At 38.9% G+C, this 72,089-nt stretch overlaps 1 protein-coding gene across 1 annotated transcript; it reads right to left on the bottom strand.

The window, feature by feature from the left end:
* Positions 1–981: 981 nt before the first annotated feature.
* On the bottom strand, positions 982–38,735 carry KIF5B (kinesin family member 5B). The gene is made up of 26 exons (XM_075144034.1): positions 38,154–38,735; positions 29,340–29,427; positions 27,576–27,649; positions 26,996–27,100; positions 26,536–26,584; positions 26,169–26,224; positions 25,974–26,061; positions 24,371–24,495; positions 22,556–22,660; positions 21,981–22,126; positions 19,337–19,485; positions 17,784–17,977; positions 16,914–16,982; positions 15,584–15,790; positions 13,511–13,654; positions 12,688–12,876; positions 11,700–11,817; positions 11,285–11,346; positions 11,096–11,205; positions 10,811–10,912; positions 8,568–8,628; positions 8,374–8,445; positions 8,093–8,197; positions 7,348–7,564; positions 5,443–5,575; positions 982–3,004 (listed from the first exon to the last, which is right to left on the bottom strand). Exons 1-26 carry the CDS (start codon positions 38,277–38,279, stop codon positions 2,998–3,000), a joined length of 2,901 nt encoding a protein of 966 aa, XP_075000135.1. The 5' UTR covers positions 38,280–38,735; the 3' UTR covers positions 982–2,997.
* Positions 38,736–72,089: the final 33,354 nt, after the last annotated feature.

Consider the following 72,089-nt stretch of genomic DNA (forward strand, 5'->3'; position numbering starts at 1 on the left):
GTATAAGTTGGCATATTTATGAACTACATAGAGTGTACACCTTTAGGAGAGGTCAAAGCAATCCCAGATTGAAGGGGTTCAAATTCTGATATACTGTGGCTGTAATCAATTTCTGAACATTTCCACAGGCATCAACTGTTGGGGTTTTTTGCTGTTCTTCTGTTTGGTTTGGGCATTTTTTGTTTGTGTTTTTCTATCATGAACAGTCTTTTGAAGACTAAGACTTAAATATTCATATTTGGTGTGGGAAAGCTTACTTGTATTAACAAACACCGGAGTAAGAGGTTAGAGACATCGCATGATCACGATTCACATAGAGATAACTGGTCATGAACCCTATCAAGTGAAAAATGTTAGATGAAGACAATTTAACAAACAGATGTCGAGACTGAATAAATGCACGAAGTTCAAAGACTTTTCTTCTCTTTATTTAAACACAAATACATTTACAGCATGCAGGTAAGTTAAAACTATATGGCGTCTTCCCCAAACCAATTGTTTTAATGCATCTTAAGTGTACTGAAGTTAAATCATACTCCACAGGTAGACTTGTCCTCTCATGTCAAATTTAGAGTTACACACAGTAGTGAGTCAGCATTTAAGTTATGTAAATAATTTAGTTGTTCACCAGAAATAAATATTATTTCACCAAGTTCCTATCCTAAACCATCTTTTAAAAAAATATGATCTAGAGGAACATAAAATAAGAGCCATTCAAAGACTGCAAGTTGAAACAGCAGTGTTGAACATTTCCCGTATACACTGAATATTTTAATTTACAAAAAACAGTAATTGTCCTGTCTGGCTGACCTATGACAATCAAACCAGAAAACAAAAAAAGTTTTGTTGTTTGTTTGTGTTTTTTTTTTTCTTTTTTACATTTTAAGAGGCAGTTCTTGGTAAACTTCATAAAAGATTTAAAATAAAAAAAAAGTTTAAATATAAAAAGGTGATGTACACTGAGCTACAGGCTAGTTACCGTTCTTTTTTTTTTTTTTTTTTTTAAACACAGCAATTTTCAGCACCAAAACCCATGATAATTACCTACAGGAATGAAACCCCCATTCACAGGCATGAGAAAAAAATCCTGCTTCATTTGAATGTACTTTATAGAAAGTGGGTTTTTTTGTGTTTATGATTGCATATTAACAAATGAAGGTCTGAAAACCTGTAGTTAACATTAAGAAAGATAACGGACAGTGCTGTTTCCATTATGAGAAATTTCATTAGAAATAGTTTGCTGTTCCTTTATTTTTCTTTCCTCAGTATGCTGTCTTTAATCGTGCCCTAAAACAACTGCAAGTTTGGAGTGTTTGGCAGCCTTAATGAACAAAACGGTCTTAAAAGCTGAAAATTCAAAAATAGTGAGATTTCCGACTGATCACTCAACCTTTAAAAATCAAACTATTAAAAATTCAGACTACTGTAGATATAGAAAAAAGTGGTTCAAGGTCTAAAATCTGACTACAATCCATCCTAATATAAATAATTTTGTCTATTTATAATATAAAAGTTGAAAGTGATTTACTGTCTGAACAGTCATAGAGTCTCTACTGTTTCCACAATAACTGATGAATACCCAGCAAAAAATTCAAGCCAGCACACAAAATGGTACCAACTAGGCCTGGAAAGCTAACTGAATTCTTTCAGTAATATTAAGTTCCTTCTTTCTCAAAGACCTGGTAACTAATTTCTATCCAGAAGAAGGCTGTTCTAAAAATTATAGTGGCTAAACCCTATGAATAAGTTAGGCAAATTATACTATAAAATTTTAAAACCCAGATTCAGCTCAGTGGCAGTACTGGAGCTCAAAAACAACAACAAAAAAAAGCATTTCATTTTGTTAGCCACTTTACAGGACTTTATTGCAAAGAGAAGAAAAATATTCATCAACTACTACTTTGGACATTTCATATACCTACTTACAAACAGGTTACAAATACAGTTCAGGGTAGCACTTTATTTATTTTATTATTTTTTTTAAACACACGTCTCTGGGATTTCCAGATACATCAGTTTTAAAAAGTTGTATCCTTTATTAGTGAATCTGAATTCATTGGCCAGTTGCTGAAAATTTTTTTTTTTAATTGAAAGTTAAAATTTTAGCCAAAAATTCCAGTACTGTGTATGTAGTGGAATATCAGGTTAAATTTTAGATTGCGCTCATTTCACTATTGTAAAATAGCAAAAGTGAACCGTCACAGATACAGACAAATGGATAGACAGGCTCATCAGAATGAAGCAGAATGTTTTCACTCCACCAGACTGTACTGTGTGTAGAATCAAGAACAGGACAGATGGGATAATCCATTGCCAAAGTCTTTTTTGTAAACTTAGGTTTACTCTTATTACTGTACAATATTTAATTCTAAATTGCCCGATAAACGGGCATTTAATCAGATAACAGTTAAACAGCCTTGTTCATATTGAACTCTTTAGTTCTGTGGTGCAGCGATCGCAGTGCCTTATGGCAGTTGTCATAAGCACACTTCAGTATTCTTACACTGTACAAATAAATTTAGTTCCAATGCTCTATGTAGCATTCCAGAAGAAAACTGTAATGTAGAGTGCCGTTCTAATTCAGTGGGACACGTAGTGTTATGTGAAGTGATACAAATGAAAGTATACTTAAACACTGTTGCACATTCCCTAAGACAAGGTGTACACAAATTAAGCTAGAAAATTTGAACTAAGATATTTTCAACGTACATTCAACTTGGCACAGTGCAGACTAAATTTAAGACATGAAAGACAAACTGTGTAATGAGCAGAGCTACACTTTAAGTAACATGTCATTTTTCAAGACGCCAAAATTGCACTCTAGTTTTTTTTTGGGAATCAGTTAGCAGAATTTGTAGAAGGGTGAAGAGCTGTACAGGCCAGGTATAATTTATACATTTTCAAAAAATAATCCTACAGTCCCCAAAGGGAGAGATTATTGTCATGGAATGACTCCCTCTACACGATATCCAATCCTCCTCACGCTGCATTTACTTTTCAGCAACTGTAAATGAGAAAAATAAGAGAGTTAAGTGCTTGTACCTCATAAGCAAAAAAAGCCAAGTTATTTACATTTACAGTAGACCGTATCCACTATTTACATAGCCTTTAGGAGCCCAATTCTTAGACCACTCAGATAAGCACTAATAAAACATCTGCTTTAGAATAAGAAATTACGCAATGCAAAGCATTTAAGCAATGTTGTCTGTTACCAACAAATTTACAGCACGATAAACTGACTGAGTATCCAACCTTGATTGCCTTAACAAAGTACACATTACAAACACAAACCAATTATAACCCAGCTCCATTTCTCATGACTGTGGCTATTTTTCCAGGCCAGTGAGAACTGTCTGGATACCACCTACCAGCTGCTGCAAAGTTTTGACTTTGCTATTTTGGGAAGATGAAATGGGAATGAAGAGATCATTTGGCATTAATCATCCTAAAAAAGAGTTTTATTTGCATAGGGAAATAACAATTTGCAATCTCTGTATTTCTTTAATGTTTCCAGAATAATTTGTTAAATGGTGATCTCCAAATGTAAAACAGTACATCATGTTCCCACTGTACCAAAAGTTCTTCTCTAACGAGAAGTTCAGATGCTTAGTATCTGTATTAATCCTCAAAAAAGTATAACAGACATTGCTACAGGGGAAAATGACACTGGCTATCTGAGTATTCAGAAGCTCAGAACAAATTTATATGTAATAGTAAAATAAAGTTCAAGAAAGTTTTGTTCCTTTACTTCCATAACGGACAGGTTCTTCCAAAAACAAGATAGGAAAGTTGGAATAAATTACGACCACTCTCCTGCCTTTAAGTGCTAAACTCTGCTTGGTTCTACAGCAATAGGTAATATGCTGACGTTAAAGGAATTATATGAAAGCTTTACAACTGCTTAAGGGATTCTGTAAGCATGTTACATGGGAGTTTTTTGGTTTGTTTGTTAAAAAGGGGTCCTAGCCAATACTTAGCAATTTTTCACTCCTTCATGATTTATCTACAAATAGTCCAAAAGTCAAAGTGCTAAGTCTCCTATTTAAATTCCCCAGGACCAACAGTGAAAGCTCTTCTCCAAAGCAAGATGCAAGCTCAAAATTTAGTGAGTTATTGCTGATTCTATCAACTGTTATAAGTATTCTTAAAGAAGTATGAGACTAAATAGGCTCTCTTCAGTTAGAACTCTAGGCAACATCAGAGCACATGCAAACTCATGCTAAAGCAGGCATCTAAAATAAATTGGGTCAATCACACCTTGAAATGTCTCTGCATTGGACAGCAGAGATAGATTGCTTTTGTTGTCCAAGTAGCTATCTGAAGATAATTTCACCCTACCAACATAATCAAGAATCCATGAATTGCCAGCTCCTTCGTCATTCAAGGTAAATGATATTCAAGGTTAAAGTACGTATCACTTCAACCTCTTACTTATTAAGAGACACTACTGAACATGACCAGGTACCCTGACTAGTACTATAGTCTGCATTTCTCTAAATTGGAGAGACAGCTTTGAAAAGTCAGTTAGCTAATAAAAAGAAACAAATGGAAACAAGATTAACATAAGCTGCTCTGAAACCCTTCAAAAGAGAAGCACCCAGGATTCAAGCACCACACAATCATTTTAGGAGTATTTTCAAAATGAACATGCAGATAACCTTAACTAAGGGAAGGCCTAGAAGACATTTATACAAACTCTCAAAAGCGAAGACGATGACAGAGAATGCAGCAAAACATTATCGTTAGGTGACCAAAAGACCAACTATAATGCAGAGGTTAATTAAAAAGAGACACGATTCTGTGAGCAACTTAAGCATATTAAGTGCCAGACTATGTATAATTACTTAGGAGATTAGAGACATTTTCAAAATGTCTCATATTAATTTCATATTAAGTGCACATATTAATTTCAATTACTGTAACTGTATTTTAACTAGGCTAACATTTTAAATTTACCGGATGAAGACATGAATTTTTCTGTTAAATACTTCCAAATTACTTACACATGAAGCAGTATGCAATTGTAGTAAGAACAGCAAATAATCAACATATAATAGGGTCATTTTTTATTTCATCGCTGAATGTTTTCTGAAGAAAACCGTATTTAAAAAGATACTAGCAAGCCAAAAGAAATTAAACTGTCCACTCCCAAACAGTAGCTATTGGCTGTGACTGGTAACTATCTCCAATTGACTGTTTTCACATTTTGTTCTACTCCAGCAGAACAACTCCAGCCATTTTACAACAAACATCAGTTTTATAACAAAAGCAGCAACAATATTAGTCAGATGTACATGTATACTCTTCCTCTAACTACAAAATTCTGTAAAAAAAGAAGTTAATCTGATTATTCCAGTGATTTTATGCCACAGAATGAATTGTAATAAAACTAGTATGAAGTGGTTTAATCACACATTTAAAAATCCTACAAGACAAACTTACACTTTGTCTTGCCGCCCTCCACCTCCACGCAGTGCAACTGGCTGGCTGTTTTGAGTGAATGCACCTCCACCACGAATTGCACTTGGATGAGTTGGAGAAGCTGCTGGATGCTGGCCAGGACGGATAGGCTTAGCTGCACGAAAAGAACGTGACTTACAAATATATACATCACAATTTTACCTTTGATTAAAGTAAAGCATTAGTAAATCTGAATACAGTATCCCAAATGTAATAATCAAAATTGAATGCACTTTGAATAAGAAAACAATTTTAGGAGATGATATTCTGAGAACCTAACACACTAGTATCAACTATAACAAGCCCTGAAAAATAGACAAGGTTTTGCTTTTATTGTCCCTATTAGACTTAAAGCTAGCAAAGCTTTTGATAATGATTATCTTCACATGTATTATCTGCCCCACCTAATGTATTTCCCTGTAAGAGTCCTATTTCTTGGCAATAAGAACTCAACTAAGATGCATCGCTAGACAAATTTTCATGAGTGTTATGTTCCTGTAAGGAATCATTATACCCTGCTGTATTTCCCACATCTACTTGATTGATAAGCCACTGGTTACTCTGCTCTGCAAGTGGGTCTGCGTACAGATTACTCCACAGATAACACTGCTTCATCAACTTCTTGCCACCATATAAGAGTAAAACTTGGTATATTACTGAATTCAAAAACAGTAGTTTTGACAGGTAATTTACAAGCTGCATACACTTTGATAAATAAACTATATTTTCAATCAGTTTTGCACTAGCTCTTAACAGGACATGCACAACAGTACAACTGTAAATATTAAACAGAAGCATTTAAAGTTTCAGCAGGTTAAGAGTGAATATAAAGTACCTACAGGTAGCAACTGCATCAGAGAAACACTTCTCAATTTCTGCCTTATAGGAAGCTGTCTAGTTCAACTAGACATTTCAATACAAGAGACTTTATAGTTGTGGTAAGCTCACTAGAGAATTCTTTTGTCTTCTTGGAGATCAGTTGAGAGAAAGATAAGACAGGAAAGCACCTGTCTTCAAGCCGCCACTTGAAGCAGCCAAGAAAAAAATTGTAACTTTATTCTGCAACAGCTCTTTGCAGACCTACAGAATATGAGCAAAGTTTAACTACAATGCTCATTCCAGTTGCATTAGCATTTAAGAGAAGCGTATTGATTACTGAAGTCCTGACCCAGGACAACAAAAAGGCCAGAACACATAGTTACTTCTACAACAATAATGTAATAGGCTCAGTTAAGTCCTCCACAGGTCACACACTCTCTTGGCCCTCAGCACTTTACAGCATAATGGCAGGTGGAGGAACAAGGGAATATGACTGCCTTCCCACCACACAGTAAGAAACACTACTAGCTACTACAGATTTCTGGTTTTTCCATTCTTTTCCCCTAGGGAGGGCTATGGAGTACTCTATGTTTTGGAATAAAGAGCCGAAAAGGCAATTAGGGATCTTGGGATGATAGTTGTGGGTTTCTGTCTGCCCCCCTCACACAAGATCAGGAGACAGCAAGACAATTTTGTTGTTGTTGTTTAAGGTGATGGCTTAATCTCTGTCCTTACTTTGGAATACCTAGTCTTAAAAATTCTTATGGCATCATATTGAAGACCTAAGACTTACATTCAGGGCTAGAATTCTAAGTTGGTAAGCCTTTCTCAGCATGTACAAAAATCCAGCTACCGTTTAAAATAAATAAATAAAACAACCCCCAACCAACCATACACCATCACCCACACACACTTACAGTCTATTAACCACAATATAACTCATGGTAGAAAATACACCTTGTTCACGCATGTACTTCCAACTACAGTTGAAAGATGCATACATGCACAAAGATCAAAAAAAATCAGGAGACAGATGAAGCTTTACAGGCCAAGGGATTCTTTACTAACCAATTTGCGCAGAATGTCCTCTTCTGGCCATATTCTTGGATCTTACAGCTTCCTTTATACGATCTACCTCTTGCTGATACCGTTTGCGATCACGAGAAGCATTCTCTTTGGCTTCCTTCAGTGCAGACTCCAAAGCTTTAACTCTTTCAGCTGTAGCTCTAAGTCGCTTCTCCAGTTTAGGAAGTTCACAGCGAAGATCTGCATTGTCACGTACCAGCTACAAAAACAGAATCGATTATTTTCTTGGTATCTCTCTTCATAGGAAGAGCCAACCAAACACCCTCCCACCCCTAAACATGCAAAGCAGTAAGGCTACTATATTATCTTTGCTTAAGCTTTTAGTAAATCTAATAGTTCATCAGTAAGATTGTAATTTGAAAATCAGTTACTGTGGAAGAACATGCTACCCAACATAGGCACTTAAAGTCTACATTCTTTTTCAGTCAGAGAGAGACAGGCGAGCATCCCCCAGACTGATATACTAACTCTAAACACTAACTTGGATGTTCTTCGCTTTAAATGCGGCTATTTTGTCACATACCCACACGCACTTAAAATAGTTATTAATTTACTTTATAGGAAAACTTTAGCCTATTATTTTATATCAAGAGATACACTCAAGATGTAGAAGTATTTAATTATAAAACCGTTACTTTATGACCAATATGCATTCAGTCACTTCTACAATAAAGCACCTTAAGTAGTTTGCTTTTTAATTAAAATTTGAAATTAAGCCTCATTGTACCTGCTTGTGAACCTTTGTAAGCTGCTCAAGGTTATTCTCAAGGAAGGAAATCTTCTGTTTTTGTGCAGCACTGCCTCCTGTATCATCTGAGTCAATCTCAGCACTCTGCAGTAACAAAGGCGTGGGGAGGGAGAGAGGAGGCTGAGTACAAATCTGAACTTGCACATTAAGATCAAGCCAGAAAAATTACACCACATAAAGATCAATTCCTAATTTAGTTTTAAATTGAAATTTATGCAGCATTCTCAGAAACACCAAGTTTCACTACAGCACCATGTTACCTTTTTCACTCTAGTAGCCAGATCTTGAACAAACAGCTTCCGAAGATTGTGAAGAGTCTGAAGTTCTTTTGCCTACAGTTAAGGACAAGGAATTAAAGACTAAAAAAAAATTAAAAAAAAAAACTCTGAAGGGGGCGGGGGGTGGAGGGGGCAAGTACTGACATTTGCTTTGGAACATATTCTGACTATCTTACCACAGTCTCTTCCAAACCCTTCAAATCTTGCCTTGCTTGTTCCCGTCTGTCCTGCATAACCCTAAAAGAGAATAAATTCATCCTGAAACACCCAAGCAAAATTGGAAATGATAATGTTTTAAGAGACTAGACTGATAAACACTATATGGTACAAATGAAAAAGGTTTTTCAGTTGAAGTCCTCAATTAAGGATGTAACCAACAGATGACATCACACTCAGAAATCCATATGGGGTGGGAGTGGGGGAGTTGCAGGAGGAAAAGAGGGAAGTACTTTTAATATTGAAGAAATACAAACAAGTACATTCAGATGCATATATGAAGTTTCTAGAATACAATCATAGAATAGTTTAGGTTGGAAAAGACCTTTAAGATCATCAAGTTCAACCGTTAACCTAGCACTGCCATGTCCACCACTAAACCATGTCTCTAAAGACAGACTCTCAGAGTCAGGTTCAGGATGAATATTTGGGGAGATCTTATCCTACAAATGTCCTTAGCTCTGACCAGCTGAGATGACAAGTATCACGTGTCAGATTAAGGATTTTTTCTTTGTTTTGTTCTACCACCTCACTCCCAACACATTTGCCAAATGTGTTGCATCATAACATGTGTAGCATCATTTGCTAGTATCATAAACAACAATCTCAGTTTACAGGAATATAACCTAATGATTATCACTTTACAGAGCTTCTGTCTTCCTATTTAACATGAAAGCATTTACTGCATTGCTAATGTTATCTCTCATAATTATAAGGCAGTGCAATTACTAAGAGGATAGGATACAGGAAGGGAATTTGAACTTTTTTCTTTTTATGACTCGAGGTTGAAATACAAAGGCCAAGGACTGCATGAAAATGAAGTGTTCCTATGAAGTAGCTAAAAAGTTTCTTCTCCTCTTGAAATTTCTTCTCACTCGGTCAGTTCTATATTAGTTCACAGCTAAATGATTAAACATTTGAGGTAATAAAATATTCTAAAGAATATCTCAGCATCCTATCCATTTTCCAGATCTCACTGGAAAAGAAGTTCCAGGCATCTTATACAACTCTAAGTAAAAAAAAAAAAAATAAAAATAAAATATGAATAATCTCCATTGTTTCTAGCCTGTCATTTGCCATGCATGTTTATGACATACAGTGAAAATAACTGGGTTCAAAGAGGCTGGAGGAGGACACAGAATACCAAACTAATTTTTAATGTTTCTTTGGAAGTCTTTTGAAGAGGAAAGTTTCTAATATAGCAAGTGCCTTTAAGGGATCAATGCTATATATAGTTTAGCCTGCAAACTGAAATAAGAAGCAGCAATGTGGTATGTACATCAAATCTTACAAGACAAGAAAATCTACTGTAGCTAATGTAACTTTTGTAATCATTGTGGCATATACATTAAGTTAGAAGAAGATGGATTCACAAGACCAGAGTACTGTTAAAATTTTAGTCAGTTAAACCAACATTGTATTTTACAGTAAGGCTAAAAAAAAGTGTTGCTTATTGGTTACCAGTATAGGCCAATCAGGTCCCTCTGATTATTTCAAATTCTATGATAAAAACCTGAAAGCCACTGTGTGTTTTTAAACATTACCAAAAAGCATGCACTTTTGAAAAAGTTTAAAGTATAATGTAGTTTTAACTTCTGGGAAGATGAAGTCATATATGCCAGAAAGGGGTCGCTACTGATACTCCAGAAACATTTCCAGGAGATTATGGTCCGATTTCTAGAAGTTGAGAACTGTTTCTCAGCTTGACCCTTGGATACTTACCTGCAAGCAGAATTCAATTCTAATTTTTGCATTAACTTTTCAGTCTCTAATTCACTAAAACACTGTATTTAGTTACTCAATGAAGTATGCAGCTGTTTAACCTCAAGAATAAGCCAGTTAGAGCCACTTAACTAGTTAAATCACACAAGAACCAAAAAAAAAGAGTAAGGGAACTGTTACAACCCTCTTCCAGTCTTAGAGCATACAATACTTAGCTGCAAATTGAAAAGTTAATTACTCCAACCTATAGGATATTAACAAAGAAAAAGTTGTGGCCGCCATATCTTTCATTATTTTACTTCCAATTTTAAATATTAAGGCAGTGCAAAGGTTTTTAAAAAGTTAAGTTCAAGAAAGCGCTGGAGCCTCTCTCTTTAATAAGCATATCATACAGTGAGAGCCATGTCATCATATTAGGTCACTAGTTTTTAAAATGTAAGTGTTCCCACACACATTTGTTTTATGCACAATTATCACTTACGTAAGTTCATGCAGTTTTCTACTTTTTTCCTGATCAGTTGCTTTTAACTTCTCATGCTCAACTCTAAGACGTTCCTGTTCAAGCATCATCTTCTGGTTTTGGCTGAACACAGAAAGTAAATATTACATCAACTGAACCTGTCAGACATGACATTCAGTAAAGTAACACAAGTTGGAAAGACACTGCTTGAGGAAACCCTTGCCGCTTCCTTTCCACCATACTGTGCTTCTGTACTCACACAGTCCAGAGACATTTGGCACCAACAAAATAATGACAATTACTTACTCTTGAAGTTCAGTGATAAGTTTCTCCTTTGCATCAACTTCATCTCTTAGGCTACTGATTTGTTTCTGATGCGTCTCACGATGACTCTGAATTTGCTGTTCCACAGCTTGCTATTAGGAAAAAACAGTATGTATTTAAGAAGTTGCCATACTTCACTGTTTTTTAAAAAAAACAATGAAATTAACTTACCTTGACTTCATTTGCAGTTTGAACCTTATTTAAGTGCTCTTTCTCCATCTCATGGACTTTTTCTAGTAGGGATAGAGGAGAGAAAAGAAAACACATTTCAGCCAGGTAACTAGGTGATCACAGGGAAGATGGTGTTAATTCCCCCTTCCCTCCCCAACACCTTAAAATTTGGATGAAGTCCCCTCTTGCCACAAAGATCAATTAAATCAGTAACATCTTTAATTTAATCCTATCCATAGCAGTTCTTTCAAACAGCAAACATACTTTCCCATTGACTAATTCTACCTGTTCAATAGCAAAAAGCCATTCTATAGCTCTGCCCTTCAATCTAAATAGAACAGAACAGTTTCCTATTTATCACTATACACTTAAAATGGTGGTGGCGGTGGGTGGGGTGTAGGGAGGCAATTCCTACCCTGTGCTCGGAGTTGAACTAATTCTTCATTAAGGGAATCCACAGACTCTTCCAGTTGCCTTTTTTTCTGTTCCACATTCTGAAGATATTCAGTCAATGACTTGATCTTGGCTTCATGCTTGTAGAATAGAAAGATTCATTTATTTTGGAACTAGGTATCACAGAATTACATCTTCATAAACAGTTTATACTTAAACAAGTAACCTGATCTCAAAAAAAAAAAAAAATGGTGCCAACTAAACTCTAAGAAGAATATGACTACTCAAGCAGATCTGTAATGCAGCCTGTAAGACAAGTAAGCCTGTAAGTCTTTATTCTGGATTGGAATGAAACACATTTTTGGCTGGGAGAAGAGATGTTTTAAATGTTAAATACTATCAGAGGCAAGAGAGTCCCACTGTATTTAGAAGACTGCACTGAAATATGCATCTCCCGATTTAAAAAAAGATGACCATCTGGATGTAAAACAAAATATAGAAAAATTAAATTGCATACGTAGATCACAATTTTCAGAGTTTTAGAAGTCACAATACTGATCTTTTCTAACAACCGCCCTAAAATGGCCTTTCTCACATTAGAAGTAAATTTAATCTGCTGTGCAAGCCTACTATAATCTTACTGTGTTATTGCTATCTCTCCCACTTCCAACTTGCTGCATTAGTAGGCAGAATGCTCACAAGCCACTGCTTTTTCAAGACTTGTATTTGTAAAGGATCCTGTGATGAAGAACATATGGACCCTAGTATTTAATACAAATGCTACAGAAGCATTATCAGGCTACAGACATATTGCAGAAATTCTGACATCCTGTCACACAATTACTCAGAAGCATCCAAACTGAAAAGAGTATTGAGAATACAGCTGAGTCTCGTGGCTATTTGATCACAATGTACTTTGTTAGGTGCCCAGAAGAAATTGCAACATTTTTTCCCCCAGCAGGTTAACGAATTCAAAACATTTAAGTAGTACAGTGTAAAGAAACATTTACCTGTGAGATACGGAGCTGGCAGGCAGCCAATTCCTTCTCATTTTCTTCCATTTTCTTATTGCTTTCTGCTTGTGTGCCTTCTAACTGTTTGCAACGTTTCACCATTGTTTTTACTTCCGATTTCATTTTACTAATGTATAGTCTCGCGACTGTGAATTCTTCATCTATCATGCCAGTTCCCTCAGGCTGCTGAAAAGTGTGAAATGACACATTTAGAAAGCTCAGATAACAAAACAGAATTAAAGATAAGCTGGAGCAACTTAGTGCCCAGCACATGTCCCCCACCTCTGACTGATAATCAGAGCATTTACACACCAAAATTTAACTTTTAAGTTTTCTCATTATTTGGAAATTTGCACAAAGGTAATGAGTCGCTTGAAGAGGGAAATACAGTTCACTACAGATTTCTAACACTGCTTACATTCTTGTCCTACAGTGATCTTCTAGATTTATCTTTTATTTCAGTTCCTCATTCCATTTTTAATAAGTAACATCTTGATGGCCACTGTAGGTCAGCATTAGTTTTCCACAACAATGCTGTTGATTATGACCATTTCATATGGCAGTTTAACAGTATGAATGAAAACACTACTTCAGAAGGGGGGGGGGGGGAAGTCACACTTGCTCTTCCTTGTCTTTGTATAATCAAATTGTTTGGGACCTGGTAAGTCACAGCATAAGCAAGGGATAAGCTTATGCCCAAATTATTAATATGGATGAGGCTCCCTATGGTGGTTATTTTTACCGTACTAAGAAAACTGACCCCACCTATCCACAATGTATGTGCATAATACCCGGCATTAAAAATTGCACTAATTCTTACCTTGACATCATTATTTCCTACTGCAATTCCTATCTCTGCAAGATCTTTTAGTAAGGAGGCCATCATCTCCGTCGCACGTTTCTTCTGATGGTTGGTCATTTCCTTAAGTTTCTGAAGCTCCGCATCTATACTGGCTAGAGTGACCTACAGTAAAAGAAGTTACACTTTAATAAACAAAACACACTCTTGTTTTTAGAAGTACTTTCATTTTATTTATTTAAATACAGCAACATATGGTTGCCTACTGAAATGTCCCATTTTTATGTCTAAAACCAGATTGGTATCAACCTATGTGAATACACCATATAGTAAAAATTTAGAAGTCCTAGAGTGGCAGTATTTCTTCTGAAAAAAAATGGAAAGTACTGAGCACAGAGGCCTTCAGCTCACAAAATATAGTCTTCCAACTCTGCAACAAAATTCACGTCAACATTGTTAAACAACATTCAGAGTTATATATGGTTAAATATTGCAGAGGATTGCATTTATAGGAAAAAGGTACATGGACCACAAGTCAAACACTTTTCACCATGTTTTGGTAAAGGAAAATAATTTCATCTTTACCTGCAGAGCTCTTAACTCTTTCCTACTTGCAAATCAAAAAATGGCACCCAGTTCCGAGAGTTCATAAGCACTACACTTACTCTAGAGCAGTTTTTCAGCTAGTTTGAGCTGCTGTGGTTGTAAAGGCTGCAGCTCAGCAGCTTGCATACTCAGAAGTTGTCTACTCTTTGTTCTCCAGTTTTAAAAAAATGCCAGAAGTTTTACAGTAAGAAAGTTTCAGCCAGTGATGCCAAAGGATGATTACTGCACGGATTAGCTGTGACAGACTGAGAACACTGAAATACCTTAATTTTACTACATCTCAGAACAGTTGTTGCTTTCTCATGGATTGAGTTATTCATGACACTCAATGGACATTAGTTATAATATCTAGAATCACTTGATTATCTATAAACTAATTAAAAACAACAACAAAACAAACAAAAAAAACCCCAAAAAACCAAACCACACACTTCAGAATCATACACACATAGAGCTAACCTATTTGACCAAATTCTAAATGCTGCTCATAATAGGAAGACCAGACATCATTTGACTTTCAGCCAACCTTAAAGAGATGTAAGTTACCAATAAAGATTACTCAGCTCAGAATACTTAGAAGTTTAAAGAGAGGTTTCATGATCTTGTGAACATCAATTTTAATGCCAGTGTTCTATCTAGTAAAATCTTACTAACTGAAAATTGAAAGCCACATTCACTAGAAGACCCAGACCCACTCAATTTTCATCTTCAAGAATGAGACTTGCACCATCACATGTTCTGTGTGCAATGCCAGCAAACAAGCTGATCCTTTCCAGTTCTCAGAATTTTAGGATAGTGGGTAGCGTATTAACTGTTTAAAACTGATTGAATTCTGCCAAATAATTAGCTACCAAAACTGTCAGTCAATTCAGAAACTATGCAGGTATATGAGGAGGCATATGGTATTCATCCTGTGGGACTGATGTTGCATCTGTATTTTAACCAGGGCGATCTTTTGGAATATGTCCTCAGTGTTCAGGACTACTCCTTTCAGAAAGTAAAATCAACTGCCTATTTTTGAAGGCATCAAGGTAAGTTATGTTTTATGTGCCATAAATACGGCATGCAAATACACATTCCTTTCAAGAAAAGCTGTAGCATGCCCACTGCAATTTCAAGACTGGAAGGAGCAGATTCTTAAGTGATTACCCCAACTGCACCAGAAAGACAAACAAAACTGAGTCAGATCACCAGCTTGTAATGAAAGTGTTAACTTCTGATATGTAGGATTTCTCTGAATACTCTTTAGGTAGTAAAATGCCTTAGGTACTAAAAAGATGAGAGCTATCAAGGTCAATATTCACTGTGCATTCTTCTGAAGCTTATTGCTTTTAGAAAATCATCTTTTGCTAAAACTAAAAAAGTTTTAGACTTAAGCTTTCATTTTCCCTTGTGAAAAACCTTTAAATGACTTCAAGCAAGAAATACAGGTAAGGTAAGAAAAGTTACATTGAAGACCGTCAGTAATTTCTTATCTCAATTTCATACCGATTTTTGATTGAGTTCATCACTAAGCAGTTCGTATTCCTTTGCCTTATCTTCTACTTCCTGAGACTTCTGATCATAATTGACAGCTAATTCTTCAAGGGCTTGTAGCACCTCTTTTACTTCTTCTTTAGAGGCATCGTTTTCAGCCTGAAGGCGATTCAACTCTGCTTGCAGGTTGTCCTGGTCCCGTCTGGTTGATGCTAGGAGCTGCAACGTTGATAGAGATTTATTTAAAATTACAACAACAAATAATCATCAAGAAAATTCCATGTGTAAGTTGAATCTTATTAAAGCCTTTAGCTACTACAATAGCTTATATCTACATTTTTAGTGTCTAGCATCATGCAATAAAGATGCTGAGGACAGGTACAGTGAGAGTATAATGAACAATTAAATTCATCATCTATATCCACAGTTCTTTAGCTTTTGAAGTATTTTCAAAATGGAAGCGATTACAAATCAAGACACATAAGGACAGCAACTGGAAATGCACACGCAATATTGCAAGTTCTCAAAAAAGCCACTGAACACTACTCATGAGTCTGAAATTGTCAACAGGCTAGGGACTAAACTTCCAGCATTTTAACACTGTTAGCTGCTGAAGAATAACTAGACAAAGTGAACAGTTGCTAAAGAGGCAGATTTATTTATTTAAATAAGATTAAACAGTAGCTCCAACTTCCTGAGTCCTTGACCCATTTCCTTCCTGCCACGTACACAAAGATTATTATTTTTTAATTTTTGTGCTATATAGAATTATTTTCTCTACTATTCCAGCTCAATTAAATTAACAACTTCATTATTGATAGGTATTGTCCCCATTTAATTAAGTTACATCACTGGCAACATGTGCATATAAATCGTTTGAATATTCTAGCAAGTATGGTCTGAAGTAACACATACTTCCTTTTTTATTACGGGCCATTACATTTCCCTCCTCCCCCTTCTCACTTTGTACAGTAACTGACTAAAAGTAAACCTTAAAACAGATTTCTTACAGTAGATCAAGGTATCTTCAGTTTTGACAAACTGCTAACTTTGCATGGGGAATACGAGTGCCAATGTCTTTGCATAAAATATTTCAATTCCTTCAATCTTCATGGATACTTAAGGTTCAAGTAAACCGGTTTAAGTTTAGCCATTACCGCAGTGTAAGTCGGGGAGAATGAATAGGTAGAGCATTTAGATAAGGAATAAAAGAGAACTATTATACAGTAGTAAGCTGCCATTCTACTCCCTGGTCATAAACTATGACCTATTCAGAACATCTCAAATTTCTTTAAAAGACAGACAAACAAAACTAGAATAAAGATGCAAGAGCAAAACTCACCTCTTCCTGATCCAACATCTGCGTTTTCAGTTTTTCTACTAGTTGGCTCTGCTGATTAATTTCTTCATCCTGCAGTTGAAGTAAGACTGTGTTCAATAAACTGACAAATACCACTCAGGAAAAACAATCAAAGAGACAGTAGATGTTAGGCATCTAACTTTTCCATATTCTGAGTCAATTATACAACTGAAAGTACTAAAGTAAAACAAATAATCCTTTTGATTTCACTGGTTGATCCATTAGGCTCTTAACCTGGCACATATGTGTAAAACACCATGCTTCAAAGACAAAACTCTTATACCTGTGCTTTTGCCAGTCTTCTCCAAGTTGTTCTAACTTCCACGAAACAATTAAGATTTTTTTTTTTCTCTCCAAACGTAGTACTACTGCTTAAATTTAAAATTATGTTCAAATAAAATATGCATAACATGGAAGAAAAAACTGCTGTCTTCAAACTACTCATTCGCCTGCTTTCTCATTATTTTCCTTCTTCTGGTACAATATTATTCCAATCAATCAGCTAGGAATGTCCTACACTCAAAAAGTAGAAATACTGTTCAAGATTCTCATTAACTTTTCCTTCCTTACTTTCACTTTTATCTTGTTTTCTATGTAATGATAACTTTAGTTTTCAGGACAATTTTTAGGAGTTTCAGCAAAGGAGGGAGAGCAACTAAGAAAGGATGCTCACATAGTACCAGATCAGGCAATTCTGATTTCTCTTTATCAGACCTTCAGAATTAGAGTAGGCACTCCCAGCAAATATTTAAGCAAGCCGTACTAACAAATGAAGACTGGCAAATTAAATATTACATAATATAGTTCAAGATATATTTCCAAGAGATCTTACATTAAATAAGAATGGCATACCTTGTCATCCAGTTGTTTGTATAGTTTGGCAATTTCTTCCTCACATTTTCTTCTCTCAGCATCAGTGAAATTGCCAGTTACTCCAATTGTAGTAGCTGGTTTATCATTAACAACAGTAATATCCTTGTCCACTGCAAAAGCTTCTAAGTTGGCCTTCTCCTTGTCAAATTGTTCATCAACTGGTACAGTTTCCCCTTAAAGAAAAGAATATACTTAGTTTTAGTACAGTCAGCAATGAAGTACCTTCCACAAACTTAGCCTTGAGAAGTATTACATACTGCCTACTAACAGTACTGCTCCACGGTTAATAAGCAATCAAGTTCACATGATTACATGGTAAAAAAAGATAATCCAAACTATCTCCTGCTTACCACAGAATATTGTATTTCACCCAGTTAACTCTGCTATGAGCTCCAAATCTCACATCAAACTGTATCTTCTAAAAAGGCACCTAACTTGCCCTGAAGACAGAAAATACTTTCTTTTCCCTTGGCAGTCTGTTTTGCTAGGTGGCCATATTTACTTTTAAATTGTTTTGCTTCTAATTTAAAATATTTGTTCAGTTACACTTTTATCCTTTTATGTTCATTAAGCCTTTTCTGATGAGAACACTTTACTAACTTCACATAGAAAAAATACCACACATGCTAATCAGGCACTTCTCTGGTAAACTAAATTCCTTATTACAATACATTTTATGCAGTCCTTGGACGGTACGGGCTCTTTCCAACACTCTCGTATCTTGTGTCAATATTCTGGAAGAACTATACTTAACGTTTCAGGTGCAGCCTCATACTGCCTCTATAAAAGATTTAAAAAAAAAAAAACAACAAACAAAAACCAACCAAAACCCAAAAAACCCACTAAACTTATTTAAGTGAGCCCATTTTTCTCAGATTTACACCAAGATGTGTGCAGTTGTCTACAAGATTGCAAAATCGTCTTCCATAGCTGCCAAACTCTAGAATACATCTGTAAGTATGACCTATGTTCCTCCTCTCCTGAATTTAAGGCTTCATATTTAACTTGCATTTTGTCAGACACTTCAATAGATAAGTCGTCAATTATTCAGGAAAAAGAGATGGGCACACGTTCTGTACTGTCAGCAATTTTGGGTTCTGGGTGGGGTTTTTTGTCTATTAATATGTTTGAGTTTTACATGAAGATAAGATCTTGTGATACTGATTTGAATTAGAAAACCAAACCAGAGGAAATTTTACTCAGTTTCTGCATTTACAATTAATATCTTTTTTCCTTCCCCAAAATAAAATTTTTAGAATGTATGTAACTCTAGTTCTGCAATAAACTAAGTGTTGAAGACCCTAATACCAATATACTTCCAGACATTTTTGCCATTATGTGATTATTGGAAGTTGTTCCGATTGCAATACAGTGAAAAATATGAAGTTCCAATGTCAACTTATTATCCTAGCTTTAATATTCCTACTACCGTCTTGCATAGTGTTCTTAGTTATTTTTGGAATCCTGAATACTAATTCAGTGTCCACCGTCTTGCCTAAAGTTTTCAGAACAAAAATATAATCGCCTCTTACCATTCCGCCATCTGTTGAGTTCATTTTCTAGCCACTGTATGGTGTTACGCAGAGTCTTGTTTTTCTCTTTTTCCTTCTCATACTTTTTCTTCCATTGTTCTGCAGTGAGCTCCACATTGACACAGACTGTGTTCTTAATGGTCTTTGCTCTACATAGAAAGAGCAAAAAGCTCTGAAACTCTTCTTTTTTAAAGAAAAGAATTAAAGGCTCTTAAATAAAATTTCTACATATCACGGGTGAAAATGTACACATTCCCACCCCTTCCAAAAGCTGATTTCTGCTCCCTGCCAACTTACTGTTCTTTCAATTGGATTGATACAACTGTTAATGGACAGAGCAATACAACAAACTTTGGGAAGGCTGAAAAATCTCAAGCTGATTGAGTTGGAAAAATTCAGCTGCATACTTTCCCCTGAAAGAATTCGAGTCAGGACAGCGCACAGCTTTGAACAAAGGGTAGCGTTCATCACACCTAGCAAACAGCATAATACTTTGAGGGTGTAAACCATCAAGCTTATTTAAGAAACAGCCCATTTCAACCTAAAAATCCAGTTGTTGGTTCTCCATTAACCAAAAAGGTGTACAAGCTATAAAGTTCAGATTGATTATCTACATTCAGTCAGGCGAATCTCATTTGAACACATTAGCTTTGGAGATGAAACTAAAGGCACTAATAATATATCTTCATGTCATGAAGTTAATGTATAGTTTTTACTTTAGTGCCATACCTCACTGACCTCAGTAATTCTTCTGTATAGTCTGCTACCACCAAATACCTTCCCCCTCCAAAAGATAAAAACAGGAAAAAAGTTTAATGGTAATTAGAAATTTTTGCCCCCGTATTATGACACCTATAAGCACCTTCTGTAAAGTCGTACTGGAACTGATTACTACCAAAAGGCTCATGATTTCCTACTAAGTTATATGATATTTATCTAGCCTTAAGTCACTACAGTTCCTGGCCTGTATCAGAAATAGTGTGGCCAGCAGGAGCACAGAGGTGATCGTGCCCCTGTACTCGGCACTGGTGAGGCTGCACCTCGAATCCTGTGTTCAGTTCTGGGCCCCTCACTACAAGAAGGACATGGAGGTGCTGGAGCGTGTCCAGAGAAGGGCAACAAAGCTGGTGAAGGGCCTGGAGCACAAGTCTTGTGAGGAGCGGCTGAGGGAACTGGGGGTGTTTAGCCTGGAGAAGAGGAGGCTGAGGGGAGACCTCACCGCGCTCTACAACTACCTGAAAGGAGGTTGTAGCGAGGTGGGTGTTGGTCTCTTCTCCCAAGTAACAAGCGATAGGACGAGAGGAAATGGCCTCAAGTTGCGCCAAGGGAGGTTTAGACTGGACATTAGGAAAAATTTCTTTACTGAAAGAGTGGCCAAGCCTTGGAACAGGCTGCCCAGGGAAGTGGTTGAGTCACCATCCCTGGAAGTATTTAAAAGACGTGTAGATGAGGCGCTTAGGGACATGGTGTAGTGGGCATGGTGTGTTGGGTTGACGGTTGGACACGATGATCTTAGAGGTCTTTTCCAACCTTAATGATTCTATGATTCTACTACAGCTGAGGGTTTCAGCATAAATTTAACACCTCTGAAAGGCTGAATTAATATACCAGACTAACTACGGTAGCTAAGAGAGAAGCGTACTCTATTAACTCCCAAAGAAGTCAACAGCATGAGGCAGTGAAACTACAGAGCTATAGCGGGAAGACACTTCCCAATAGCTCATTCAAGAAATACTAAGAGGAAAGGAAAGGACCTCCTAGATTCTAAAACGAGACCAAAAAAAAACTCCACTATTGCAGAATGCAGTCATTACTCCATACCCACTAATTACCCATATTCTGCCAGGTTTTTAAGAAGTTCTTAAGTCATCTAGTCTACTTTCCATAATAAAAATCTTCTCTGAAAAGACCAGTAGAAAACTATCTTGCTGAACTAAAGTGGAAGAGGTACGCTAACATAGAAGACCAGATGAACTAAGTGAAATGCTGACAGCTTTTGTAATGTGCTCCAGTAAATGAAGTGATTAAATCCAGTGGTCAGGAACTGGAGTATTACGATGACGCATTAATAATAGAGTGGCAAAGAAGAGATATATAACAAAATACCAAATTTGAAATGGGTACTTATAAATTCAATTACAAATGACACAGGAATTTAGAAGTATTAACTCAAATGTTACTGGAATGCTAGATACAGGAAACAGACCAGAAGATGTAATTCAGCACGCTGTCAAAGAAAGGCTGGCAGAGGACAGGCTCTCCCAGCACAAAAAGGATTCAGCTTAATAGGAGAAAACTTATTCCTCCCTCCTTCCACTTAAGGAAAAAAAAAAAAGAAAGGAAAAAAAAGAAAAAAAAAAGAAATAGTATTAATTACCCTCCAAGACTATACATTAAACTGCATTTTGAACCAAACTATACGCTGTCTTCCTGGAAATACAGTCTTCAGGATCCTGCCAAGTTTAAGGATTTTTATGTAGATAAGATAGATCACAGCACTTAGACACGTGTGCACTGAAGAATTACAGAAAGTAAACATTCTAATTAGTTTGGTTCAGGAATCTTAACGGAGTAACTTACTTATTTCTCATTCTGGACTTATTTCCGAGCATAGCAAGAGCAAAACATTAAGTAATGTACTCACCTTTGGCCAAACAGAAGAGTAGATTTAGTTTCAGATTCATTGTATGAAGACGGAGAACAGCAAATAACAATAGTGGTTCTGCAATTACCCCCTAGTGAATCTTGAAGGATTCTGGTCATTTTGCTATCACGATATGGAACATAAGTCTACCAAGAAAATCGTTAAACGAATCAGTCACAGTTTTTCAGACACATTATTGAATTTGTTGAAATAAGAGCTATGCTTTTGCTAGGTATAACCTCATTAGAAAGACAAATTTTACTTTAGTTCGTAAAACATGAGACTGAACACATATGGGATGACATAAAATTGTACTTCTATGTTTGGTAACTTCTAGAGTACAAGAAAACTGTCTGTATGATGCTTAGGTCCCTCAACATTAACTGTAACTTTATTAATCATCAGTATCAATACAGTACAAGAATAATGGCCGTTTGCAATGCATTGATGCATTGGATTAGTTTAAAAGACTCCATGCATATCACCGAGATCAGTAAAGAATTTCTGCATAATATCATGTTCAGAGATGCAAGCCTTTAAACTTGAAGTATGAAAATACAAAAGAGAACACTTACACTGCTTTCAGCCAAAGCCGAGATGACGTTTCCAAGAGCAGATAAAGACTTGTTGATGTTCTTAGCCTCATCCAGCACAGCACCTTCTGCTCCAGTTTTACTAACCTATACAGTATTTCATTAAATTACTAAATGCATCTTCAAAAAACACCTTCCACATTTAGCATAAAACTTGAGTGATTTTCCCGCTTTTAAGTCAGTCTCCCTGACTTTATGAGGTACTCATAAGCAATTTGGATTAGAATAAGCAAACTCCTCCTCAGACTCTTTCCCTGATTCACCATCAATTTTTCATTCAAAACTCAGTGTTTGAAGATGTTTCTGATTTTATAAATTGAAGTGAATATTTTCCCTGCAAAGTACGCCTTTTCATAGAAGACAAATGTATAATTAAAAACTTCTATCAGATAAACAACTTAAAGTTTTTTGAAGTTTGTCAAAAAGTTTGAATTCCTTAAAGTAAAAGGAAATAAGCATTATGAATAATTTACAATATGAAAGCAACCAAGAGTTAGAACTCTGTCTTAATAAGAAGGTCTATATAGTTTGTCCAGAGGTCATCCTTAAAACAAAAAAAAAAAACAAAACAAATGAACAAACAAACATAAAAGCAACCAAAAATCAAAGAAAACCCCACAACAACATAAACCCAATCAAAACCCAAATAAGCCACACACTACTACTCTCCCCGCACCACATCCCCCCAGAAAATACAGCAAAGAGTCTATATTAGCAAGAATTTGTGAGAACAGATTGTAGAGGCTGAATCCAACCTACATGAGTGCTCTAGGAACTTAAGTAATATCAGCAGAAAAGTGAAAAAAATTCTACCCTGACACCATTCTATTTACCTTAGCTCTTCTGCCTCAAGGGCTGAATTTGACTTATAATTCTATAACCCTCCCTTTACTATTCTTCTCACCAAGCTGTGATCATGACTACAACTAAGCAATTCTATTTGCCTATATGGAAACCAACCCAAGACAAGGCATCAAAAACCCTTGTGTACTTCAGAGACCGGGAGAAGCGCGGAAGCAAAGTTTGAAATAAAGAGTGAAAGGAACAAAACTACAGATAAAGGAGACCTGCAACCCAGCCTTTTTCTTTAACTTTGTTCTCACTTTAATGCTTCGTTTCATTCTCATAAAAAAAAGAAAAAAGACCACTACTAAGAAACACATTGTAGAATAAACACAGGATCAGAGACAACAATAAGGCCATAGAACAAGGACATGACGAAAGACAACAGCAAGCAGAAAGGACTGAAAAAGATGGGGAATACCCCAGAAGCAAAAATTAAAAGAACACAAATCCAGCTCTTAAAAGGCTAAATTACGGTCTATAACTGATACAGAATAAGCAAAATGGTACATATTTCCTTTCCTGCTTTAAGCCACTGACACAGGAAAGCAAGCTGTCATTTTAAACAATGTTAATCAGAATTTCAAATTAAGAAACTTGGTACTACTAAATAAGAAAATTCAGATATTTCACATCCATAAAACTCTTTAATCCAGCACCTGGCTACCCAACACACCTGTACACTTTTTTGCTCTCACAGATACCAAGACAGAACTCTAGCCTATTTCCCCACCCTTTCCATATTTACAAACCCTTACTGCAGAAATGCAGATCAGCTTAAAGAGGTAGTACCTAATAGCCAACCCAGACTAGGATTCAGAAACCACATGTCAAAGTCAAAATTAAAACACTTCAGAGATGACAACTGAACAATCAGTATTACATTAATGTAAAATATTTGATTGCAAAGAATAACTGGAGTTCTTCAGAGCAGAAAAAGAAATTTAGAATTACCTTTTCACTACCTGCCAAGTCCACAAGGTAAAGTTTTCCACTTAGTTTCTGTTCTGTTTGAGTATTCTCTTGTTTTACATTAATAAGGAAAATACTATGACTTCGGGAGCTGTGTTCATTCATATCTATAATCCAAATATATAAATTGTCAAAAATATTTGTACAACCAAACTAACTTAACAAAATGGTATCTTCCCACAGTGAAGCGACAGATCTAAAACTAATGAAACTGTAGAGTAATCTCTCAATGACAATACAACTAGAGGCAGCAAAATCAATAGTATCATCTAATTGAGTAACAAAGATCCAGTCTCCCTTGGGCTTCTATTAATACCACATAAGCTCACTGATAAGATTTGCTAGTCTGTCAACTATAGATTTCACACATTTAATTTACTTTATTAGAACAGAAAGCACATTTACATTCTGATACCAGAACATATTCTTTTTTTTTTTTTTTTTGGTAGATTTACGATGTATCACATTTTATCCTTTTGTGAAAATTTGAACTACATGGCCATAACCTTTCACCCTTTTCTGGTTTAAATACGTACTGCTCCCTCTGCTGTGAAACATGCAGAGTAAACAAGACTTACTGAATTTAAAGAACTATTTTAGTTCATAACGAAACTTAAGCTGACTGCAATCTGAATGAGAATGTCTGCCTATTTCTTCTTCCTTTTAACCAAAAATCCCTCACAGGCCTAAAAGGACCAGCTTATTGATGCCACAGAAGCAGCTTAACATAGAATAATATCTTTCTATCCAAATTTTTGCTATTTCTCCGTTACTTAGTCTGGTCTTCACTTCAGAACCTTACTACCTAGGAGCAACGAAGTGGAAATGCAGGGCTGAGTCATTCCTTAAAAGGAACATCATATTTTTATTTTTGATTCTTAACCAAAGAAATGAGAAGAAAAATCTTTCTTTTTCTTAATGAGTGTATATTCTTTCTTTTCCTGAATAAAGAACTAGACACAGGAGGATTGTGAAACTCACCCTCAAACTGGCTCTCAAAGATTTCTGACAGTCACTTCAGTCGCTAAGAACTGAAGTATTATTTTGCATGCACCTCTTTTTTTTTTTTTTTCCTTTAACTAGTCCTGTCACTTCCTAGTCCTGCTTCTTGTGGGAATTCGGAGACCTATGACATGGCTCGTTGCAACTCTGTTGCATGCCACAGGCCAAAAAGCTTGGGACATTGGGATGCTGCTTAGATCTGCAGCATGTCTGAATATATAAGCTTTTCTTAGAATATGCAACAGAATGGCCGAACTGTAGACAAGCCACAGCACCTTACTTAAAGATTCATAGGTTAACTGAAACAAATGCCACAAACTGGGATTTTGCACAATTCCTAACGCAGAACTATACCTTTTTCTCCAATGATTCAGAGCTTCTCACCGATCACTTACTCTCTCCTTTCAATCCAACATCTAACATGAAATGAATTGAAATACTTGTTTCTGAAAGACATGCTGAAACTGCTTATGCTAGACTCTTTCAAAAACCTGAATTATTTAGCTCATTATTTTTGTCTTCCCTACTTTTTAAGGCATACCAGTCAATAAAGCACTAAAAGGAGACAAAATATAATACTTACTTGTAACTGCTACATGTCGGTTTGATTTTCCTTCATCTATAGTATCCATAACTTCTTCTGGACTACATACAAAACGCTCTGTGCAACCCTTTGGGGGAAAAAAAAAAAAGCAAAAACCCACCACACCAACAAGTCAGAGGTAAATTGCGTACACTAGAGGAGTAAAAGATGAAAACATATCAGACTGACGCTCACCTTTACATAGGGAACTCTATTTTTGTCCTCATGTACAGAAAGATTGGTCTTTGAAACTGGAAGAGAAAAAGTTCCAAAGCTAAGTTATATATGATTTCTTTGCAAAATGAATCAGCTGTGTACAATGCATGTCCAAGTCATTGATGTTATTTCTCAGCAACACTTTATAAAAAACTTAATATACATGAAACATCACTACTGCAGCTTTAGTATTATTATATAGATTAGCTCCATGCTTTCTTATTTTGATGTACCTTATCATTTATAGGTTATTAGCATACTCCATACCTATCTTAGTACCATGAGAAGGTTTTTGGGTTTCTCTCTCCAGAACAATTTATTTTTTATGTTCAAATAAAAGACTTACCATCCAAAAGGTCCCTTATTTTATCCAAGTATATTTCAAAATATGACACCTAGAAGTGGGAAGGGGAATAAAGATACAGCATCAGAAAGCAAAAATGCTTTGCTTTTTGATCAGAAGGATCCAGCATGATTATTATGACCTCCACATAATACCACATCTAGCTCAAGTCCTTAAGGGTGAACTAAAATACACCTTAAAGCAGAAACTATTTTGATCAAAAGCTTCAAGCACTATCAGCACTGCCATAGGTTATCAGGATAGCTACCATCAATGTTTAATGGAAACAAGATTAAAGTGTTAACGTAATTCTTCTTTAAGAAGAGTCAGTTACTTCAGAAATAACTCACGTTTAGATTTTCCAAATTACAGGCATTTGAAACAGATATAGAACATCCATTTCACCATAGACTACTTCCAGTTTTAATATAGATTAAATAAGTAACAATGAAGAAAAGTTTACCTTAATATGAAACTCAAGATTCTCATCCATAGAGTAAATATAATTAAAAATATCTTGCACTATTCTTGGAATAATACCCATTCCATCCGGGTCGTGAAGCTTCCCCTTATTAGAAAAAGATACAATAAAATGAAACATTCATACTGAATCCAACATCACAAACAGTATCCAAAGGCAAAACAAACAGTTAACAGGCAAATTCGTTTTAAAATACTGACAGGTACAATGCCCTTATTTTATCTATAAAGGAAAGTCTTGACCATCCATTTAGGCCCAGCATTTGCCAGGAGTGAAAAGAACAAATCTCAGACATCTCCCGAACTACTAAAAGTGAAAATGTATATTAACATTATTCTTATGTTTCTCATCCTGCTACTGAAGGCAGAATGAGAAAAAATAAAAAAATTGCCATTCTCAGTCCTAAAAAAAACCATTTTGGGTATCAAAATGTTGCAATGGAAAGAAAATTAAAATTGCAAGATGAAAACAAGCAGACATCTTATTTCTAGAAAGATAAGACTATTGTGATGAAAAGAGATGACAGTGACATTAGAAGCAAAATTACTTTAAGATTTCTTACTTCCATAGTGTGTGTCTTTCCAGACGATGTTTGCCCATAAGCAAATATTGTACCATTGTATCCCTCAAGTACATCTAAAGGAAAAGAGTATTTTCATTAGGGTTCATTTCCTTCTTCTAAAAGAAAGTCAAATGAAATAGAATGCAAGCAGGCAGTTCCTAAAATGTTCAGCAAGTTAAATCATTCAATGTTTGGGAACTCTGTGCTAGAGTTGGGGGGAGGAAGGACGTTCCTCCCTACCCCTTTTAATGCATTAAGTCATCATTGACTGCAAGTCATGCAGTCATCATCAACAGCATTTTAGAAGTTTACTGTATTAAAAGCACCTGATCCTTCAACTAGAAAAATCAGGACCTCAGAGTCAGGAACAAAAAGGAAATCAATACAACTGCCAGGTTGAACAAAAAGTCTTTGATAACTCAGAAGAAACCACCATACACGAGAACACTTTAATATTTTCTGCCTCCAGGAAAGTTTAACTGTCCAACTGTGAAGAGAATGGGCTATGCCGTAAGTTTCAAGCATCTTGCTCTTTGGCCATAAGCTTATATTTCAAATTATGAATTAACCAACCCAAAGTTTTAGATTGAGGGGTGAAGGGCTGATGGGTTGGTTTGTTTACAAGTCAGTTATTGTAGAATCAAATCCTGCAAGCAAAATTTTACTTTCCAAAACCAAGCATAAGACATTCCAAATGGGGAAGTCTTTGCCACCCCATCATACCCGTAATCCATTTGTACCACCACCAGAGCTCATTTGCCACATGATGTAGCACAGCCTAGAAATGCCGCAGAGAAACAGAGATCAGATTTTTAGATTGAGGAAAGGGGCAGCATTACAATTCTTAATTTAAGGAGCAAACTTATGATCTAATCCTGATTACTATTTAACTCAGTAAAGGGTTAACTACTTGCAGCAACATGGATTTTCCACAGCAATTCACTTTTCTAATGATCAAAAAAACCCTACATTTATCCAATCTTCTCTTGTCACTAATAGTTGATATTTCAGGGGAAGGCTTTCTTAAAGTTGTTTTGAAAGTTACATCAATTAGAACTTATTACTGATCTCCTCCAGAAATTAATCAATTTTATTTTCAGGAAACTAGCTAATTGCTTACTACAACAACTTACTGTGGTATAACCTTCTTTGTGATAAGACTTGATTTTCTGAAGTTACTAGGCTAATTCTGACAATTGAAGTTTGGAGAAACTGTACATGCTGACATGCACAGTAATAACTCACGTTTAAACTTTTAATTTTGAAGCTAAAAATCACATTCAAAAAAATCCTCCTTAAACTGTGTATTAAATAAACAAGCTTAGAAAAGATCTATAGCATACACACGATTTCACAAGTTTCCCCTCCTCTTATATTCCTCCAAACAAACTAAAGCAATTGTAGGATGTTTTCACCAATAAATTTGAAACATCCACCCCCCAAAAAAAAAAAAATTATTCATAAGAGTTATTTTTATTAATTACTGACAAATTGTTTTAAACAATCTTTTGCAGAGAACTGCAAAAAAACCAAAACATGACAGACACATGTTATCAAACATTACAATCAACTGAAAGAGCAGGTTAAGCACTGATGTAGTTTATCAGCTCAACTACAGGATGATTTTATATTGCTATGATCCATATTGGCTTTTATTAAATATTCAGAAGGTAAGAGGGAGCAATAGAAGTATCAGTTTTCAACATTGAAATCCATATGAATATGTGACTTTTCCTTATGGTTAAAGTTGCTGTTCCACCTTACCTTTGACAATCTTTTTAGCACAATCATTGTATACTTGTTCCTGTGATGTGTTTGACTGGAATACACGGTCAAATATATATGGCTTGGACTGGGGGGAAAAAAAAAAAGACACAGAAGAGCTATTAAAAACCAGATGCTGGAAGTAGAACTGGAAGGCGTTTGTTCATATAGTTTAGAAGTAGCCTATACTGTCTCAGCTCAATCTTTTGTTTTATTTTAAGCACTTGAAGACTGTAGCAAAGAAATCAGCTTATATAGTGTTGCCTAAATCTTCACACGCTTGCCTACAAGTAAGGCCTTGAATTAAATATATTTGGTGTTGAAGTGCAATCTAAATAGTTCTCCAAAACTACTCTGCCACATGACGTCAATTTACTTGATTTACAAGGTAAACCAATGCCTAGTCTGTACATCTGAGAACCCCTTATTCTCTTCTACTCTGGTAGCAGGTTTACTCTGGTAAACCCAAATTATTAAAACCAGCTTAAACCACATCACACGGAATATCTGCCTCAGTAATATTTGTTAAAAAACCTCAAACCAAAAAGAAACATTGAGATCACCTACAGTCAGCACAAGAACTATTTCCCCATACATGATATCCTTAAAATAAAGCTCCATAAGCAGAAGGAAAAGGCCACTTTGGAAGAAGGGAACCTTTCACAGAAGACTCATTTTGGACAACACTGTAAAAGGAAGCTCTGACACAGCTTTTTGAAAGGAACATTGGATTTTGCTTTGTTTTAAAGAAGAGATTTTCATAATGCAGTTCTAAGCAGCTGAAAATCCATAAGGATACGAGCTATTATGCTCACCTTAGGAAGTTCAAATTTTTGTAGCATTTTCAGAGTCTGATTTAGTAGCTAGCCAAGCAGATAGCAAGGGTTACAAGGGACCTAGGTCAGCTAAGACTGCTAAACTCATTGCAACTGTTAAGTGCTCCATTTTGCCTAAATTTAATTAATTAACATCCTCCCCCAAGGATATTCTGGAACTGCCTCCCTGGCAAAAAAACAAGTATAGCTTCCATCTTTCACCCACCCACCACATTCCCTTCCCCAGCCTGACCTTCCATTTGTCTTTTAATAACATCTAGCATAACACCAAACAAAGCTTTTTAGATTAAACACATATCTATCTGCTGAGAGGGCTTGAATTCAGGTGGATGAGCTCCCTCTTGTAAAAAATAATTACAGCATTCACTGTGTAAATACGCTCAAGAAACCACAAGACTCAGGAGGCAGAAACTATCCCTAAGGTGCTGAAGTTTGTCATAACGCTTGTTCTACAGCAGGGAAATCACAAGCCTTCTCGATTACTCATTTTAGCTTCAAATACACCTCAAATTCAAATGTTCTACAGGTAGAATTGAGGCCATTACATACACCAGAAGACAAACAACTAACAAGTTCAAATAACCCTGAGGTAAGTAAATGAAGACTGAGAACATGTTACATAAAAAGGTAAGTCACTGTAGAAAAGAAAACACTAGCTATACATTTTCTTTCTCACTAGCAGCTGTAGTTTCAAAAAGCCTCCAACTTCACAAATATCAATCAGCTACACTACACACTGCAAGTCATCTACATCATAAAACATTAATCAGACCTGATTCATGCTCAAGTTCTTCTGCATATTTGTATGCACTGAAATAATACCATTTTGGAGGATCATATTTACCATTACACATTGGAAAAATATAGTGAGAAGAGTGATAGCGTCCAACGTCACTGCAAACAATCTGTGCAGCATTAGTAATTTGTGTGTTTGTACTTGTAAGATTTAAACTCTTTTCCAAATTATTGCTCCAGAAGATATATCGATGACAATTACTCCAATTAAATTGATTTTAAAAGAATTAGGGAAAGTTCCTGGATATGGTCTTCTGACAGTCTATGCAGCAACTGTTAACAATACTCACTATTTCTCATAGATCCCAACATATCTGATCTTTGCTGTTTCCAATAGGGCATGACAACTCTGAGAACAGAAAGGTATATTAGAATGCAAACATTATTTTGCATAGTGTATGTGTTCGAATGCATACACATACATTATTGTGTATTTATATATGACTACATAATATTTCTGATGCCAAATAGCAGATTTTATTACTTCAAAGAAATGTAAGGGTTTTTTTAAAAAAAAAGTAAAAAAAAAAATAAAAAACCAAGCCTAGTTTCCAGTACAGGAAGATACCTTGTTTAGAAAGAACTGCAGGCACAACCTGCACTAGTCTGCAACCATCCTGCAATCTACAGGTATTTGCAGCAGGTTCTGAAAAAGCTTTCCCTCTCTAAATTTTTAAACAGCGTTTAGAGGGGTTTTGTTTTGGTTTTGCGGGTTTATTTGGTGTTTTTTGGTTTTTGGGGTTTTTTTAATTCTTCTGCCAAGCAAAGGTTGACTGAATTGAACTACTCTTCTTCATCTGTGTTAAAGGAAAATTATGTTTACTAATTTGAGAGTAATCTGTAGACACAGAATACTTTCAGATTATCTACTCTCCAACTGCCATTCAAATGCCTTCATAAGAGCCAAATTACTGTCTCTCATATAATCACAGTTTCTTTTGTTTTACAAAATATTAATATAAAGAATAGCATGTATGATGAATGCCATGGACTAGCAAGAACAGAAAAGCAAGCTGCAAGGACTTCACTTGGACAGTAATGCCTTTCATTGATCTTGTTTATTTATACAGTGAAAGCTGCTAGGCACATGACAAATTCCAATTTCCCTCAAGTTAACAGCTGCTACCAACACACCCACAAAATTTAATAATTCTGACCAAAAAATCCTCACAAGGGGTCCTGTTTATACCTCTTGTCACTTCCCCATCCCTTGCAGGTGGAAAGTGGAATATTTGTTTACATGTCCTCAGTATTATAGGTTCCTAGATGAAGCCACAATACAACTTTAAAGCACTCAAAAATCCATACTTCCCTCCCCTCCCAGGTCACAGTACATTTATCACACCTATGAAAACCCACATTAGAGGCATGTCCCTGCTCCATCATTACTGAATCAATATCTAAGCAAATCGGTTTAGCCAAGCAGGTTCCGCGATAATTATAGAATAAAAGTTACTCCCACTCATACGGTTTCACATCTTTGACATCTATGTCTTATCACTTCTCTTCACAGCCTACTTTCTGGTGTAAACAAAGCTAAAACAGCATTACACAGATTACCCTGCCTTAGAAAGCCTCCTCATTACCTTTAAGAGATTAATCAAGAAAGATTAAAGTGTCAGATATTTTTTCTATACCAGATGCCTTTTCTTCCTCAAGTAGTAAACAATCAGGTATTATGACGGAACTGAAAACACAAAAGGTCCAAGCAACATTAGCATGTGGTGTCCTTAACAGTGGTAGTAGCAGTGTCACTACCATGATATGAAGGTGCTTTGACAATACTCCAGGAATTTTCAGCAAATGTTACTCAAATCCTAACAAAAATTTAAAACATACAACCTATAAGCAACACAAAATATCAAGCAAACAAGCAGAACTTCTGACTTCCTCTCTCCAAACAGAGAGAATTCAACACTTACATTCACTCCTTGTCTAGCATTTGTTCTGTCAGTAATCAACCACAAGACAACTTCAGCTCCTGTAGTTGCTTGTACTGATGTGGTCCCGCAGCAAAAGCTTTGCAAGCGCTCTCAGAGCCCTCAAAAAAGTGCATCTGCCAACATGATTTAGCAGTAGTTAAACTGAATCTTAATAAAGGGTTTATGTTTAAGCACACAGTTCTGCAGTTAACTTAAAGACTAGTTACCAATTATCCTTATATAAAAGGATGTTCAGCCTATCTAAATTATACAAGATTTGGAGCACACACGAGAGTTCATTCTTCAGAAAAGTTAGTTTTTCTCAGTACCTTCGATGAGGACTACACAAAAATCTGATCACAACTAGACTGAAATCTACCTTAAAAGACCTAGAAATACTTAAGGTTATCCCCATAGAAATAATTTAAAATATCTTTTGTTTTCGCACTGTAACTTTCTGTAAGCTACAGAATTGGGTACTCATAACACTACCTTAGTTCACCTTACTTTTTGTACATTAGTATCTGAAGCAAAGTCAATAGTAAAAATGTACTTGAAAATCAGTAGCATATTTTTCTACCACAACATATCCAGATACTCTTTATTGTTTTTTGCTAGAATGGACTGCTAGAGCAATATTATACACACCCACGGTTAGCTTATTCTTGGTAAGAGGTTGAAGTAGTAAATAGTGGGCTTACCTCCCCTTCAAGTTTCACATCTTTAATAAAGAACATTCTTCCCATCAGCATAAAATATGGCAAAAGAAAAATCCCACACCAAACAATTTCTGGAAAGTATGATGTCAAATACCTGACTCAGTTCCTCCTATTACTAAGCTAAGGTATTGCTGCTTTGACACACCTAACAGAGTCCAACATTGCGAATGAGTGAAAAGGCACTGTTCTAAATTAGTATTTTATTTTTAGGATAAGGAAAAAGGATTTTCCTCTTGTCCTAGCTCTATCATACAAAACTGCAGCCGACACAGAACAAGTTAGTGGATCTCAGCTCTTTCTGCCCTATTTTTCTTATTTCTGTGCAAATACTGCAACTCAGGTATCAACTTTTACTGCAGTTATTTATTGTTGTTACAGAAGGACTAAACCATGTAATTTTATTTAAGAAAAAAAAAATTGTGACTGGAAACTTAATTTGGAGCATCAAAACAGAGAGAAATTTTGGAACAAGAGTCCCAGCTAAGCTTTGCTTTAGTAAAGATTTTCTTCTAAAAAGAAAAGTAAGCACTGCTGGCATAAAAACAGTCATTGCATTTCAGAACAACCACCAAATATGAGATGAGTGAGGTGTTTCTAAGCAAGTGGTACAGCAGCCAGGGAGTATAGCTATTCCTTTACACATTACTGTAAGCTAGAACATTTGCTTTCTGTTAAATCATCATACCAGCATCATCTGAAAAACTTCGCTATTATCTACCATTTCATGGAATGAAATGAAAAAAAAAATTAGAGTAACACTGAAAGAATATTATTGTTTCAGCTACAGATTACAATTTCTGATTTATGTTTAAGTTGCATTGTAGACATTAAGCATTTTTATTTGTGTGTTTCTAATTAAACAGTGCTTTTCTTCATGCTAGCAAAATAATAATAAAAAAAAAAGTTGTTTTAAGAATCCACCTTGTTTCTTGCTTGTATACGGTCCTTTCTTTCAGCAACACACATGAATTGCATTTTCCTTTTTAATAATCTACTGCCAAAAGCTGCAGTAATAGCAAGTGATCTTCATTAATCTCATTCTAACATAACTTAAACCTAGCTTTGCTCTCATTTACTATCCAATACTAGTTTAAAAGGTGATGAAAAAGAAAGCTAAATGTCTCAAGCTCGTCCCAGGATCACAGGGGTTACATCGTATGTACAGAAAAAATAGTACTCTAAATAAATATGAAAATACAGGCAGGTAGCCACGATTCTTTCTTAAAAGCCATAGAAATAAGGAATATACTATGATCATTACTAGAAACGTTTGGACAACAGAGGGATACTGCCCATTTCTGTGAATGCCCATAACACCTTGCCACTTCAGTCATTTGACAGTACTGTTTTCAGCTTGGGCTTCAGTCCGAAATCCTCATGTGTCACTGTATTCAGTAATCTATCTTATCTTTTGGACAGCTGTAAGATGAGCAAGCCTAGGTATAGAAATGTTTTTTAAAAAGAAGTATAGATATGTTATGCAGAACTATGAAGCTAATCAGTTGCAAGCAGTTTCACACTTGAAAAAATAAAGTATACAATCATATATATTATAAGCTTGCTATTCCTCCTTGTTTCATCTTACTCAAAAGCCTGAAATTCATGAGCAAATTGCTATCAATTTTTGTATATAGGCACATTTATGATGTTTAACATAAAAACCATATACTCATAACAAGTCACGCTATCACCTGTTTTAACAAAACCCTTATATTTACTTAACAGGAAGAGCCACTAGAAAAAAAATATTAAAATGGAAAGAAGCCTCTTTTAATTAATAATTTAAAAGCTCTTTACTAGTTAAAAAAAGTTTCATCCTGTGGAAGGACAATACTTTTTCAAAGTCTGCTCTTTAAAATTGACCAACACCCTATGTCCCCTGAAATTGCTGTTACACACTAGCTACAATTAAAAAGTATTTTATCTAACACAAATCAAAACAACTCACTTGCCCAGAAAGACAACCATGCCAGTAATTACATAGGAGCTAGGAAGAGAAGGGAGGATAGATACCTCAGAGATGACAGGAGAGTCAAGGAAGAAGGAGGGTTTGGTTATAGTCACTGATTTCCCTCCCCACCCTCCTCCACAGAGGAGTCAAATCTGCAGTCTGGTATAAGCTCTGCTTCCTCTGTCTCCTAGTTTTCACCTCCTATCTACCATTACAGGCAACTCCCAAGTATTATTAAAGAAGCCTCCGCTGTTTCAGCACAGACCCAGGTGCACGCAGAAGGTGCGAGTCCTTCAGGCAGCTGAGGAAAGCAGCTACTAAAAAAAAAGTGGCTCAATTACTGTTCAATAGGCAGCCAATAGGACATGTAGCAAGAAAGACAGAACTCAAACAGCTGAATGTAACCAAACATACAGCTTACTGAGGAATGTTTTTAGAAACTGTTTCATGAGAAGGACTGTTTCTGTTACTATGCTCCCTTGGGCAATTCTGCAACACACACACACGAGGTGGCTGGCTGCAGCCTCAAGTTGGAAGGTTCATCGCTTTGTAAAAACTCAGTCAGCTTGTTAAAAAGAAACACCATCACCAAAAAAACCAAACACAAGTTATTGTCTCAACAGTTTTACAGAATCAAGTCAGAACTTTGAGAACATCAACCTTGTCATATATCCACCATTATAAAAACAAAATCACATAATATCAATCCTTTATTAAGATTCTGTGAAACAGAACTCAAATACTGTCACTGCTATCCAATCTAATAATCTTTGGGGACATTTTTCCCAAAGTCAGACACAGCAAGTCCTGGACCTAGGACCACTGAAGGATTTTTTGTTGTCATCTTTACCAACGCAGAAAACGCCAAAGCACAGTTGTAACACTAAATATTAGTCCCAAGCAGAAAGCCCCACATGATCCCTCAGGAGCATGCCATCAGACTGTTCTACTCAGACACAGTACCACCTCAACCCAATTTACATTTTAGATATTTTTAAAGCATACATAAAGAGTATTTAAACAATGTTAAGTTTTCTATTCTCTCTAGACTAGAACTACCGAAAGAATACATGGAAAATTTAGTTGTAAAAAAGTCAGAAAATATCAAGGTTTCTAAACTTAATCATGAATTTTAAACAGAATATGTAGCATCACAATGAATGGGTATTCACTGATAGAAGTGAGATCATTTGTTCTAGTTAAACCTCCCATTTTCCAGGCTTGGTTCCTTACTCTGAGGAGCTTACCTGTACAACTTCAGGGAGAAGAGATACACTCCAAGATACTAACTTGCCAGCTGAAATAAGCCCAAATTACCTCATTTCACAAGCATGCTATCGTTCTTGTAGCTCCAGACTCATGGAATTCCATATTTTATTGACAAATTCAGTTGAATATTAACAGACTAGAGCAATAGTATTTAGTAAGTCATACTAAAAAAAATATTTTATTAAATCACCTCCTTCAACTTCAGATACTGCACAAAAAAGCTATTATTGGTAGCCTCAAGAAACAGAACATAAAAAACGAAATTTGAAGACAGATGATAACTGACATGGAAGTTACTTTCAGCAATGCATAATCAGCACTGTCTCTAGAGAGAAAATTATTTATATGAAAACACAACTTAAAAGTTAGCAAAACTAAAACAGACATTGGGAATAGAGCGTGCTTGTACAATACCAACCAAACCAGGCAATAAACTATTGTACTTTAATTTTATATTCCAGTTCCACTTTGTAGCTAAATGAGACACACTGAACAAAAAGGAAAGGATTATCTTTTCCCCTGTAACATCCAGATTGTCTTATAACAGGCCTCATACTTTGCAAGGTGACTTCAGTAAAAATACATTTACAAATACGTAATTGCCAAATGGTCTGTTTGTTATGATTTAAAAAAAAAAAATTATCAGTCGAAGACTGATTTACAGATTACAAGCATCAATGAACTGGAGCCTGCACTGTTGTTCTGCATATTCTTCCCAAAAAACTCTCCACAGACAATTACTTCGATGGTAGCTCCAATACATGCATTTGAGCACGTATTTAGCAGTCAAACTCATGACGGTCGCCAAAAGCAGGGACAGCCTAGCCGGGGGACACACTGCAGGACTCGCCTGTTACTCTCCACCTCGTAATTCACGCGTTTTCCGTGGACACACTGAAGCGTGCCCCGTGGCTCGGGCTCGGCAATGAAACCTCACGCTGCGCCCCAAGTTGCAAGCCTTTCACTAGAGCCTTTGTCAGAGGTTTCCTGACCTGCTACCACCGACGTGTCCCTACAACCCAACGCCCACTGTTCGGGGACCTCTGCCCCCACCAGCTCCCTGCTCTTTGCCCGACCATGCCCACATCCAGACTAGCCAGCCCCGTCCACAGCTCTGCCTGCCCTCCTTCCTTTCCCCCCCCACCCCAAAAAGGCCACCCCCCTTCCCGAGGCGTCCCCGCCCGCGGGCGCTCCCGAGCGCCTCAGCCCTGCCCTCTCGCCTCACACCGCGCCCATCCCCGCGGTATCTGACCCCGCCGACCCTTGACACCCCCTCCTCCCCGGCGCTTCTCCCGCCTTTCCCGTCCGGGGCGGCCCCTCACCGCGATGACGACGGTGTCTTCGCCCTGAAACTTGGCGATGTACTTGTCGCCACGGGTCACTTCGGACTCGTTGAGGGGCCTGAAGCGACACATCACTTTGATGTTACACTCCGCCGGGTCCGCCATCTTAGGCCAACGCCGCCTCCGGGGCGCTCAGCTCCGCCGCCACCCGCTGCTGCCTCTACGCCGCCCGCTCCGGGGGTCTCGCAAGCCGCCGTTGCCGCCGCTGCCGGGAAGCCTGCGTCCGCCCAAGCAGAAGGAAAAAGGGAAGGGCTCCTTCCTGGCCGCCGCCGCCGCCTCCCGCTCTCACTTCCTCCCCAATATGGCAGCCATGGCGGCGCCTGCAGCCGGCAAGTCCCGGCACTCCCTCGCCGGGCAGAGGCGGCGCCGACAGCAGGGCAGGGAGGGTGACGTCACCCTCTGCAGAGCCCAGCCCCGCCCCCTCGGCTGGGACCTGCTGCGCAGGCGCGCCTGTGCACGGGCGGCCGGGCCCGGCTCCACAGGAGCTGTACGGCGCAGGCGCGAAGGGGTTGCTGGAGTGGAGGGTCAGCTGCCACCCGCGGGTTCGACGCCCGTGGGACTGCCAGTGGGCTGAGGGGGCGGGGCTGCGCGGGGGCGGGGTTCGCGAGGGGCGGGGCTCCGCTTCAGGGGTGGGAGGCAGCTGTGATGGGGAGCTGCCTGCCCGGGGCCGCCTCCCGCCTTCTCCCCGCCGTACCTGGCGCAGCCCCCCGCTCCTCCCCCGCGTGGAGCGGAGCGGGTTTGTGGCCACACGGCTGGGCTTGACCTCGGCCACGGTGCTGCAAGGAGGGATGAGACCTCGCCCAGCCGCCTTGGCGGGCAGTGGTCGAGCACCGCTTTGCCCCTGACGGGGCGGGGGCCTCCCGCCTCAGGGCGGCGGCAGCGGTCGGGCGCGGCGGGCTGTGCTAACGGCCGGTGCCGGGCGCTCGCCGGCCCTGGTGGCGGAGAGGGGGTCGAGACACGGCCTTCTCACCGGCTGCACCCCCGAGCAGGGCGGTTCTGGTTAGAGCCGAGTTTTGTAAGTGCGCCTGAAAACTGAGAGGCCGGGAGTGAAATAAAGGCTTAAAGCAGGCGGCTGAGATAGAAACCTCTGATATTTCTTCTTGGGGTTGTTTTTTTTTTCTTGCTCGGAGAGCTAAAAGAGGAAAAAAAACACTTCCATGTGGTTCCCAATGTCAGGCAACTGTCAGTATTCTCTAAAGTGTCCGTGAACTTTGTTGCCTGCATGTTTTCTGGAGCTGGGAAGCAGATAATACTCTTTGGGCGAGTGGGGATCAGAGTGCACTGCAGTGCACAGCTTTTGGTGTCACTGCCAGTGGCGGAGTCTCTCCCCACCTTTTCATCCCAATTTAAAAAAAGAGTCTGCACGGTATTTTTTTTTAAGCTTAGTTTACTGCAAGATTGATTTATTTATTACAGGGAGCTCTAATTCTAGTCTAGATACGGACTGTATCTAGAGTAAAAACATTGTCAGGTAAACCATTCTGATCAGAGATTCTCAAAAGTCTCATGAGTTTACAACTATACTTCTTACATCCAGGTCTGAACTTTCAAATTGGGACAAAGTGCAAACTCACAGCTTGGCTAAGAGAAGTCTGCTTCCTGATAGAAATCTCGATTTGTACTGGAAATTTTTCAAATAGCCTTGAAGTTAATAATGATTAAAAAAAGAGGGAGCCTTTCTCTTAAATTAGTAAATTTTAGTAGGCCAGAATGACTCAGAATAGCAATGTCCTTCCCCTAAAGGTACTATCTTTTTCATTAAAAAAGGGAAAAAGATTGTGAATTTTAATGGGGACCATCTGAAATCGGGCATCCTTGGTTTTCAAGAACCTTTTCAGTTTAGGGATTTCAATGGTGTATTTTCACTTAGGATAGGTGTGCAAGGTGAACACTGCTTCAAAACTACTCCCCATGACAGAAGAATCACCTAAAATTTAGTTTCATCTACAGCTTCTTTTCACACAGTCATACAAAAAATATTTTTGTGCCTAGTTTATCTTATGAAGTAAGCTAAGTCTTCTAAATTGAGTTCATGTTGTAACAAGTTTATTTTTCCACTGTGGTTAAAAATTCTGCAGGACTGTGCTGTCTTATCCAGGGCAGAAACAATTACACCTCCCCACCTATCAGTACATGTGGAAATAGTTGTCTGGTAAAGCCAAGATATATACTGTCTTTAGAAGGTGTGGTGCTGTTCCACAACATCTAGCATATGATATATATAGACATCTGTCTACAGTTCTGTCTGTGTCTTCAATAAAATGTTTTAAACATCATTGTTATTAGTCTTTAAGTGTCAGAAATTCTATTTTTGTTGGTTGCTATTTTAGAAACTATGAATTTATATCACAGCAAGATATATTAACTCTTTCTGGGATTATTCATATGCTTATGGCTGGGGATGTTCTAATACAGCTGCTGGATTTGGATCCTCACATATTTCCTATGATAGGAGGTTATTACTTTTATGAAAGGTATGTAAATTATTTACTACTTTTTCAATTAATTTGCTTTCATACATGAGGAAGAAGAAATGTTAGCTGCAAAATGAACAACTTCATGATTATTACTCCCAGAAGTAAATGTTTCAGCTACTGAGACATCCTTTGCCCCAATCTATTTAAGAAACTTCTAGTTCTCATTACCCATAAGCAAAGGGGAGGTATCATTAGCCACGCTTGCTGACATATGGTACCCAGTGTAGGATCTTTGCTGTATCTCAGTAAAGGAAGAAACCTCACAATGACATGATTCTCAAGAAAATAGATGCTTGGGATTGCTTCCCTTTTCAATGTTTCAAAGAGCAGACACAAATACAACATAGAGACATGGGTAATTATTCATTTTAACTATGTTGAAACAAAAAATGTCAGCATGTGTGGACTATGTAGAAGAAACTGCCCACTTCTAAGCTGTTGGTTCTGTGCAAACGCACAGGAGAACTGACTGGTGGTGTCTCATACTGGCTGTGGGAGCCCTTACTAAATGAGCTCTGCTGAACTGAACATGCGTGCTCTCATATCCGTTTCAGGTATTCTGTCATGAAGTTTCTCTTCTCTGATCTGCTGTTCAAAATCCTCAGCAACCGTTCTTTCACATGACCTACTTAAAGTCTGACACAATGATGCAGCGTGCTCAAAGAGGGATGTATGTTACCTCTGTTGGCGCTAACATATGTCAAAACAGCAGTCTTGAGGACCTGTGTTTAAAGATGCAGTGTCACTTTCTTGAAAACAGGGCAGAGACCAAACATCCTGGTAAGTTTCCCATTTTGTCGCAAAATACTCCCTCTTTGCCATTTGGAAATATATTTACTGTCTTCTATATTGTTATGTAATGTCTGTAGCATACATTTTTTGTCATTTAGGATAAAAGACTTTAAAAGTAATCTATTGTAATGAAAAAAAAAGATGTACCAGTTGTCATAAGAAGTGAATCTTTCTGTTTGGTATTTAAGCCTAGTATGACCATATAAATCACATTTGTTAATATATTAACAAATTTGTGTCTGTTAGTTCACTAACCGTGTTTCTTCCCATTTATGATCTGTGCAATAAGCCTCTAGAAATTCTTTTATGATTTACAGCTCCTTTAGATCTCCAGTCTTTCCCAGCAATAAAAGCATGTTAAGCAAAGAGAATTGGCAAACCTGTGCCTTACAGTGAAGCTATATCTGGATAATGATGTAATTAACCATCAAAATTGTTCTGGCAGAGTAAAAGTGATCTTGATTTGGTCTTAAAAGAATATTACATATTTGAATAAATCTTTAAACCAGGTGTTTGTGGAGAAGCAAATTAAAGCTGCTTCCTCCTGCCCTTTAAAGAATTAAATTCTGAGATTCATCAGTTGACAATACTTGTTGACATTCAGTGTTCCTAATGGAAACACAAGTGCTCTTCTTACTTTAATTTGTAATGTGCTGGGAAAATATAGCACATGACTTCTGAGAATTTAAGGTGCATCCCAGGTCAAATTGATTCCGAATTTGCAAGTCAATTTGTAGGACAAAAGAGTGATTAATCTGCCAGATATGGTGTATCTCAAACAAAATTCTTTGTTGCTTGTAACACACTCTGTAAATAAAGGCTATTAAGATGATTTATGAAGTCTGCATCATTGCCTGACACTGGAAAAGCATAATTAAAAAAAATTTTATGGTTCAGACAGCTTATTCAAATACATTTTAAAGTCTCTTTACCAACAGACTGTGTCTGGTCAACTCAGCTTGGGGAACTCAACAACTAAGGAAATTACTGAGATTAGCAGGTTGGCGGATGGAGTTTCGTGGCCTAAGATGCTATTGGAGTCCAACTAGATTATCTGAAGCTCTCATTCAGTTACGAAATTCTAAAGCTTCTTTTCACTCCAGCAAATGTTATGATGTGGAATGTACTCCTGTCCCAATCAGGTTTAGACTTTTTTGTGAACTAGAAGCATAGAACTATGAAACATACTTTGAGGATGCATCTGCTGATACACATTAACTTCTTCTTGACAAAAATATGAGTAATTCTAAAAATAAGTTTTATTTTTACTTTTTAACTGGAAACGCATAAAACCCAGAAAAACCTCTAGTTTGCTCCCAATCACCAAGATCATATTATTTCTAATTGTGTTAGACTAATTAAAAGCAAAATCAAGCTCTGGGAATAATACCACATTTTAGATGTTTATTTCGGCTAATTTGTGCAAATTCATGCAAACATTTTGTCAGCTCTCTACCTAAAGCACTGACTCTGAATTCTCTTTGAAGAGGGAACACACTTTTGGACCTCATTTATATTTTTAACCATTAAAAACATCCGGCATCTGTTGTCTGAAACATCCCATCATAAATCCCTATTCTCAGTTGCTTTTCATTGTTTATAACCTCTACTAAACTCACCACTGGATTGTATCTTAGCTTGCTGGGTGCCTGCCTGAAGTAATTTTTTTATAGTTGTGACAAAAATGGTTTAGCTGTTTCGAAGAGTGAGACTAGACATGCATTGTTTGCCTTTGTTGCTAAAGGAAAACTCTTATAACTGTTTCATGTGGGAATTATAGCAGAGAACCTAAGGATCAAAATTTGGTGGGGAAACGCATGTCAGGCTCTGCTTTTGATTATCTAAAACTACTCAACACTGACCTTGGGGAAAAAAAACTCATATGAACATATTCTTTAGAGTCCTACTGAAGCTTTTAATAGAGGTAAAACCTCCATCCCATCACAGCTGCTCTCTGTGACTAATGTATATATGCGAATCACTGAGCAAATGAACTCGCTCCGTGTCTATGCAACAGGGGTTTAGCAGGCTTTCCTTTTGCATTCTATCTGCTTGATCTGGGAGCTGGAGCTGAAGGCAAGGAGCATGACTTCCTTGAATTTAAGAAGAAGGAAGATGCTTTATTCACAGAAGAAATGGGGAAAAGCTGTTGGGATAGAAGAGGCAAACTGGAAGAGCCAAGTTTGGGGATGTGAGAAACAGACAGAAAAGTCTGTGATTGCTGCAGGAGCTCCTTCTGCGTCAAGAATGGGATCCAAGATCCCTCACTTTCTACTGTCAGCAAATAGATGTGGAACCCTTCAACAAAGCAGGTGAAGCTCAGACAGCACACATGCAGAGGGACACCACCCTATAGCTACCATGTGCTTTGTTAGTGAAAGGGGCAGGGGCAGTGGACCTAAAGTGCAATCGTGAGAGTGTCTGTGTGGTAACTGATGTACCCCAGAAAAGAGTTGGTTCAGGTCCTGCAGAACAAAATTGATGCCAGTATGGTGTAATATGGAGAAGTTTCTGGGCTTTTTAAAAGACAAAGAAATTATGCACTGGATAATCTTCGCAAAAATTAGCATGCAAATTCTTAAAAAGGACACAAAATTGTTGTTGGCTGATCCAACTGTAAAGATATGGTATTGACAGGAGCGGTGGTCTCACAACAGCCTGATTTCAAACCACTGCAGGCTATGAACATTACTTTTCATCTCAGGTTGCATCCAGAAATGACAAGAAATCCCACTGAGCTGATCATTCTGCCACATACTTAGCTGGTGGTGAAAGGAGCATTTCATAGGAAGCAGAGACTAGATCCTTACCTGAAGTGCAAAATGGAATTCAGCCTGAACTATGTAACACTAGTGTATTCAGAATGCAGCATTTTTCTTTGTTCCCATTTTAGAGTTGCTTTCCCCCCCTCCCCGTTTGATTTCAATTTTGTTTTCTCTTCCTCTTCACTGCAGGATTGCTCTTCTGAAGGAGCATATCCTGGTAACCTTGCCTGGAAGTAGCAAAAGTGTGGATAAAAGATTTACATTTGAACACATAGCCCTGCTCATTTGTTCACTTGTAAATGGCAAAAAAATTTAGGGGACACAAGTTACATTGTGAACTTTACAATCAACAATAGGTCCAAAGATTGTGCATCCTTTAAAGTGTCAGTCACAGCTCCTCGTTGTTACAATGTATAGATCACCTTGCTTTATTAATCTAAGTGCTTTTATGTGCCAAAAACCATCACTCTAATGTAATCCAGGTTAGGTCATAGCTAATTTGTCTTCCTTCAGACCCCACACACAGAGAAAGGAGAGAACGGAAAGATGGTTGAATGACAAGGAAATGTCGAGCTATGTATTATGATCATTTATCTATATGATATGTATTATCTATCAAAATACATTAGTGTCATATATCTTGTGTACTTTAAAGCACATCACAGTGTCTCTAGTAGTCTCATATAGCTGGCTCTAAGGGTGTCGTATGCAATGTCCCATCTTGAGTGTGGAGGAACAAATCCCTGGGTCTTTTTTTTTTGAGAGCTTCTGCCTTTCTTGAGATTGTGCAGGTGATTCAGCAAGGTCTTACGTTCAATGATTCAAAAAAAATTTTGATGGAGCTTGTGCAGCCTTCTCTGGCACTTTTGCCTCCATGGTGATTAAGAGTAGTTCATCAGGCACTTGCAAACAAAAATGTCTAAATTCATGTCTTTTCCTGAATTTGAATTTACAGGTATCAAAGGAATAAAAAAACCCCTAAATGTACTCATTCAAACCCCATTTTTCATATGTTTCTTCAAAATCTAAAGCTCAAAAGATATTAGTGTTTGGGAAGGTCTAGTTGATTTCTTAGGGAAGGACCTAAAAACCTTGCTTGCCTTCCTTCTTGTTTATTACTTCTTGCGGCTAACTGGCCAAGCTTGTCACGCTTCTATCAGCCAACGAAAATTAAAGACAGAATCAGTTTAAGATGCATGGGGTTTGCCTCCTACTGACACTGTTCCAAAAAATTATACGTGTCTAGATCTTTTTGTCCAGTTCATGCATCAAAAAACATCGGGGTCTATGACTGTTGAAGGAAATGGTGTTTTTCACAGTTGCTACACACACACAAACACACACACAAAGTGATTGTAAAATCCATATTTATTTTTTAAGTGTCATTCTGTTTAGAAAGATGACCATACACAGCTTTTTATTCAGCAAATTTGAAAGATGCTTATACTCAAAATCATACCTGAAATCTATTGGCAAAAATATGTTTTATGAATCTCTACTTTATAAGCTCTGCAGAAATAATGCTGGAGGAGAGGAATCCAAACCTTTTTCTAGTTCTTTTATCAACAGAATTATCTCGATTCTGACATTTCTTGTTGGTGACAGCACATGAGATATACAGAACAGAGCTGACTTTCAGAGTCCAATTTGAAATTGCTAGGCTGAAAGCACTTTTTCAAGTTGCATGCTGAAGAATTTTATCTGGCAATAGTAAACAAACCATTCACGGGGGGTGAGAGGGTGGGACAACTGTGCTTCAAAATCAACCTTTTATATTAAGTTCCTGCTGACCTCATGCAGACTCACCATCCTGACTTCTAATCTTCCCATAAATGGATGTGTGCCTTGCATGCAGAAAAGTTAGAGTCTTCATTAGCTGGAGAGCTGCCATAAATGAAAGGAGGGGTGGGGGTGTGTGTGTGTACATGCATGCACATGTGTTTGTCAGAGTGCAATTCCTGCCGTTTTCTCCATCTCCTCAGAGTCATATTTTCATCAAGCTCATTTACCGTGCTGTCCACAGGATACAGTACAGAGGTTTCATCAGCTTTTCAAGATGTTCAGTAAAAGTCTTTCTTTTTTTTTAATCTGGATGTTTGCCAGATCTTACGACATCGAGTTACTATATGGGAAAACAGCAGTTCTTGGTGGTTATTCAGAAGCTTTGGCGGTAAAGTGCTGATTTAGCACACTAAGGAGTGGCTGAGTAAAGAAAAGAAAATCAGGTAAGGGATGAGACAGGTCCTAATCACTTTCTGGCAACATCTACAGAGCTTTTGTCATCCTAAGTAAACTTCCATCACATCCGTATTTCATTCATGTAGGTGGTCAGTTTTCAGCTTTTGTATAGCCATACCCTGTCTATCCAGCCCTGTAATGGTTTTCCCTGATATATTTGTTGCTTTCTCAATGTCCAGCAGGCATCTCAAGCAGTTCAAAAAAAGTATAGCTACTAATATAACCTTTCTTGCCCCTTGCTTTAATTATAGTTAATTCTCTCCTCCTGAAGTACCTTCACAGTATTAAAGATAATTATTTTTGTGTTCCATGATTTGCATGACTTTTCTGCTGTTTTTTTACCTGTCCTTGCCTCTGCTCATGGCTTTCCTGTCCTCTTTTCTCTGGTAGTGATGACAGGATACGGTTTTTCTCTTTCTCCCAGAGTTGCCACAATGCTTTCTACTGCATCACTCCAGCTATCAAATCGTCTGGAAGAATCACTTCTGTCATCATGCCTAGCAAAATGGTGAATAATATGGCAAAGGCGTAAGAACAGTGCAAACAATTTATGAAACCCCTTTTATTTCTGATATTAAGAAGACATGGATTCATCTTCAAAGCTATTCATCCTTTTGACAGTGGTACTTCTAAGTTGTTCTTCTTCACTAGACATCAATGACCTTGTTGTTTTCCTAATTGTTTGGAGAACATTATAAAGCATTGCCACAAATAAAGAGAAAAAATGGAATAGTGGAACTGAAATTGCCTTTGTGATTCCCACGCCTCTTAAATAATTGTATTCTGATTTGTCCATATGCACTTGTTTCAGAAACAACAGTATCATCATTCCTGGCAAAGAATGGTTCCTTCCTTGGTTACAGCTGTGAAGACAGGGTTTGTAGTTAGATGGAAAAATAAGGAAATGGATTCCTCAGTTGGTATAGTCTCCATTTTTGGAATCCCCCCCAAAAAAGCATTAGACTTGCCACTAACTAAAAGGGAAGGAAACATCAAAAAGTTTTCAATAAGGTTTATGTCCTTTAAAATGGGAAACAGTGCCCCTTGCTGTAGCTGGAACTTACATAGCATAATGTGACCAAAATTAGTATTTTCTATATGCCCTTTGCGCTGGCTTAGCATTTAACAGGTAGCACACATGGGTGATTGATCTCTCCATTCCTCTGAATACAGTTCAATGATGTGGGATTAAAGGTTTACCTTGAAGAGTGTGTGAGGGCTAGGACAGAAGAGGGTTGGGAGCTGAGAGGGAGGAGGCTGAAGCACATGGTTCGTTGGCCGTTGCAACTTGGCAGATCAGCCTGGAAAAGGTTATTAAAGCCACTGTAGATTTGAAGCTTTGTGTGGCCTTTAGTTCCTCCTACCTCATCCACTGGATCTCTACCTGGTCATGGCTCAGCAGGATAGTTAGTCTGCATGGACCTCGTGCTGTCACACTGAGATCACTAGAGGTATCCAAGTTAGCTAATGTTCCCATACTTGAGGAATATATATATGCATACTCAAAATATGCAGTGTAGCATAGATGAGCACTGGTTTTGTAGCCTGCTCAGAAATGAAATTCTTACAGTGAGAATTTCATTTGCATAAGGACTATCATGATTTTTTCCAGTACTGATATCTTGTGTTGATATTAGCTCCCAAAGGGATGGAGGAGTGTCTTGATACAGGCAAATTTAAAATGTTTGGAAAAAACTTAAATGAAACTTTGATGGGAAATACTTTCCCTAACCATAATCAGTGAAATATTTTTAGAATAACTTGTAAAATAGTTTTATAGATAGATTTTAAAGTTCTTCAGAATATTTTCTAAAATGAAGATGTATTTGAAATTAATTGAGTTAATGTCAAACTCCTAGTATGAGACATCAACAATTCTTGTATGCTGTCGGCCCAGTTTACGTTGTTCTTAACGCTGGTCAGAGTCAGCAGCCCTGTCACAAATATCTGTATGGATGTCAGGGTCCTTTTTCAAGTGTTTTCCCTGGAACAGACCCTTCTATGTTTCTGTTATAAAATTACATCTTTGTTTACCTGTTAATTCTAAGCCTCATCAACATAATCTTCCTTTTTACTTCCAAGTCACTAATATTGGTGTTTTCCATTTTCAACAGTTGAATTCCTCCTATTTTCAGAGATATCACCAACAGCATTAACAATATGCTGAAGTAATTTTAGTACAAAAAATTTCGACTTCTATTGTTATGTGCATTTGTCATTATTCAAAAGTAAATACTTTGTATTTATTTACTTTGTAAATATACTATCGGTATTTTATGTGTGATATTCAAATGATATATATATTTCTCACTGTTAATAAAATTAAGTACTGATGATCGAGTATCCGGGGCAGATATAATTCCCCAAATTCATTTAGAAATGGGAGAGGGAAGAATACTTCTTTAACCTCTTCACAATTTCTGGAAGTCTTCCCTCTCTAACATACCAGCATCTCATGGTTCACAGTGGCATAGGTGAGCACCAGACCTAGCATGCTTTGAAAAAAATTATGCCTATATGTGTTTTGCATTTAATCTAGGATTTGCAAGGTTAATTGTATCGGTCTTTTATGCATGAATTGACTGTGTGGAGCAGCTGTCCTTTCTGTGTAAGGATTACAGATTACACTGGTTACAGATACATCAGTCCTACTTCCATGGCTGGAAGGTACAACCTGGTCTACAGGAAGCAGCACTGGTTGCTATTATTTTAGATGTATAATAGTTAGCAGAATAATGTAAGGGTTAACACACAAGTTCCTGTTGTTTTAATAGAAAAAATGCATTTGATTCCTGTTGTAATCCCCATGGCTAGAATTCCCTGAGAAAAGGTAGACAACAATGGTACATTGTTATAAGAAACTCAAAATGTTTTAAGATGGAGGTTGATAAGTTTATGGATGGGGATCACAAAACAAGATAAGAATGACTCTGAAGTTAGAATTAAAGCTTGCGATAACTGTTCTTTTGTATCCAATTTATTAGTAGGGCTGGTACCCAAATGCACGTTAGAGAGGAGATTCTGTGTGTTTGCCATGTTTTAGCTTCCCGTTGCAGGACTTCTGTTGTTTAGCTATGGGAGCCGGGTAGGGGTGGTGGGCTCAGTGCTTGGCGAGATACACTGCTGTTGCTTCTGGTGTTAGAAGCTCTTGGAACATCTTAGGATCTTTTGGTCAATTTACTTCCAATCCTTACTACTGTAAGGATAGGGAGATGATCACTCCTGCTGTCCTCTTATGGTACACCAGAGGTGCAGCTTTTGTCCTTTTTCTCTGTGTCTCAGGTCTACAGGCAAGCAGGAACGGAGTGCACTCTGAGGTACAGGATTGTTCGTGGAGAAGTTGTATGGCTCTTTTAAGACTAGATAGCTGTTGCAGTGGTTCTTGGATTGCCTGGGACACCATTCAGTGACCTAAGTACTCTTTTTTAGTCCTCTGTTGCTGTGTTCTAGACTGTGCTAAGATCTGAATCCAGAGAATGAGAAGCAGTGCTTGTAAGCTTGGAAGGCTGGCCGTTTGTAACTCTGAACTGCTTAGGGCTCTTCTTTCTTGGCCAAATAAAAGATTTTTTGAGAAATCCCAACTGAGCATTTTGTGGATGTTGAATGTGTAACAAGAGCTGGTTTTTGCTCTGAGTACGAAGTACATTTTTGTTTTCTCCTATTTGCATGTAGATGTGGGAATCGGCACAGCTCTTTCCCTTGGAGGCAGGCATTCCCTTTCTTTCTTATACCTCAGAGCTCAACAGCATGACTTGGTCTTTAAAAAAGACAAGTACTAGCATGCTGGTTGCATCACTTTAGAATTAACTAAAAAATCCAATGTGGTATAAGTCTTTATTAAGATCACTGAAGGCTTTATGAGGTATACAAGATTGTAGAGGAAGCCCTTTCAGAAAATCTCATATGTATTAATGAAAGTATAGCAGAGTCCTCACACCAGTGTGTTCTGATGCAAAGAACTTTTTTACTTTAAATAGCATTTCTGTTCTGAGAAAAAAATTATATGAACACGACAGATTTTTACTTAGCAAATCCATTTCTTTGTCTGTAAGGATTTTATCTGCACACACAAGTGACAAAAGTAATTTTGTTTTGTTTTTTATTCCTGTTAGACATGGTAATTATGTGTTAGGTAATAAGCTGAATTCTGTTGCTTTCTATACATGGTCAACAGAATTTACTGCATTGCTAGCAAGTATATTTATGTAACCTAATGAGAACACCGAAAAAGGGGCAAAGGTTTGGTTTGCTTCAGACAGGCTTCCCATGACATTACCGGTGTTCATGGCTTTGATCTCTCCTCAAGGTTCAACATTAAAATAAACAAAATCATATAAACAAGACTTTAAAGTTGCTGTCAACTGGTTAATTGATTATTAATTTTTCCAGATTACTTTGCTCCCACAAAGAAAAAACAGCCAAAATAGTAATCTTTTATCTGTGGGAACACTGTTCTTCTGCTAATAACATTTTTTTTGGAGGACTATCAAGAGAAAACAGATTGTCTAAGGAAACATCATATACCATAATATATAGGAACCTTGGGATTCATGGTCTGTAGTCTGGCTGGTGTCCAGGAGAGTCTCTTCAGCATTTTGACTAGGGAAAGCTGAAGTTCGGTCTGCCAGAGAGGTGTTATATTCGTTTTTTGCCCTTGCCTGGGGCAGGAGGCTTCTTTGTTAAACGACAAGAACAGTTAAAACCTAGAGCAGATTTCACCTAACCTATCAATCATAAGCATCTAGAATCTAGTCTAGCATCTAGTCTCGTCTTCCTAGTCTCCTCTTATAGTCTATGGAAAAATTTAAATGCCCCAGAAGGTGATTTATGTCATTGTAAAATAGGTCAGATAAATCATCCTTTGGAGAGGCCCGTGTATCTTCTGTTGACTCTAAAAGAGCCCACGTAAACTAACTTAGCTTTGGACAGCCAAATCCTAGATGCCTAAAGCTTAGGTAGGATGAATACTGAGTTGGACTCCTAAGTAGGGGAATTTTATTCAGATGCATAAATTTACTCATGGAGCTCTTAAATGCAAATTTGAATCCACCTTAAGGAGATTTCCAGAAACTGCCTATAGCAGCAATGCATCAGTCTCAGAACATGCTTTTTAATTACACGGTAGTCTCAGATGTGCTGCACATATTTAGTACACTTTTTAGAACAGTTTTTCCAAAGCAGAGGCTGTATTTGGCACTCATTTGAAGGAAAGTGTTCAAATGGCGTAGAATCAGATTGGTTCTCTGTCTGTATTTTGCAAAGATCAAATAGAATCCATTAAAATGTTATTGATTCAAACTTTGGCTGAAGTACTCTCTATAAGAGCTCTGTCATTAGCCCTCTGAAAGGGCTGATTAGACTCTGACATGAGTTATGAGCATATAGAAGCTACCAAATTGTATTTGTGTACGTAGTGAAAGGCGTAGGACATTAACAGGGGGGTAGGACTAAATGATCTCCAGAGCTTGCTTCCAACCTCACTTATTCTGTGATTTTGTGATAACTCACTTCTGGCACGCACGTACGTACATCCCCTCCCCTCCTTCCCCTGTGCCATGGCTTCCCAGTTGTTCTGTCCACCTCATTATTGCACTTTCTCTATTAAATAAAACCCAAACTGAAACTGGCTTTTAAAATGTTTTAAAGAAACATTTTACTTTTATGTCAAAGAGACAAATTCGGCAAATGCCTGCGGTGTATTTGAAATAAAAGTAAGGAAAAATCAGCTTCAAAATGGAATCCTTTACAGATTGACTAAAGAGCCTGCCTGTAATGGACTACTATGCACTTTTCCCACCAGGTGGGAACAGAAACATCGTTATCAAAGAATGCATGTCAAATTGAATGAAAACAAACCCTAAGTACAGAATTGTGTAGTGAAGTTATCTACCCACACAGGGTTAAAAAATTTGATCTACTGGTGTATTGTATGTATTTAATTGACACTTTGCAATGATTGAAATCAGACATTCCACTGGCAGCGCACAGCATGCAATTTTCCTTTTAATTTATATGTTGTTTTATGTAGGTATCAGAGTGATCATCTTTTTTGGAAGGGACAATAAAGACAATTGCATGAAAAATAAGCTACCATACGTTATATTAGGGGATATTTTTGCTATTTTCTTTTTGTCTCTAAATACACAGTTCGTTTTCATAAGCTCCAGCTCATGAAAGCTTATGAAATGCTCCTTATTATCATTTACTGTATTTCAATAATTTAGCATCAAATCATAAAACTCTCAGCATGTGCAAGCCAAATTAAATTTAAATAGAAGAGCAGTATCAATATTTTGAAAATTTCTGCAATCTTTTCAAGTTCATTTTTCCAAGTAAGAGAACGTTTTCACTGTTGCAATTGAGTTATAAGTGAAAATAATGAATTCCACATCATTCAAAATGTAGGACTTGAAGATAGGAAATGGTTTAGTATTCTAATACCAGACTCCTGAAGCAAGTGCTCACAGACTGATTCATCTATATGCAATAGTCCTCATTCAAACAATCTCTCTGAATTTTTTTGTCCAGTTTTAACCCTACAGCAATGCTTGTGATTTCCTAAAGAATTGGAGAAAGCTGATGAATAAGACTATGGAAGTTTTATTTGCTGAAATCAAAATATGAAAGAATTCTTTTGATTGAATGAATTTCCTTTTCATTTTTTTCTGCTTTGCCATATTGTGTTTTTAGATCAGTCAAATTGATGACTGAAGAATAAGTATCACCTCTTACCATTACATCTATATGATGACACACTGCCAAAATTTAAACTCTTTAACTGCATTACACTTGCTTATCTTTTCAAATAGTGTTAATGGAGCTTCAGGGCTGTCACAGAGATAATCAGTCAGATGATGGATGATTTGCCTTTCAACTGCGCAAATGAATGCAATGGATGTCTATCATAAATGTTTTGATATTTCTGAGGTTGCCACAATAAAATATCCTTTTCAACAGAATGCTTAATTATTTTGTCAGAGGAACAAATATATCATTGACAAAACTTGAAACATTTGCCCTAGCAAGCTATATAATTTTAAATCACAAATATTAGGTCAGTACAACTGGCCGTATTATATTGTTTTCACAATATGCTGATTGCCTGCTGTCTGACAATCTACCATGAGCGATTCTGCATAAACTACTGTGAGTCTGTGCAGAAAACTTCTTCATTCATTTGGAAAGTACACACTCTTTTCTTTTCTTAGGGCATGTATTTTTGCTTCTCAATGTGAAATTATCATTGTCATCTGTGATATTGCAATTCAGGTTGGGAATGTAACCAGGTAAAATTGCAGAAAGAATATGTAGACTCAGCCAAACCCATAATCATTATGTTTGCTCTGCATCCACTGTATTTTGTACCAACAGACTCCACGTATTGGCTTTTTACAGCTAGAGGTTAACTTGGGATGAATGTAAAAAAACCTTTCAGTATCAAAATGTTAATTAATTGGGTAATTCTAGCTGCAGATCAGTCTGAGCTATTTTGCAGATGCATTTTAATCTTACCTTGTATGTCTGTATAAAGTTTGTAAAGCAATATAGGGTCCTTCAGTGTTGAGGCTGCTTGGATATTCACTGAATCTTTGTAAAAAAAGCATTCCCAGTGCCCATACAAGGCAAGAACTGCTATTTACATAAGCATTAATGAGCCATTCCAGCAGTTTTCTCCTTTGCATGCCATTTCTCTGCCTGGGTTACAAGTACAAAGACAAAGTCCCAATGGCACAACCAGCAAAGAATCAAACACAGAGCCATACCCCTGATCTCTAGTTCAAGATGCAGATCATCTTCTTTTAATCCATTTATTGAGGTCTCATACTTTTATAAATGAAGTCTTTCTTTATTTTTCCATTTATCGGTGATTTTCTGCTCAGTGAGATAATACCCAAACCCATAAGCTTTTCAGAAACAGTTGCAAACAGTTCTGCTTTATTTGATCTGCAAATACAAGCCATTAGGCATAGAGTTGGTTGGGGGTTTTTTCATTTTGTTTTACTTCATCTTTTCTGCCTTTTACTTTGGAGAGCAAAACATCTATTACCTAAGCAAGTGATGATCGAAAGAAGATCACACACTGGCTGTATGTATTTAGAGGGCATAGCAGGTCAACTGCATGTGAAATACACATGGCAGTTCTTTATTCTGATTCACTTATTTTGATTTACATTATTTCAAGTTTTTTATCAGAGGAAAGGTGTTGAACAGGAACCAGCTTTTGTTTTTACATTTTAAGGCCAAGATTAGGCTCCCCATTCAGTAATTGGACAAAAATAGGCGGAGGTTTGAGCAGTTTCCTTTCATGCTTAAACAGTACCAAAAAACCCTTCCAAATTTCTAACATGCCCAGGTGCCTTGCAACGGGAGGCATAACCTTACGCTTCTAACAAACAGTTCAGGTCAACTCTCCCATCATCAGCAGCATATTACTGCCAGGCATTTGCTTGGTGTTCTGCAAGGAGCAATAGGCCAGTTCCCAGCACAGAGGTGTCCTCAGCGCCCAGACTACCATTTTTGTCACACAGGTAAGCCATCTGGGCAGCAGCTAGTGATGGATGAACAGGAGTGACATAACTTTCTCATCCTACCAGTGGGCTTTTCAAGTTAGGACTGAGGTACATTAGCAGTGGGAGAAAACTGCTGCTGCTGCTGCTCCATTCAGTCACACAATTGCAGCTATAATTGCAATGAGTGCAGAAGGTCCACACAGACTATTATTAAATTTCCCTTAAGTCTTAGTTTGGGCATAGTGGGACTGAAAAGAATGTAATTTAACTATGCTCCTCAGAGCACAGTACAGCACCAGCCTAAGGAATGGTGCTTTTGCAATTGCCCTCTGAAAACAATGTTCTCCTCCTGACCACAACCCGTGGTATAGTACATTACCATCTTGGACGGGATTTTTCAGCTGAGAAGCAGAATGAAACACTAGAAATTCTCATCATATTTTGTTTTTTTTCCTGTCCTGTCTTCATCCAAATTACATCCAGATATTTCACTAGCATAGACAAAAGCAGCAGAGTTACTGTCCTGCTCTCTGAAAAGAGCTCAGTGTTGCTGTTCTGAACGTGACCAAAGTGATTTGGGGAACTAGTCAAAGCTAGAACTAATTTTTAATTGAAAGAAGATGACTGCTTCCTTCGTGATAGAATTATTCCTCCATCATAATGCTGAAATGGATTTAAAGGAAAATGCATGTACAGGTAGGTTATGGAAGCTGTAAAGATATTTGACTTTGGTGACAGCAGAGCCACAAGAAAAAAAGAAGTAAAAATATCCTGAGCAGCCTGTGTGGTAATTATAAGCACACACAGAGTGGCCTTCTCATCGCTATCAGTCCTCCTCTTGCCAACTGACCCATCTGGTCACCATGAAGGTCCTCTCATGTGATTTCTGTATGAAGTGTTGAGGTGTTTTCTGAAAATTGACAATGGTCTCTTTGTATGCTGAGCAGAGCAGGGCATACTCTCAGTCGCTCAGCTGATAGGGGTAACCAAGAGAAATTCTTTTAAAGTTTTTTCTGGGTTGAAAGTTGGAGGAAAGGTTATTGTTAGGATTTTATAAATAAATTATTTTTTTCTGTTCAATATAAAAAAGGAAAGAAAAGGAAAATTAACCATAAAATCAGTAAGTGACATTTGAAGTTAAGTAGCTCTATTCTAACCCCTGCAAAATTTCCGGAAGTATGGCTTAATTCATGAGAAGGAAGAAAATTCTTCCAACAGTATCATGTGCTTTTCCTCTTTCCAGAAGCAGAAACTTCATTTGCTTTCTCTAGTGAACCCAATCTAATTTTTCTCTAGGAATGCACAGGGGCTATGAATTCAAATGGACCAAGGAGGCCAAACAGTGTTTTGGTATCCCTCACCTCTCATAGGAGTGAAGAAATGAGTGACACTGCCAAAAGAAAAGGGTATAAGGACTCTCACTGACCTGTAGAAGTGTCTTTTCACAGAGTCCAAAAGATCTTTAGTAATGAAGTCTGGGTACTGCAATAATCCTGCATCCCCCATCTCCAAGGAGAGAGTGCAATCAGCAGGGTGAGGGCAGGGATACATGCCAAGCCCTCCCGCTGGACCCGCATCTATCCTAAGACTATTTAGCAAACAGCCAAAGTTAGCTAGGGACAAATGCTGCTCTGGCCCACAGCATGTCTCTTAGCCCCACCCGCTGAAAGGAATCCTGCGCTTGGCACCAGATGGCCGGGAGCACGGGATCGCTCCCCTCTGCCTGTTCCTCAGCCCATTGCAGTGCCAGCCAGAGCAGTGTCAGCCTATGGAATTCGGATTTTGGAAACTAAGCAGCGGTCATTCAGCATTTTGCCTCCACCCTCCAGCAAATAGGTCTTTTTAAAGCATGGTTTTTAATTTTAAATTTTGCCTTAGTGTCTGGTTAGCAGATTTCATCTGTTCAAGATCTCAGGAACTCTTTTTAACCTCAATTAATGCTTTGAGGAACCAAGCTAATAAGTGTTTGAAACATTACTTTACCATCACAGGAATATATATATATATATTAGAAACATGTGCTTTGCTAAAATGGTCTTGGAACAGTTTCTGCATGCCTCTGTGTCCCCTTGGATCATTACTACCATTCTTCTGTGCTGGCATTCCAGAGCTGCTGATTCACAGCCTACATCTGGTTCTGTAGCGTTTTTGCCAAGTCAAAGCCTGATGCATTATTTGGACACTTAACTTGCTCGAGTCATTCTCCCTCTATCACTGACTTATTTGTTTCAACATCCTGTGTGTTATAAATACATTTCTGCAGGGCCTTTCCTCACTGTATTTGATTAGGCTATTTGATTTATCAGAAATGAAGTGGTTTTTTTCCTTCTTTCTTTCTTTGGGCTCAGTTTTGCAGTTGAGGCTAAGACGACAGTTGCTGATGTACATATGGAGGCCTGCTGACTTCAGAAGGACATGGGGTAGGTGAGGAGATCTGCTCAGGAAGAGTGACCAGGCCCAGGATCGGGATCCAGCTCTGCAAGCTGTCACTGGTGAGAGCAAAAACTGAGCTTTCCAGACACATTACTGTGGACAGTCAGCTGGGATTTTTGAAACTTAACATTAAGATGTTTGTAGACTGACATATACCCCAATTGTTTTATGTTGAATTGTATCTGTATTAATTCATTTATAATTGTTAATGAGTTTGAATTCTTCAGTCATGTGGTACAACTTGGGCATCAAAGACAACATGGGAGATCAGACAGCAGCTGAGATTTCTGCCTAATTTGTAGGCTATAAAGAGGCTGGGAACAGTAGAACAGTGACTATGCTTCACTACATGTATGTTAGGAAGGATGCCCTTCTTCAAATTCCTGCACCAAACCATATGAAAAGTTAAATGACTTGCCATCCATGGAGTTCATCTCCTCTCCATCAAATGTGGCAAGATCCCATCCTATTGAAATCAATGAAAATCTGCAAGTAATTTCAGTGGATCTAGGATTACTTCCAATAAACATATATTCCTTGCCTTAACCAGGGCTGCTTTTTTCTTCTCCAGCAATTTCAGTGAGAGTTCCTCATTGAAAAAGCTGCTTAAGGCATGAGTAACTTTTATAGAGTGAGGTTTCCTCCACTGAAATGTTTAATATGGGTAGCAGCTGTGCAGCCCTCTTCATCAATGCACTTCACAACTCTTATTTCCAGCTTTGGTAGGCAGAAATAATTCCAAGGGTGGGATGTGAATTTGGTGTCCATAGCCTTTCAGTCTTTTTCTGTTGAAACTTAGTTACACTTAGCATGCATGCCAATGTGATCGTGCATTCGGTGATAAGGACAATGTGCACTGAGAACAGAATGGGCGACCTCCGAAGCCATTTCACTAAGAAACTGTTCGTACAGTGCTTTCAGTGAGTGCTGGCTGTTGTCTAAAAGCCAAAACCAGCTGTCTTTCAAGAGACCTATGAACTGAGACAGAAACCCACCATTACGGACTAATAACAGCAGTCATGTTATGTTATATTTTGAATGGATGGAGATGGGCTAGACGTTGGCTGTAGTGGTGGTTGTCCATGGCACGAATAAACAAAACAACCCATGCTCAACAGGGTCCTGGGTTCCTGCAATACGAATGTTGTCAGCTGCCCCTGGTTTACAGCAAGATTTGCAACACCATGTTTTTTTTTCCAACCCATGATTCTTGGAGTCTGACAGTTATGTGGGAATTTTCACTTTCAGGGATTTTCTTGCTAAGAAGCATGCCTCAAGTCTTTGAAAAACTGCCGAGTGTACACTTTACTGGCTCAGAGCCAAAGGGCACAATCTGTGGTGGTTTTAATTGTTTTCAGCCTGTCATGATTTTTTTGATTGCTTGAGTTCAGCCTAAGGACGGAACCAATAGAAGTATACGGTAAGATCTATTCTTCAAATGCAAGGTGTTAACTGCAAGTTAACTAAAGCAGGGAGCAGATGTAAAGATCCCCGGTCTGGTTCCCACAAGCTTTGCATCTCTATGCTGTCCTGCCTCCTTTCTCTGCTTTTCGCTCCCCTGAACACATGCCCCCAGGAGCTTGACACCGCTTTGTGTCTCGCACCCCAGCAGCAGAACGGCCGCTGTGACAGGACAAGCCTACCTACTGAGGCCCGAGCACCACAGCCTGATTTCTAGTGGGGTCCTAGGCAGCTAGTCTGAACCCGTTCTGCGTGGCAGACAGGAGCTGAGTTTCTCAAGAAGCCTTTCCTTACACACAGGAGGGAGGGAGAGCGGAGCTCAGGTTTCACCTTCCTTCTAGACGTTGTCCCAGAGCAGGATGCTACAGGAAGCGTTATGATTTCTGTTGCAGGCACCTCTCTGTGAAATTCATCCTGAAGGTTTTCAGTCTAAATTATTTAAAGCAATAGTGACATTACGGCCAAAAATAGTGTCTCTAGCAGCAGATGGAGCTGAGCTGAGGTCACAACGATCCTATTTGCCATATCCTGAAAAAAAGCCTTCAAGCTGAAAATAAAAAAAAGGTACACGAGATACTTCACCAGTGCTGAAAACAACCTAGTTGGGTGCTGGCTATTACTAGTAAGACAGCTCTGCTTTCTGAACAAATACTAAGTTAGAGAGTTCAGTGCTGCTACCCCATGCAATACCTCCTCTATTTGAAGTGTCTTGATATCCCTCGTGCCTGCACAGGGAATGATAACCCATGAAGGCCGGCTACACATCCTTCGTGATGACCAATCCTTTTCTTTCTATGGAGCGATAGCTGCTATCCAACATGGAGCTCCCTTGCCGACCAGTGTAAAGTCAATCTTCTGGCAGAAAGTCAGAGTTCTGTTCTGAATATTTTTTCTCATAATCTTTGTACTTTTCTGAATTCCCTTTCCTGAATTCTCCCTGAAGTCTTCTCAAGCCTGAGAGCTGGCCAAACAGCCATGTTCACAGTGAATTGACAGAAATTTGTACCAGGAAATGGAGAGGGAAGGACGAAGAACAGCAAAATGAATCCAAAATGACTAGCAAAGAGAGGCATAAAAGCCAAACTAAGAGAGATGAGGCTTCTGGGTGCCAAACGTGTCATCACTAGAAATCTTCTAATAGTTATGGTATTGGTATTTTGAAGATATTTGAGGAAAAAAGTAAATAAGTGGAGCTAGATATTAAGTCACTGTAGGAATATATAGTAAGGGCCATATGAAAAAGGCCACTAAGACCAGTGGCATGGATGTAATTCGCTCCCAGGCACTGTGCCAACTGAAGGCCTAATCTCTGCCAAATTATTTTGGGCCTGGTCTCTGTGGTTGCTGATGAATCTGTCTTTTTCCATCTTACTGTAACAGGGTGTTTAGCCCCAGCAGACACAAGAAACTGAACAAGCAATTTATTTCAGGGAATGGCCTTAATGTTCCTGACAAGATGGAAAGTGACCAGCGGGGTTATCATCTGCACCTAATCCAAGTCAAATATTTTCATCATGATGTCTATTAGACCAAGCATAACTGAAAGGTGAATTTTCCCAGTATCCACAAACCTCTGTAGCAATTGAGAAAGAGGCCATATATTGTGTCATATTTTATTTTAAAACAGTCTGCACCTAATAAAGCACAAAGCCTTGACAGGTTTCCATACACTAGTGAGTGCAATTTTAATGGCGTTTTTATAGCAATAATCCCATCATTGCAGGTTGTTTGTTCAGCTGATCTGGCAGAGCTGGATATATTATAGAAAGACGGATTATGGGATGTCTCCCTGAAACTTCCAGGTTAAACGTAGAAGTCTTGTTAGAAAAGGCAGGATCTGAAGACATTCAGCACCTCCAACCAAATTGTTCTTGCTGCTGAGACATGACTCTGTGTACAACATCTGACACGGACATACAAGTTCTTTCAGGATGGTCTACACTGGAATTGTCATCGGTAGCAGCCCAGGTGCCCAGGTGTTAGCAAGATTTCTCCTATTCTTGTTACAAATTCAGCATGGAGTGTCATATGCAAAGTGGGTCCTAATCCCAATTAGATTATTTTGTTTTCTGGTACTTCAATATTAGGTAAAGTTTTTGTGCATTTTATTTTCCTTACTGCTTCGTTTTGTTGCTTGCCTTTTTCTGTGGATCTCTGCTGAGACCACAACTTCTTCTCTATAGAGAATTCAATATAATTCTCTTGTCACTCTGATTTAGGAATGAGAGAAGGCATTAAGTCCCTGAGAAATCATGTTTGTCATCACTTGACTTACTCTGTGGGAAGGTTTTTTTGAGGCCATCAGCAAGGAGGTAATTACATAGCTGGATTCAGTGTATCATCTAACCCATCTTTTTGGTGCCTTTACAAAACACTTAATTTTTTTTCCTATATCTTCTTGATGCAAAGGTGCAGGATCACTTTAGTACCACTAAATCTGAGGTGGGAAATGAAAATGCAGATTCCCATTGAAAGGGAGCTGTTGCATCCTGTGTTGGCTCTGTTAAAAACCTAATCTTCAATGCAGAGCACTGAAGCACATTTTTGTTATTTTTTTTCAGGACTGAGATCGTATCACTTACCAAACCTCATGTGTCTGCTTAAAGGTCCAAATTAATTGCAGTTGTGGTGATTGGTTTAATGATAATGATGATCCATGCCTGTCAGGACCTGCTTGAGACGAACTGTGCACTTCTGTGCTACCAAACAGCTAAAAGGTGTCCTTTGTTAAGCTCTGGTTTGTGCTGCAAGCAGACATATGTCCTCAAGGCAAGTCTCTGTACCCTATTGCAATGCTTTTGAGCCTTCAGAAGTCTTTAAACCACACACCTTAACTATACCAATTTTGTCTATGTCAAGAGAAACAACAAGGTAAAGCAGAAGGACAATAGGCAACCTGGACCAGTGGACAAATCTAGGGGAACGGCAGGAAAAAAAAAGTCAATGACTGGTGAGCAACTTGGGAAGACAGATCTATGAACCATACACCAGGAGAGAAAGAAGCGAACAGTTTGATATATTAGATATGAAAATGCCTGAAAGTGGGTTTGGCTGATGGCATCTGATTGCTGTCACCAGCCACAGCCAGGCATCGCTCCAAAGCACCAAGATGAGCCGTCTGACAAAGTGCTTACCCCAGCGGCTTGCCAAAGGCTGTGCTCCAGCAGGAAGACCATCGGCGCCAAGGAAACTGCAACAGAGTCTGTTCATTTTCATTCTCGAGGTTTGTTCAGTGTTTACCCACATCCACCTCCTCATCCTGGGGCAATCTTCTCCTCCTACCCTCCCTCCCCAACCTGCAGACAGTGACACAAGCCTTCTGCAGAAAGGACTCTGCATTCTCTCCTTTGCCAGCCGTGACCCTGAGGGGCAGTGGTTGTCGTGGCCATCAAGGCTATGCTAGTGCTTACCCACACAAACACGCAGAAGCATTTGCTGGTGCATTAGTCCCCTCCTGCCAGCTCATACAAATAAGCAGGCTGTTTATGGAAATAAGGAGTGGAAGATAGGATTTCTTGATGGGCACACTTTAATGCCCTTCCTGAGCCTTAGCATGTGCTTTACTTTCCACGATACAAATGATACTGATTATCTCTAGAGCACAAGCAAGATGTTAAGTCAAACAAAAGTCGGGAAGTTTTTCTTCTGAAATTCTTCATTTTGACTACATTGCCAACAAAATACTAAAACACACCACTGTTTCCAACTCCATATGGCAATCTCCTACACTAAAGCAACAGCTATACCTATAGTAAAAATCCAAAAGTTTTAAGATTTAAATGGGGCATTTTTTGAAACTGAAAGTTATGCCTGCTCTACTGATGACATCAATGGGCCACAAACTAAATACTCTAAAACAAGCTTTGAACTCACACGAGATGCCAAACTTCAGATTTAGCTGTATTATCTCTATTCTGATTTTTGATGTGGCTGGTTTACTTTACCTGTGTATAAGCATACTTTAAGAGACAGGATTATCACACCGAAATGCGCAATTATAAACAGAATGCAAACTTTCAAGCCTTATGAAATACACATCTCTAAAACTAATATTGCTCCTAAGATGATGCCATCTTTATGCTTAGAAAATATTATTGAACATGGAAGTGCATTTGTTTCGGTGATTTGATCCCATTTTATCCGTAGTCTCAAGTATACAATCAAACACATTAAACCAATTGTTTCTTCTTTCAACTGAAATTCTTTGATGATAAAAACTGAGTTTATCCCAGAAATGTAATAAAACAGAAGGCAAATTTAGAAAGCGTGATTTCTAACACACTCTAACAAAACTGGACCATAGAATCATAGAATCATTAAGGTTGGAAAAGACCTCTAAGATCATCGAGTCCAACCATCACCCAACACCACCATACCCACTAAACCATGTCCCTAAGCGCCTCATCTACACGTCTTTTAAATACTTCCAGGGATGGGGACTCAACCACTGCCCTGGGCAGCCTGTTCCAAGGCCTGACCACTCTTTCAGTAAAGAATTTTTCCTAATGTCCAATCTAAACCTCCCTTGGCGCAACTTGAGGCCATTTCCTCTCGTCCTATCGCTTGTTACTTGGCAGAAGAGACCAACACCCACCTCGCTACAACCTCCTTTCAGGTAGTTGTAGAGCGCGATGAGGTCTCCCCTCAGCCTCCTCTTCTCCAGGCTAAACAACCCCAGTTCCCTCAGCCGCTCCTCATAAGACTTGTGCTCCAGGCCCTTCACCAGCTTCATTGCCCTCCTCTGGACACGCTCCAGCACCTCCATGTCCTTCTTGTAGTGAGGGGCCCAAAACTGAACACAGGATTCGAGGTGCGGCCTCACCAGTGCCGAGTACAGGGGCACGATCACCTCCCTGCTCCTGCTGGCCACACTATTTCTGATACAGGCCAGGATGCCGTTGGCCTTCTTGGCCACCGGGGCACACTGCCGGCTCATGTTCAGCCGGCTGTCAACCAGCACCCCCAGGTCCTTTTCCTCTGGGCAGCTTTCCAGCCACTCTTCCCCAAGCCTGTAGCGTTGCCTGGGGTTGTTGTGGCCGAAGTGCAGGACCCGGCACTTGGCCTTGTTGAACCTCATACATGGCCTCAGCCCATCAATCCAGCCTGTCCAGGTCTCTCTGCAGAGCCTTCCTACCCTCCAGCAGATCAACACTCCCGCCCAGCTTGGTGTCATCTGCAAACTTACTGAGGGAGCACTCGATCCCCTCGTCCAGATCGTTGATAAAGATATTGAACAGGACTGGCCCCAGTACTGAGCCCTGGGGAACACCACTTGTGACCGACTGCCAACTGGATTTAACTCTGTTCACCACAACTCTCTGGGCTCAGCCGTCCAGCCAGTTTTTTACCCAGCGAAGAGTGCACCTGTCTAAGCCGTGAGCCACCAGCTTCTCTAGGAGAATGCTGTGGGAGACAGTGTCAAAGGCTTTACTGAAGCCCAGGTAGACCACATCTACAGCCTTTCCCTCATCCACTAGGCGGGTCACCTGGTCATAGAAGGAGATCAGGTTGGTCAAGCAGGACCTGCCTTCCATGAACCCATGCTGGCTGGGCCTGATCCCCTGGTTGTCCCGCACATGGCTCGTGAGCGCCCTCAAAACGAACCGCTCCATGATCTTCCCCGGCACCGAGGTCAGGCTGACTGGCCTGTAGTTCCCTGGATCCTCCTTCCAGCCCTTCTTGTAGATGGGCGTCACATTGGCGAGCCTCCAGTCTTCCGGGACCTCCCCAGTTAACCAGGACTGCTGGTAAATGATGGAGAGTGGCTTGGCAAGCCCCTCCGCCAGCTCCCTCAGTACCCTCAGGTGGATCCCGTCCAGCCCCATAGACTTGTGAGCGTCCAGGTGGCGTAGCAGGTCGTTAACTGCTTCCTCTTGGATTGTGGGGGGTTTATCCTGCTCGCCGTCCCTGTCTTCCAGCTCAGGGGGCTGAGTACCCTGAGGATAACTGCTCTGACTATTAAAGACTGAGGCAAAGAAGGCATTAAGGACCTCAGCCTTATCCTCGTCCTTGGTGGCAACGTTCCCCCCCCATCCAATAAAGGATGGAGATTCTCCTTGGCTTTCTTTTTGTCATTAACATACTTGTAAAAACATTTTTTGTTGTCTCTCACGACAGTGGCCAGGTTGCGTTCTAGCTGGGCTTTTGCCTTTCTAATTTCCTCTCTGCACGACCTAACGAGATCCCTGTACTCTTCTTGAGTTGCCTGCCCCTTCTTCCAAAGGTGATAAACTCTCCTTTTTTTCCTGAGTCCCAGCCAGAGCTCCCCGTTCAGCCAGGCCGATCGTCTTCCCCGCCCGTTCTTGCAGCACATGGGGACAGCCCGCTCCTGCGCCTTTAAGACTTCCTTCTTGAAGAACGTCCAGCCTCCCTGGACCCATTTGCCCTTCAGGACTGTCTCCCAAGGGACCCTCTCGACCAGTGTCCTGAGCAGGCCAAAGTCTGCCCTCCGGAAGTCCATGGTAGCAGTTTTGCTGGCCCCCCTCCTTACTTCACCAAGTATTGAGAATTCTATCACTTCATGGTCGCTAAGCCCAAGCCAGCCTCCGACCACCACATCTCCCACCAGTCCTTCTCGGTTCGTGAACAGCAGGTCAAGCGAGGCACCTCCCCTGGTGGGCTCGCTTACCAGCTGCGTCAGGAAGTTATCCTCCACACACTCCAGGAACCTCCTCGACTGTTTCCTCTCTACCGTGTGGTATTTCCAGCAGACGTCCGGAAAGTTGAAGTCCCCCACGAGAACAAGGGCTAGCGACTGGGAGACTTCTGCCAGCCTCTGGTAGAATATTTCATCTGCCTCCTCGTCCTGGCTAGGTGGTCTATAGCAGACTCCCAGCAGGATATCTGCCTTGTTGGCCTTCCCCCTCATCCTTACCCACAAGCATTTGACCTCGTCATCACTACCATCGAGCTCTAGACAGTCGAAGCACTCCCTAACATACAGGGCAACCCCACTGCCTCTCCTTCCTCGCCTGTTCCTTCTGAAGAGCTTATAGCCATCCATTGCAGCACTCCAGTCGTGAGACTCATCCCACCATGTTTCTGTGGTGGCAACTAAGTCATAGCTACCCCGCTGCACAATGGCTTCCAGCTCCTCCTGTTTGCCGCCCATGCTGCGTGCATTGGTGTAGATGCACTTGAGCTGGGCTGCCGATTTCTCCCCCTAGATTGGCGTGCCGCCCCTAGGCTCTTCTCTAGTGAGCCTGGTTTTATCCCCTTCCCCCTTCAAACCTAGTTTAAAGCCCTCTCGATGAGCCCCACCAACTCATACGCGAGAATCCTTTTCCCCCGTGAGACAGCTGAACTCTGTCTGTCGCCAGCAGGCCCGGTGCCGTGTAAACCTCCCCATGGTCAAAGAAGCCAAAATTTTGCCGATGGCACCAGCCCCTAAGCCACATGTTGATCCGATGAGTTTTCCTGTTCCCTTCAGTATTCCTCCCTGCCACGATACCTTGTGTTGCAATGCTGGATACAGTTGGCAGTATGGTTGTTGGTGTCTGCAGAGAGTGGTAACCTAGTGCATCGATTTGCTCTATTGCCATGAAAAAGCCACGATCCTGGCCCGTTTGCATACGACATCATCTCAGGCTTGCATGGAGACTAACCACTTTCTCGGGCACCAGGTTTTGTTCTGACCCCTGGACCTTGTGCTCGTGCCCTGTACAGCATTAATTTTACCTAACAAAGGTTCTTGTCTTCGATTGCATCAGTCAGTGCCAGACTGTTAAGATTTTAGATAATATATTCAGGAAACTTGCTTTAAAATCTTACCAAGATTATTTACAACCAGTGTTTTCAAAGGTCTGCTTCTCAGATGGATAGGTGGTAGTGCTCACATCTGAAGTTCCAGTAAAAACTACATTGCTGTAAGCGGTATGGAAAATTCGCTTCAGTGACAGTGACCAGAGTGCTTTTAATGCAGTGATTGAGAAATCCTCTCTTTGCCTCCAAGAAGCTTTTGACTTCTCTGCACCCACTGCAGCCTGAACCACCACCGTGGAGCCTCCCATGCCCCTAAGTCGTTCCTTCCCTTTCTGGTGGTACTGCAGTCGTTCCCTTCCCTGGTACTTATCTACTGAGACCTAGTGAATGCATTATTTCCTAAGACAGTATGTTTACCTTGTGAGGACTTAAAAGGAGAAAAGAAGGGAACCTGAGTTTTTCAGTGTGCTTTATAGTCACCCACTGAAGAGACCCACTCAGCTTCCCCTCAAGTGAAAGTGAACCCTGCAGCCAGGTCAGTATTTCCTTTGCACGTTGCACTGTCAGATGCACGTGACAGATAGTCTTCATCCAAGCAAAGCATACTTGTTGTTAAAATAGCTGAGAAATTATATTATCGTTAGTATTGTAAACTTTTTTTTTTTAAATATCTGAACTTGTATGGAAACTTCTAGTTTCTGAGCTGATTCAATTTCACGAAATTAATTTAATAATTTTATAGATCTCTATAAGAGCAATATCTGCCCCACTACGTTTAAAATATTAAATATTGGCTTCCTAGTTTGACAATTAAACCATCTTGTTTTCTGAGTGCTTTTTCAGCTACCTTTCACTTTTGCAGTCAAAGGAATTAGTTTTGGAAGTTGTTCAAAGCTACAGACTCAGCTGAATAAGAAGTTGAATTTATGCCCTGTTCTTTAATGAACCTGTATGTTGCTGATTAAGGTAAGCTACAAGAACATGAGCTTCTAGTCCTTAATTTCATTAGTGGCCTGTACCTGCAGTAATGGATGCATTAATTTGCTTTCCCTAAGATTCTCTTTTTCATGCTCAGTACTGAGACCAATTATTCAACTGTGATTCAAGCACAACACAGTAAGAGACAAGGCCAAATTAAAAGCAGCAATGGAGCAACTTCAGGACTAAGAACATTTGCAATTACAGGGGACTAGAGGACTATGACAGCTAAATGGGTAAGGTAGGTTAGGACAGCTTTTTTTCCAAAGTGGGCAACAAGTATTACTAAGAATTATAAGAAAATATTAACTTGTGAATACAGGAACAAAGAATAGCCCAAATTCAAACATGTTTATATTACTATTATTATATTTCTATATGTGTAGCTCTGAAATGTTTAAGTCATGTCCATTTTTTCCAACTACCCCAATTTATTGTAGATGCAGTTCCTTTGCCAGAAAGTCATAGTGAGCCCTGTCACATCAGTTGTTTTTCAGACATAGAAATGCAGTCCTATCTGCACTAGAAAAGGGAAAGGCCATTGCATATTTGGCCATGGAGGTGCAGCAGAAGCCAGGAGAGCTGTGGCAGGAAGCACCATCCCCTGTGCCATGTTGTTTGTGGGCTGCTCCAGAGCAGGGAGAAGCTCCTCAGCACCACCCTGCGCGTCTGTGTGAGCTGATAGTCCCGCGGTGGTGCAGCCATCAATGCTTATCCCCCATGCTCAGCAAGAGGGGGATATGGATGCTAACCCTTCGTTTGCCCCCCCCTTTCCCTGCTGCCGAGGCTGGGCTGGTGGATGTGAATGCCTGTGTGACTCTCCTCAGCCTCTTGGGCTTGAAGTTCATTTTGCTTTCAGACTTTGCTCCTGCTCCCACCTTGCTTTTCGTTGTTTGTTTCTTCTCATTCTGCTTTTCTTTGCATTTCTTTTTTGGAAATACCGTTTTAAGTTATAACTGGGTTATAACTAGAATGGGACGATCTGCAGCTCTAAATAAGGAGAGAGTAAGATGCTTCATCCAGTCCCCCTGCAAGAGGGAGTCAGCAAAAGTCACAGTCAAGTGTTGTACACTTTGTTGCTTGAGAAGCCACAGGGAATATTTTATTTGCACTACTACAGACCCTAGGAGATGAGTATTACCCGGGGACACGTGGTGAAGAGATAAATAAATTGTCTGCTGATTTGGAGGGCACAATCTGAAAATCCATTTTCTCAGAGTTCTTGACATCAAATATTGTTCTCTATGTGTAATATATATTATTTTTATTTATTTTTATGATTTTTAGATTTCATTTGAAGTGCTGCTCTCTTAATTTAGTTGTGAGTATTTAAAAATCTGTAGATGAGATGCTGAATTCCTAAGTCAGACACTCAAACAATGAAGAGTATACCATTACAAGGATCCACAACAATTAATTTTATCCTAAGAGGTGAGCTCCTATAGATAACATTTTTAACTTTTTTAAAAAAATTGGAGGCCCCTCCAGTAGCTTTTCAGGAATATCCGTGTTATGTAGTATTGACACTGGCTGTCACCTCCAGCTAATAAAACTGGGGCCAAGCTCTGCATGTCCCCTCCCGTTGTTTGTGTGCTCACGTGTTTGAGGATATCTGTGAATTAAAAATGAATTTAATTTATTTTGCAGACCACATTTAGATGTTGCACAGTCCACACTGAGAAACACTGATTGGAGCAGTGTCTACCTTGAGATTTCAGATCACCTCTGGAGGAGTCTGTCCTTCTCTACTGACCATAAAGACTGCTGGAAGAGACTTCCTAGGTTCAAGGTAGCCTTTGAAATATTGACCTGTCAACACATCTGAAACATTTGCTTTAAATGACTTGAATCACAGCAAAAGGAAGAATGTGGCAAATGTGATGACAGAATCCAGTTCTTGAGAGAGGTGTTCGATTGCCTTGGTCATCCCATCTCGTCCCTCGGCTGCCTTGTTCCCTGAGCATCTTCTGATGTTGGCTGCAGATAGCTGCAGCAGTCTCCTTTGCTTTCCAGTCTGGGGTAGGGACCACAGCAGCTGCTCTTTGGGCCCTGGCTGAGGTGAACGTGCGGTTTAGAAACTGTGCTCTGTGATGGATAGTTACCATGAGAAACATCACTCCGAATGGTTGAAGGTGCAGGGACCCGAACAGAGGTCACGTATTTGGAAGTACTGGGTAAGGTTAAAATACAACAGGTTAATATCAAGCTGCAGTATCACATCTGCTACAACTGCTCTAGATGTGTTTAAATGACCAAAATGAAGGGTGACATTTTCAACCCGGAACAATTCAGTCTCCCATATTTCATCAGAATGAGAAAGGAAATGCATTTGAGGCCATGAATATTTACATATTTGATTACATATGCAAATCAGTTGCTTAAACATATAAAGGCCTAATTTGCTTTGCTAGATAACCACATATAAACTGGATCTAGAATTTTAAAATCTGGCCCTAATTTGACATAATTACTGATTGATGCATATCAAATCGATCAGGTACTCTGCATCCAAGTGATGTTCCCTAAATCTTACAGCCACATTGTATTCAATGACCATTTATGTGGGAAAATAATCGAAGGAAGAAATATTGACCAGAAGGGTTACAGAGCTTCTAATCTACTAGTTTCATAATAGATAGTGTAAATATCTAAAGGAACTTGAAGATGCATCAGAAACTCATGCAGAGCACACCATGAATTCAGAAGAAGTTGTATAGCCATAGATGCTGATGCTTTGATTTTTTTTTTTTTTTTGTATACCAACTGTTCTAGTTCTTTATCGTGTTACCTTGCCTCCTTCTGGTATACGATGGGGAGAATTTTCACAGAGGTAAAGTATGTCTCTTATTCTTTTCTCTAGTAAGACTTATTTTCTATGAGATTGTGTTTGATACTGTTGAGGTTTAACCTGGCAGGCAGACAAACCCCACGCAGCCGCTCGGTCACCCCCCCCTTCCCCCCGCTGGGGCGGGGAGAGAATCGGAAGGGTGAGAATAAGAAAAACCCATGGGCTGAGATGAAGATAGTTTAATAGAACAGAAAAGGGAAAATAATAATAATAATAATGATAGAATATACAAAATGAGTGATGCACAATGCAATTGCTCACCACCCATCCTGACCGATAACCAAGTAGCGATCGGTACTTCCCGGATCATGCCTATCGTTCATATACTGAGCATGACGTCACATGGTATGGAATACCCTGTTGGCCAGCTGGGCTGGCTGTCCTGATTATGTTCCCTCCCATCTTGTGTACCTAGCTCAGTCAGTAGGCTCGGGAGCTGTCCTTGGACTAGGAGAGCACTTAGCAACAACTGAAAACATCAGTGTGTTATCAACATTCTTCTCATACTAAATCCAAAACACAGCACTAGGAAGAAATTTAAGCCTATCCCAGCCGAAACCAGGACAGATACAATCATAGTAGACTAAATCAGCTTTTCTCTAGAGGCCACTATTTTATTCCTCATTGCTTGACCATTTTGCTTACAGTTCCTCTCTGTAACCCATTCACAATTCAGGGCAGTAACATACAGACAGAAATCAGTACCGTGCATAATGACTGGGCCCTGAACTTCAGTGTACTTCCATTCTTTACCCACTATAGTATCTGGTACCAAAATGCTAACGGTGCACTAGAGGTGTGTTGAAAGGCTTTTGCTAAATATGGATTAAAAGGTGAATTACCTCTGCTACATGTACCTGAAGATTAGGGTAATCCCTCACAGCATGCAACTGAAATCCACTAAACCCATAGTTTAGTGTAGGACAGTGTAGGACAGAGTCCCAGGCACTGCTGGGTAGAACACAACTTCCCTGCTCATCGCAGGAACCCTTGGTACGACCAGAAGGTGGAAAGCTTGCCTTGCTTCCCGTTCTTCTTAAATCCCCAGGGTGGCTATCTACCAGGGAGGGAAGGGAGGAGTATTAAATGGGGGAATGGAAGCCCATTTACAGATGAAAAGGTGAACACAGAAAAGTTTAACAGTTGGAAATTTGTCATTTTTGCTAATCTCTTCGGGTTACTCTGCATATGGAGGCTATATTCCTTAGCAGTTTTGAGAGAATAAAAAAAAGACTCTCCAGAGAATGGTTGGAAATAAGATAAAAAATAACGGGGATCCATAAAGGACCCATACAGGGTAGCAATGACAGGTACCTCTGAGGCTGAGAAAATGAATCATAATGGAAATATCACCCTCTATGTCATTCTGCTGTTAGATGTACCAAAGAAGTGTTGTTAAAGTCAATGCCTGGTATTTATGGCTGGGGATGGATTTGACTTCAAGTTCTTTCATTTTGTTGTTCTGCCAGTAGCTAAAAGTACACATTGCACTACCAGAACCATGGCTACCCATGCCTCACTTCAAGCACTTTTCTCGTTGGCCTCTCTTGCCTTGGACAGTGTGAATTAGCTTGTGGCCAGAAGCTCTTACCCTATTTAGTTTATATCATTAGCCTATTTGCTACACAGCTGGGAAAGCAAGGGGTTGATAACCGAGACATCAGAATTAGCCTGAGTAAAGCACGGGAAGTTTTACCAAAAGGAATTCTGCT

The sequence above is a fragment of the Calonectris borealis genome, chromosome 2, assembly GCF_964195595.1.
Source record: "Calonectris borealis chromosome 2, bCalBor7.hap1.2, whole genome shotgun sequence".
NCBI lineage: Eukaryota > Metazoa > Chordata > Aves > Procellariiformes > Procellariidae > Calonectris > Calonectris borealis.

Excerpts from the sequence above, each read along its gene's own strand:
- KIF5B (XM_075144034.1), bottom strand. The coding sequence starts at position 38,279 with ATGGCGGACCCGGCGGAGTGTAACATCAAAGTGATGTGTCGCTTCAGG. Across the intron at positions 11,347-11,699 it reads AGTTCAACTCCGAGCACAGG|AAAAAGTCCATGAGATGGAG; the intron begins GTAGGAATTGCC and ends TATCCCTACTAG. Across the intron at positions 8,198-8,373 it reads TGGCTACTAGAGTGAAAAAG|AGTGCTGAGATTGACTCAGA; the intron begins GTAACATGGTGC and ends TTGTTACTGCAG.